Source organism: Staurois parvus, unplaced genomic scaffold (genome assembly GCF_062004578.1).
Source record: "Staurois parvus isolate SC_StPar_1 unplaced genomic scaffold, SC_StPar_1.0 ptg000394l, whole genome shotgun sequence".
Taxonomy (NCBI): Eukaryota; Metazoa; Chordata; class Amphibia; order Anura; family Ranidae; genus Staurois; species Staurois parvus.
In genome coordinates, this window is record NW_028318190.1 from 6,860,618 (window position 1) to 6,932,706 (window position 72,089).

Here is a 72,089-nt window from a genome sequence, read left to right on the forward strand (position 1 = left end):
TATATCCCAAATTACTACAAAAGAATGAGGGTGAATTGGTACAATTGGTACAGTGGGCACAATTCACTAAAGCTTATCGCATGAGTTAAGTCAGTCACATGACCACATATCACATTCGATACTGAAAATGTCAGTTCACTATTGCTAGTATGCGGTATTTACCGAAAAAAGCAAAAACACTCTGTAAATACCACATAAAAAGACCTTAAAATCAATTCACAAAATGAAATAAATAATTAAATGCATGCAGTAGTTAAGTAATGGTCCAGGCATGCGCTTTGTACTGTATCTGTCAGTACCAGGGGCGGACTGGCCATTTGGAAACTCGGGCACTGCCGAGGGCCCGGGGTCAGTAGGGGGCCCCATTAGATGCCCCTGGTAACTTTTGTTCATAGGCTTTTTTGAGTTTGGGCATGGACACAGGGGCCCCATGATCCCCTATTGCCCGGGGGGCCCCATGAGTTGTCAGTCCGCCACCTGGTCAGCACTGTCATGGGTTGTTAAGGAATGGGGTGCTGCGGAGTCCCTAACAACCTATGAGTCATCAGCTGTCAGCAGGGCGGGGTTCCCCACTGACAGCTGAATATAAAAAAAAATAAATTGCAATAAAAAATTATGTCCACCCCTCCATCCATACCAAGCCCTTCGGGTTTGGTTTGGCTTTTGAGGGGTACCCCCATGCCAAACGTTTTTAAAAAATGGTGTGAGGGTCCCCCCCAAAATGCATACCAGACCCGAAGAGCCTGGAATGGATGCAGGGGGGACCCCACACCGTTTTTTAATATTTTTTTAATTGCCGGCAATTCTTTCTATCACATTCAGCTGTCAGTGGAGAACGCCGCTGACAGCTGAAACATTAATCATGGTTTTCACTACTAAAATACCACGATTTGATAAAAAATAGTAACTTTGCTTGAATCAAATATGCAGTAAACATAAACACAATAAACTCAAGCCAACAGTTAACTTTAAACACTTATAGATGTCTGAGTGCCTCAAGAGCCTTGAACCCCAAGGTACTGGACAAATTCCAAATTTATCATGAAAGATAAACTCTGGCCTACCTCCTCCTTAAAATAGAACATCCAGGGGTATTGGTGTTCACCCAAGAATCACACAACTTTCTCCCAAGATTCATACATTTATCTGACTGGATTCAATAGAAAAAAAATGCATGTATACTGGGTTGAAGTTGTATAAATTCTGTGTGAAAACATTTATAAATAGTAAATTTATTTAATCACTTGCCGTACGGCCGCTGTTTATAAACGGCCGGATGGTCGCAATCCAGGGGTGGGCTGCCGTTCATAAACGGCGCCCACCATTTTGGACTGGGAGCGTGCAGCACCGTGATCCGGTGCCCGCTGTGTCCTCCGGACACAGTCGAACACCGATCGTCGGACGGGACCTCTGTGCGAGGTCCCGATCATGTGATCACTGATTGGCCGATCATGTGATCACTGATTGGCCAATCAGTGATCACATGCAAAGTAGTAAGCAAGATGTCACTTCTGACATCACTGCTTACTACGTGTGAAATCTGTGAATGATCACAGAGATCACATGGTACAAGGCTATTCACAACAGCCTTGTACCATGTGACAAGCTGTGACCAATCACAGCTCACACAGTAGTTCTCAATGGCTGCAAGAATGCAGCTAGAGAGAAGGAGAAATGATTGCTTTTACAGCCTTTATGGGTGTAAAAGCAATCAGTGTAAAAAAAAACAAATCTTCATCACCCCCCACAAGTAGTAGTGTCACCATGGAGACACTGTACTGCTAGGGTGACAGTATGTAAAAAAAAAAAAACATTAATAATATAAAAAAAAAAATAGAAATGTAACTTTTTTTTAAATTATAATTAAATTGGGGTGTTTTTTTTTACTAAAAAGATAACTGAACAAATTTTGGGCAAGATTTATGATGAAATATTATTTATTTGCAAAATTGTATAAGAAAAACACTTTTTTTCAAAATTTTTGGACTTTTTCATTTATATAGCAAAAAAAAAATAAAAATCCCAGTTGTGAATAAATACCACCAAAATAAAGCTTTATCTGTCTTAAAAAAAAATGCTAAAAAATGCATATGGGTACAGTGTTGCATGACCACGCAATTGTCATTGTGTGATAGCGCTGAAAGCTAAAAATTGGCCTGGACAGGAAAGGGGTAAAAGTGTCCAGACTTAAAGTGGTTAACAAGATCTGTATTTAGTGTATTTTTATTACAAAGGCAATTTTTAAACCATGCCTTTTTGAAAAGTAAAAATAAAGCTTTGCTTCAAATTATGTAAAAAAAAAACATAATTTTTATCATTAAATATATATATAATACATTTATATAATAAACAGAAAGCTAATAACAAGCACAAGAACCAATGGGTGTGATAAAAGAACAAAATACATCATGTAACAGTATAAAAGAACCCCCATTACATTTAGACTAGATTTCAGGAGTGACAAAAAATCTCAACCACAGCCAAAACCTCAACCCCCCAGACCTCCCTCCTTTTCTTTAGACCTCTCCCAGACCTCCTTCCTCCTCCTCAGACCCCCCTAGACCTCCCTTCTCTTCCTCAGAACCCCCCACACCTCCCTCCTCCTCAGACCCCCTCCCCAGACCTCCCTCCTCCTCCTCAGATGCTCCCCTTCCTCAGATCCCCCCATACCTCCCTCTTCCTCCTCAGACCCCCCTTCCTTCTCCTCAGATGCCCCCTCCTCCTCACACTCCCTCAGACTTCTCCCCTTCTCCTCAGACCCCCCAGACCTTTCCCTCCTCCTCAGACCCCCCCCCAGACCTCCCTCCTCATCCTCGGACTCCCTCAGACCCCTCCCTTCCCCTAGGCCTCCCTCCATCCTCCTCCTCAGACCCCCCCAGACCTCCTCCCTCCTCCTCAGACCCCCAAGACCTCCCCAGACCTCCCTCCTCCTCCTCAGATGCCCCCCTTCCTCAGTTCCCCCCATACCTCCCTCCTCCTCCTCAGACCCCCCTTCCTTCTCTTCAGATGCCCCCTCCTCCTCAGACTCCCCCAGACTTCTCCCCTTCTCCTCAGACCCCCCAGACCTTCCCCTCCTCCTCAGACCCCCCCTAGACCTCCCTCCTCTTCCTCAGACTCCCTCAGACCTCCCTCCTCCTCCTCAGACCCCTCCTTTCCCCTAGGCCTCCCTCCTTCCTCCTCCTCAGACCCCCCCAGACCTCCTCCCTCCTCTTCAGACCCCCAAGACCTCCCCAGACCTCCCTCCTCCTCCTCAGATGCCCCCCTTCCTCAGATCCCCCCATACCTCCCTCCTCCTCCTCATACCCCCCTTCTTCTCAGATGCCTCCTCCTCCTCAGACCCCCCTAGACTTCCTCCTTTCTCCTTAGACCCCCCAGACCTTCCTCTCCTCCTCAGACCTCCCCCAGACCTTCCTCCTCCTCATCCTTAGACTCCCCCAGACCTCCCTCCTCCTCCTCAGACTCACCCAGACCTTCCCCCTCCTCCTCAGACTCATCCAGTTCTCCACTTTCCTCTCAGACCTCCCGATTTCTCCTCCTGAAACTCCCCCAGACCTCCCTCCTCCTCCTCTGATATCCTTCCTCCTCAGACCCCCCTCCACCCCACTACCTGTTTTAATCACCTAAAATCTAGCACCACTGTGCCAAATTGCATGCTATTGCAGCTCAGCCCCATTCACTTACATTGTTCATGTTCAGCACACGGTACTGTCTGTCAAACATGATGTGGATAATTTTTGTTGAGCATGAGTGTACCCATTTCGGTCACCTTGGCAGCTCAGGATGGAAGAGTGGGGCAGTTGGGAGGCAGCAAAAACATGGCTAAAACCCCTGTTTTTACTGCCCCCACCCCCTCAAGCTGCAAGTGTAAACAAGGCCTTAGGGGCTTGTTCATGTGGGCAGATGGAGAGAGGTAAAAGCAAACAACTGAGCCCCATTTTTTTACACTCCCCTACCGCCCACCTGAACAAGGAGATGCAGCTGTTCTGTAACCATGCATGGCCTGATGCTTTGCTTCAAGGCCATGCCAACAAATAAATGGAACAGGGCACACAAAAACTGCATGCAGCACAGTGGGTCAGTGGGTTAAAACAGGCAGCAAGGAATTGTCATATTGCCTCCTCATTGCCTATCAAACACACTCTGAAAACTGATCTGCCATGGATCATTTTTCAGAAGAGCAGGAATGATAGTTGCACATCTGAATGAGACCCTTGATTCCTTTAGCTCTCTGCACCCTTCAGAGCCCACCTCCCCTTCCCCCTTTAGCCCACTCACAGTCCTCCGCAGACTGACACCAGCGATGCAGCGGCAGTTTTTCCCCACTGACACTGATGCAGCACCACTGTTCCTCTTAGCAACACTGCCGACACAGAGACTTTTTTGTTCCTTCCAGTGACACCACCGACACAGAGACATTTTTTTCCTTTCAGTGACACCACTACACAGGGACATATTTTTCTCTTTGCCACTGGTTTACCCATATTTGTCCACTGATTTTAAACTCTTCAATTTTCTGCAGTGTACCACAACTATTGGTAGTATTTTGCCCATGCCACAAACATTACATACGTTGTACTCTACATTTGTAGTAGGGTTGCTGGGTCTAGATGACCTTGTCCCAGCCCTGCCTAAAGGTTTCCTGGTGAAGATGAGTAAAAATTCCCCACGGTGTCCTACCAAGTGTGGGATGTAGAAAGCCCACCTGACAGCTTACCACAGTCCTGGGCTCTCCGGTGAAACAGGAGAGTCTGGTAATGGCAGTGGGTGGAAGCAGGAGGAGGGTTTCAAACACTGTAAAGTGATAATTTTTACAGGAAAACCAATCACCAGTTTTACAAAAAGGGACCAGGATGCAGTTGCAGCCATGATTCTGGTAAAACGACTTGCTGCCCAGGACGTTTATACACATACAGTGAAGGAAAATAGTATTTGATCCCCTGCTGATTTTGAATGTTTGCCCACTCACAAAGAAGTGATCAGTCTAGAAATCGAATGGTAGGTGTATTGTAACACTGAGGGACAGAATACCAACAAAAAATTCAAAAGAAATGCATGTCTAACAAATTATGCACTGATGTGCATGCTTATGAGGGAAAAAAGTATTTGATCCCTTATCATTCAGCAGGATTTCTGGCTACCAGGTGTCTTTCATACAGGTAACAAGCTGAGATTAGAAGCAGTCTCTTAAAGGGAGTGCTGCTAATCTGATAATCTAATTTTGTTACCTGTATAAAAGACACCTGTCCACAACAGCAATCAAACAATCAGATTCCAAACTCTCCACCATGGCAAAGACCAAAGAGCTGTCCAAGGATGTCAGGGACAAAATTGTAGACCTACACAAGGCTGGACTGGGCTACCAAATTTTTTGCCAAGCAGCTTGGTGAGAAGGTGACAACAGTTGGTGCAATCATTCACAAATGAAAGAAACACAAAACGACTGTCAGTCTCCCTTTTCCTGCTGTTTTTTTGTTTATTTCTGTTTTTCTAACCACTTACAGTATATCTAAACTTTTCACTCTTATTTGTTTTGTTAATTTTTTGGATTGTAATAGAAAAACAGCTCAAAATTAAAAAAAAGTCTATATTTCATGTGTAAATACCTTAACAATTTTTGTACCAGGATCAGAATGTATTGTTATTTTAAACAGGACAAATTATAGAATATATGTATTCGTTATGGTTATCTTGTAATGGCAAAGTGATTGTGAAATAAACAGTCCAATAGCAGAATTGTAAAAATTGCTCTGGTCTATAGGAGTGTACAGATGAGATTACAAACTTTAGTCGATAAAGATATTAGGATTATGTGTAAAATGTTCATACCGGGGCAGACTGACAACTCATGGGGCCCCCGGGCAATATGGGATCATGGGGCCCCTGTGTCCTTGCCCAAACTCAAAAAAGCCTATGAAAAAGGTACCAGGGGCATCTCATGGGGCCTCCTACTGACCCCAGGCCCTCGGGCAGTGCCTGAGTTTCCAAATGGTCAGTCCGCCCCTGGTTCATACCCTGACACATAAACAGACTCTTCAGTTCTAGAAATTCATGTTATCCAGTCATTTTTTATTGGGAAACATTATCTACATTTATAAAGTACAATATAATATCTTTAATTGATGCTCTATATATGATCTGTATGGTCAAAACATACCATTCTTAGCTACAATTTGCTATTTTGAGACATTTCACAATTCAATAATGATCTGTCTTTTCTTATACAATTATTAGTACATATACAAATGTTCACTGTAGGAATCTGCTAAACATGAGCTTGTACGGTTGCTAGAAGCCACCTAGCTAGAAAGAATGCAGTCATTTTTCTAACATGGAAATTTGCCTATTGCAATGAAAAATGTCACGAGCGTAAGTTTGTACTAAATTATTTTGTAATTTCAAAGTATTAGTGGTAAGTTAGAACTACGGTAACACTTTTCTTGTTTTTTTTTACTGAATCATGAGATAAATAGAGAGGTTGGAACTGTAAGCCTTACTCTGAAAATTTTAACTATCAAAAAGAGTGATGGCCATCCCTCTCAGAACAAAACCCCTTCTTCTGTTGCCAACTGTGCTACATGGCAGAAAATAATTCCTTCCTGATCCTTCGTGGGCAGTTAGATCACATCCATTGATCAAAATATTGCTTTCTTAGCTTTTGGTAGTTATAACATTGGATACGACTTGCTACAAGAAAAGCACCCAATCCATTATCATTTTTGCAATAACTTCTTTACATATCCAATGCAGAATGTTTGGCATTTAAAGCATATCTAAACCCCACAGCCAAAATGTAAAATGTTGCACTTTATCAGTACATAGATGTAGTGGGTGCATTAGTTTTCTTTTTCTCAGATTTTTTTCTCTTTATTTGCACCTGGTAATCCTGCAAATAACATATTTTCTGTTCCTTGGTAGCTTTGCTCACACCTCCACTGTTGTTGACAATGAAAGCCATGGTTGTTCCCCAGGCTAGACTCCAAACATGTCACCTCTCTCCTAAGTTCCATTTCAGGGGCCTGGAGGATTAGTAGTTAACAGAAGATAGATAATATTGTTTGTGTTTTCAATTTAGCTCACGGGAAGTGGCAAGGACATTGTATTTCTGGTAATCAACAGGTATTTTTTGTGCTTGCTGAAAATGTTCATAGCCTGAAAAATTAAAACCTAATGCAGTCACCACATCTAAGGACTGGTAAGCTGTAACATATTAAAACCTTGTTTTTGGATTTAGATATAATTTAAGTGATACCCTTTATTGACTTCAAGCTTTTGCAACCTTCCTTTGGTTCCTTCCTCAGGCTTTATATAATAGTAATGTCTCTACTGCACTCCAGCCTGTTAGTTCTCACAAAAGATCGCTTTCAAGTGTACTGTTTGGAGGAGAGATCAGGTAGGTGACTTCTCTCATCTGTACAACTCATTCACCATCCTAAAGTGAATTTTTTTGTCCTGGACAAGAGCGGTAGAGCCTGGGAACCATGGAGGAATACCCAAATTTTCACTGCCCATATAAGTGATTCTACAGTTTTGTAGCTATGGGGATCAGTTCTACACAGGGGTGGACTGACAACTCATGGGGCCCCTGTGTCCTTGCCCAAACTCAAAAAAGCCTATGCAGAAGGTACCAGGGGCATCTCATGGGGCCCCCTACTGACCCCAGGCCCTCAGGCAGTGCCAGAGTTTCCAAATGGTCAGTCCGCCCCTGGTTCTACATAAAATCCAGGACTGATGATAAAATGTAAAGTGGTTGTAAACCTTGCACATACCCAGTGAAGTGATTAGCCTAAGGTAAAATACAGAGATACAGCAAATACTTCTATATGAGTTGTACCTGTATATCTGTAGCCATCTCTTCGCTACAGCCTTTGAAAACACACCGATCAAAGACTAGACTATTTCTTAGCTCTAGAAATCAAGGGGGAGGGATCTGAGGACTCACAGAGAGTGTAGCGCTAGAGTACAGTGCTCAGTGAAATCTGATAGCTGATTGGAGGGATAGGACATGCCCCCCTCTAACAGGCTCATATAGAAAAACACAGAGCAGGGTCTATGAGACACCTGCTGTGTGCTGGAGGAGGGTGGGTTGTCTCCCAGGAGGCTGAAGTGTCGGCTTAAGGTGACTCATGCAGATAGCAGAGGGATAAGAGATCAGAGAGGAGCCAGACTCAGTGCTGTGGATTCAGGTTAGTACACACTATAGATGGATGGGCTTTGTTCACTTTTCATATTCATATTTTCACTAGCTTGTTTTAACTCTGTCAATGCAATGACGGGTAGTACATGTCACTGGCAGAGGAAGTGTCAATAACTTAGAATGGCCACTAAAGTATATAATTTAAACTCCAAACATTCTGCATTAATTGATGGCTAACACATTATAAGTCTTTGCTTAAAAGTACTGCAAACAAGAATTAGTTTGACATTTGTCTGTGAAATAATTATGGTCTAACAGTACAGAAGCCTTCTTTCACACCCATTTAATTATGACTCATCTGTTAAGAAAGAAAGCTCAACCTCTCACCTGACATCACCCTTCTGCATTCCTCAGATTGACTTGGAATAAATGGTAGCAGTTTTATGATAGTGCTGCCCTCGTCAATCAGTGGAAAACAACCATGAAAAATACTGAATATACTTATCACAGTCCACACAGCCGTACCTACATTGTACATGTAGTGAACAAATCCATCATCCTGAATTATTGTAAAAAAATAAACCCTTAACAATTACACCTGAAATCTGTCATTGGAGAAATATGCTAGCTACCATGAAATGGAAAAAAATACACTGCTGTCATCTCTGGTTCTGAATATGCTAGCTGTCTAGCAGTCATGCTGATCCTGTGACTTCAATACTGAGTTAATGACCCAGAACTAGTATGCAAATCAGGAGTCATGACTTTCCTGATCTGCATATTCATACCAGGTCACTGACCGCTATTGAATTTGGAGGTTCAGCATAAAAGTCACTTTTAAAAACAGGTCAACAATGACGGTCCCCATATTTGTCTATGGTTTACTTCAATTTTTACACCTTCAGGAACATGCTCTGGTTAATAAATACAAGACAGATCAGATAAGGTTTCATACTGATAATAATTACTATTACATAAATTATTATTAGGAACAGATGGAGATGTCTCTTCATAAACCTCACTGCAGATATCTTATCAACAATCCCATAGTTCATTAGGTTAAGCAGGTGTGAACTGTCAGACAGTGAGCAGCTAAAGAGAGTCCTCTGACCCCAACAGCGTAGCATTTGTGTTGCACAATTTACACAAATTTTATTAAAAGTGTGAAGTTTACTAAGACCTTGACTATTTTAGATTACTTTGTGAATCTGATGTGACAGTACTACCCATATGGAAGAAAATATATTTGAAATATATTTTAAAAATATTTTTCCCAAATATATTGCCATATATTTGAAATGCTACAATTTTGGCCATAATCAATATATTTCAATAAAAAAAAAATATTTTATATATATATATATATATATATAAACATACACACACACACACACACACACACACACACACACATATATATATATATACACACACATACATATATATATATATACAGTTGCAAGAAAAAGTATGTGAACCCCTTGGGATTATGTGGAGTTTTGCATGAATTGGGCATAAAATGTGCTCTGAACGTCATCTAAGTCACAACAATAGAAGAACACAGTCTGCTGAACATAATACTACACAAACATTAGATGTTGCCATGGTTTAATTGCACATAACATGTAAACATTCACAGTGCAGGGAGGAAAAAGTATGTGAACCTTTGGACTTAATAACTGGTTGATCCTCCTTTGGCAGCAATAACCTCAACCAAACGTTTCCTGTAGTTGCAGATCAGACCTGCACAACGATCTGGAGTAATTTTGGACCACTCCTCTTCACAAAACTGTTTCAGTGTAGCAATATTCTTGGGATGTCTGGTGTGAATCGCTCTCTTAAGGTCATGCCACAGCATTTCAATCGGGTTGAGGTCAGGACTCTGACTGGGCCACTCCAGAAGGCGTATTCTGTGCTGTTGCAGCCATTGTTTTGTTGAATTACTTGTATGCTTTGGGTCATTGTCCTGTTGCATCACCCATCCTCTGCGGAGCTTCAGTTGGCAGACAGATGGTCGTACATTTTCCTGCAAAATGTCTTGATAAACTCTGGAATTCATTTTCCCATCAATGACAACAATCCGTCCAGGCCCTGAGGCAGCAAAGCAGCCCCAAACCATGATGCTCCCTCCGCCATGTTTCACAGTGGGGATGAGGTTTTGATGTTGGTGTGCTGTGCCTTTTTTTCTCCACACATAGTGTTGTGTGTTCTTCCCAAACACCTCAATCTTGGTTTCATCTGTCCACAGTATATTTTGCCAGTAGTGCTGTGGAACATCCAGGTGCTCTTTTGCAAACTTCAAACGTGCTGCAATATTCTTTTTGGACAGCAATGGCTTCCTCCGTGGTGTCCTCCCATGTACTCCATTCTTTTTTAATGTTTTCCTTATTGTAGATGTGTCAACAAAAATGTTAGCATGTGCCAGAGATTTCTGTAGGTCTTTAGCTGACACTCTGGGATTCTTCTTTACCTCATGCAGCATTGTGCGCTCTGCTGTTGCAGTCATTTTTACAGGAGGACCACGCCTAAGGAGAGTAGCAACAGTGCAAAACTTTCTCCATTTGTAGACAGTCTGTCTTACCGTGGACACATGAACATCAAGGCTTTTGGAGATACTTTTGTAACCCTTTCCAGCTTCATGCAAGTCAACAATTCTTGATGGTAGGTCTTCTGAGAGCTCTTTTCTGCGAGGCATGGTTCACATCAGACAGTGCTTCTTGAAACCAGTAAACCCAAAACAGGTGAGTGTTTTTTAAGGGCAGGACAGCTGTCAGCAACACATCCAATATCATCACACTGATTGGAGTCAAGGTTGGCTCACTCCTGGCTCCAATTAGCTCTGGGAGAAGTCATTAAGCTAGGGCCTCACATACTTTTTCCTCCCTGCACTGTGAATGTTTACATGTTATGTGCAATTAAACCATGGCAACATCTAATGTTTGCGTAGTATTATGTTCAGCAGACTGTGTTCTTCTATTGTTGTGACTTAGATGACGTTCAGAGCACATTTTATGCCCAATTAATGCGAAACTCCACATAATCCCAAGGGGTTCACATACTTTTTCTTGCAACTGTATATATATATATATATATATATACACAAATACACACACACACATATATACAGTCATGGCCGAAATTGTTGGCACCCTTGATATTTTTCCTGAAAATCAAGTATTTCACACAAAAAAGGTATTGCATTAACACATGTTTTGCTATACACATGTTTATTCCCTTTGTATGTATTGGAACAAATATAAAACAGAGGCAGAAAAGCAAATATGACATAATGTCACACAAAACCCCAAAAATGGGCTGGACAAAAGTATTGGCACCCTTAACTTAATATTTGGTTGCACACCCTTTGGAAAACATAACTGAAATCAGTCGCTTCCTATAACCATCAATAAGCTTCTGACACCTCTCACCCGGAATTTTGGACCACTCTTCCTTTGCAAACAGCTCCAGGTCTCTCTTATTGGAAGGACACCTTTTCCCAACAGCAATTTTAAGATCTCTCCACAGGTGTTCAATGGGATTTAGATCTGGGCTCATTGCTGGCCACTTCAGAACTCTCCAGCGCTTCTTTGCCATCCATTTCTGAGTGCTTTTTGACGTATGTTTGGGGTCATTGTCCTGCTGGAAGACCCAGGATCTTGGACGCAAACCCAGCTTTCTGACACTGGGCCCTACAGTGCGACCCAAAATCCTTTGGTAATCCTCAGATTTCATGATGCCTTGCACACAGTCAAGGCACCCAGTGCCAGAGGCAGCAAAACAACCCCAAAACATCATTGAACCTCCACCATATTTTACCGTAGGTACTGTGTTTTGTTCTTTGTAGGCCTCATTCCGTTTTCGGTAAACAGTAGAATGATGTGCTTTACCGAAAAGCTCTATCTTGGTCTCATCTGTCCACAAGACGTTTTCCCAGAAGGCTTTTGGCTTACTCAAGTACATTTTGGCAAACTGTAGTCTTGCTTTTTTATGTCTCTGTGTCAGCAGTGGGGTCCTCCTGGGTCTCCTGCCATAGCGTTTCATTTCATTTAAATGTCGACGGATAGTTCGCGCTGACACTGATGCTCCCTGAGCCTGCAGGACAGCTTGAATGTCTTTGGAACATGTTTGGGGCTGCTTATCCACCATCCGGACTATTCTGCGTTGCAATCTTTCATCAATTTTCCTCATCCGTCCACGACCAGGGAGATTAGCTACAGTGCCATGGGTTGCAAACTTCTTGATAATGTTGCGCACTGTGGACAAAGGCAAATCTAGTTCTCTGGAGATGGACTTGTAACCTTGAGATTGTTGATATTTTGCCACAATTTTGGTTCTCAGGTCCTCAGACAGTTCTCGTCTCCTCTTTCTGTTGTCCATGCTTAGTGTGGCACAGACAGACACACAATGCAAAGGTTAAGTGAACGTCTCTCCTTTTTATCTGCTTTCAGGTGTGATTTCTATATTGCCCACACCTGTTACTTGCCCCAGGTGAGTTTACAGGAGCATCACATGCTTGTAACATTCTTATTTATCCGCAGTTGTGAAAGGGTGCCAATACTTTTGTCCAGCCCATTTTTGGAGGTTTGTGTGACATTATGTCGAATTTGCTTTCTTTCCTCCCTTTTTTTGTTTTGTCCCAATACACACAAAGGGAATAAACATGTGTATAGCAAAACATGTGTTAATGCAATACGTTTCGTGAGAAATACATGATTTCCTGGAGAAATATCAAGGGTGCCAACAATTTCGGCCATGACTGTATATAGATACACACACAAACACTGCATGTTGAAATGCAATTTTATTACAAAGTATATGAAAAATATTATTAAAAATAAATTTCAAATATACTGTATGTCTTTAAAAATACAAATCTACATTTTTGGAATGCATTTACAAATATGTAAAAATATATGTTAAAATGACTTTTTATATGTTAAAAAAATCTGAAGAATATATTTAAAAAATATATATATTTTTAAAAAATATATTTTTAAATATATTCTTCCAAATATATGCTGCAGAACAGAGAGCCATGTGGCTTAGCATTTCTGTTATTTTGTTTTGCTGGTGGAATGCCCCTGCATGAGCAACCTGCTGTAAAAACATTGCTTTGCTTTTAAATAAAAGTGGGCCAGCGGGTCCTTAACCACAGTTTGGACTAGCAAGACTGAAAATGCTCAGCACTACTGAGCTAAATATCCCCCATATAAGCTCCATGAGCAGGGCCCTCCTATTCCTTCTGTATTGAACTGTATTGTAATTGTACTCTCCCCCTTTATATTGTAAAGCGGTGCTCAAACTGTTGGCGCTGTATATATCCTGAATAATAATATCACACAGGTCTACATTTAGAGTTTGGCTATTCCCAAGAAGAAGTAAAAAAGTCAGATTTTTCATCCAACGGAATGTCTCTCTTTAATAACATTTTTGCATAAGAAAAGGGAGAGAAAGGACAAACTCTTTGCAAAGACATTTCATATAGAGAGCACATTTTTTTTCAAAGATGAGTGTTCCCTTGTTATTTATGATACGCTTTTTTCCTTCCTCTGTTCAGCCTAACAGTAGGAATAGGAGACCTGTTTTTACATACAAAACTGTAGCTCCTAGTATGCTACTACTCTGCACCATGTCTTTGATTCAATTCATACCATCTTCTACACAAAATGTGACCAAGAAAAAGATGGGCAAAATCACTGTCTTGAACAGTGCTTACTGAGCTAGGGTCCTCACTCCAACGTCCTATACATTTCTATTTACCACCCTGCTCTTACAAGGAATGCATGTATACAGGGGCGGACTGACAACTCATGGGGCAATAGGGGATCATGGGGCCCCTGTGTCCTTGCCCAAACTCAAAAAAGCCTATGAAAAAGGTACCAGGGGCATCTCATGGGGCCCCCTACTGACCCCAGGCCCTCGGGCAGTGCCAGAGTTTCCAAATGGTCAGTCCGCCCCTGCATGTATATAAGTAGGATGAAAGCACTAATAAAACACCCATGCTAAGGCTGGTAATACATGTGTAGAATTTTGTTGGAACTAAACCAATTTCGGAATAGTTGTTTTCTAATCGTTAAAGGGGTCAAATCAACAATCATTTTTTACTATGGTGGTGAAAGAAAATTGAAAAAGCAGGATGCAAAATTTTTCTTGAATGTATGAAATCCTAATAGTTAATGGGATTTTTGTTTGGGAAATTCCACCCATTTCAAAATTGATTGTTACTTCAAAACAGAATTTTGAAGTACTTTTCAATGATATTCAAGCTTCTGACAGCATTATATAACGTACTGACAAGATGTTTCATACAAACATTCCATAAATGTTTGTCGTTGTTGGGATGACAAGGATAGTCTATTTGTATATACAACTAGAAAACTCATTGGGGTCAATTAACTAAAACTGGAGCTGTGCATGGTAGCCAATCAGCTTCTAACTTCAGCTTGTTCAATTAAGCGTTGACAATAAAACATGGAAGCTGATTGGTTTCTATGCACAGCTGCACCAGATGTTGCACTCTCCAGTTTAGTTGATTTAATAAAACAGGGGAGTGCAAAATCTGGTGTAGCTCTGCATAGAAACCAATCAGCTTCTAACTTCAGATTGTTCAATTAAGCTTTGACAAAGAAACCTGGAAGCTGATTGGTTTCTATGCAGAGCTGCACCAGATTTTGTACTCTCCAGCTTTAGTAAATCAACCCTTTGTGAGGGGTGGTGAGGTTAGTACAGGAAGGCCTAGACAGCTGGTGGTAGTAGGGAATTCTATAATCAGAAGGATTGATTTGAATTTGTCGCCAGGATCGCCTCAACCAAATGGTTTGCTGTCTCCCTGGTGCCAGGGTTTGGCACGTGGTGGACCAGGTTGATAAATTACTGGGAGGGACTAGGCATGACCCAGCTGTCTTGGTTCATGTTGGAACCAATGACAGAATACATGGAAGGTGGAGGCTCCTTTATCCCTGCAGGAGCAAATTGGATCATGCTTTGCTGGGTTTTTTGCCTTCCTCTGGATCAACTGTGGGTATACCTTATAACTTTTTTTTAATGGTTGAACTGGATGTAACCCCCTTGCATTTATTGCTGGGATGTGATCTTTCTAGATAAAGGGTATGCTAGTAATTTGAAATAATTTTTCTTATGTAACGACCCCTGTCTTTGTTATACATACTCTTGCACTGGATAGCAATGTTAAAGCTGAATCCAAGGCAGATAGAAAATACACAAAATAATGAATTTGTGTTATCCTTAATATACAAAATAATTTTTTTATTTGCAATCAGTTTAAGTACCTGAATTAGGCTTGGTATCTCCCTTTGCTGCCACATGTACAGCAGAGCTCATGCTCAGAGAAAGAAGCAGCACAAATAGCCAATCAGTTGTGTTGTGCAGCTAACAAGGAACATGCAGATAAGAGGACAGAGGAGAGTGACAGAGAGATAAGATTTCCAGTCTGGTGCTTCTTTCTCTGTCCAGCAACAGGCTGGGGAGGGAATAAGACCTGTAAGTGCTACTGAACTGCAGCAGAGAAAAATCTCCTGCCAGACACAGCTGTGCGAGAGAACTGAATATCAGGATTGCAAGGACAGAAATACAAATCCTATGGCAGATAAAGTAGCTCTTATATAGTGCATATGTTTCATCTGGATATTTACCTGCTTGCCTCAAGTTCAACTTTGAGAATAGATCGGTGAACTATTTAAAAAAACAGACATTCCGCATTAATTTTAATAAATGTAATGTTTATTTTCTAAACTCTAAAGAATAACAGGACCTTAGGTAACAGTTATTACATTTAATTGCATATTTATGAAACCAAGTGTGCTGGAGATATGAATGGCCTCACTTAGGCCCCTGTCCAGAGGCGGACTGACCATTTGGACACTCGGACACTGCCCGAGGGCCCGGGGTCAGTAGGGGGCCCCATGAGATGCCCCTGGCACCTTTTTCATAGGCTTTTTTGAGTTTGGGCAAGGACACAGGGGCCCCATGATCCCCTATTGCCTGGGGGCCCCATGAGTTGTCAGTCCGCCCCTGCCACACAGGCGCAGAGCTGTCAGCGGATGCAATTGCTCAGCTTGGGATATGTCTACTGATCCCTGCTGAGCAAGCAGATGACAGGTCCATGCCCGCTGTCCTCTATGGGTGATTGGGTGGAAATGGAACACCTATCCATTTCCATCCGACTGCCATTTGATCCAACGAATGGAAGAGGAATGGATCCCCATCTTTGTCAGATTGGAGTGGATGTCAGCGCTGTGTAAATGGAAACATGTCCATTTACACCCGCCACTCCATAGAGAAAAACTGGCAGTAGGACCCGATTGGAACATTTGTGTGAAAGGGGCCTAAATATAGCAGTCAGTATTACCTGAAGTTTTTAAGCACTATTCTGAGAAAGGATGTAGTGAGTGGTGATCCACACTGAATGGCCATATGATCCTCTCTAACCACTTATTGTCACAATTCCTCCAACATTTCCAGCATACAACGACAAAGAAGAGCCTTAGGAAGAGGAACAGTTGAGCAATCACTACAACAGAACCACACATCTATACTGAAGCACCATAAGCATGTTGAGCCATATAATCTTATCATTCTTTCCAAAACCCCCAGTTACTTTAAAATGTAACTTGTGCTGCTGTACTATAATCATTATTGCTGGTTACCTCTCAATCCAGAACATTTCCACTGCCTAGCAGGGAGCCACCAAAAAAGCCACCATTTTCACACCTGTTTTTAATCAATAATCAAAAAATACTGTTTTTATAAGAGCTTATTGTGAATTTATGACCAACACTTTTCTTTAGTTTTAGATAGAGTACAGAAGAATGAAATACCCTTTCCATGTTTTGGGGATTTTTTTTGCTGATTGTATACCATTTGGGAAATTTCTTTTCAGTTCCTGCCCCAACCCAAAACACAGCAAGAAGTGAAATTTAATCTCAAAATGAGGGAAATTCCTAACCTATACAATTGTCGTCAGAACAGGTGTTCCCATTTCAACATTTCTCCTGTTCTCATGACAACTATATAATTTTGGCTTCTCATATCTTTTTGCTCCAGTAGAAAAACAGACTGTACTAAATACCTGACAAAGTCTAACCCTTCCACTCTTGTTCCAAATTTAAACAAAATGGCTTTACACAAACTTTAATGTTGTTAACAGTTGGAAATTATATAAAACAAACCAAAAGACAGAAATGTTTGCTGCAAAGGAATCCATTGTTTGGTTAGGGTTCTAAAGCAGATTTCCAGGGTTTTTTTTTGGTGTAGATAGAAACTGGGCATTTTGTTTTTTACGAAAACAATTCTTCTGAGGCTATTGATGCTCAGATGCAACAGATGAACTTGGTGCTCTCGTAGTATGCTTTGTACAGTGGTGTTAGTGTCTTTTACCCCTACAGCACCTTTTAGTATCTTGTATGATGCCTGTAGTAAAATCACGTGCAGAAGCCTTTTTACTCCCTACAAAAAGGATGTCATTTCATCAGTTCCATTAATAAAATCTGAACATTACAGGCACATGCTAACTGTAGTCTGTTCCTGTTTTAATGAACACCTTGCAGGCAAAGAACATAAAAAGATCATGTCTTCAAGTCCAATGATAGTTTTTTTCCAGCTCTTGCTGGACCAGTTCATACCAGCATGTGCATTTACCCATAGATAAGTCCATCAATGAAGAAGTTTGCACATTCCTACCACTTAATGGCCAAAAGTTCCTTTATTCTTCATAACTAGCTGAACAGCCTTAGTTGGTCTTCTACATGAAGACTCCCTGAGCGATTTGAAGTTTTATAGGATGTCGCTAAAACGAGTCTTGCAAGACATCTTTCCTCATCCATCTCTCCCTTTACTTCATCTTTTCTATCCACTTATCTTTTTTCTTTTCCAAAATGTTGAGTATGAAGGAAGTTTGAAAGTAGTAGTAGTGGCTAAACTTTGGCGGATGGCAGTCTTGTATGCAGCAATTTCTCTGTGGAAGCAGAAAGAGAATTACAATATGCTAAATGACTGTTTTTAAATTCTTCAATCAACAAATAATGTATGCCATGGTTGTATCTCAAACTCCGTAAGAATCTGCAAGAAATATGTTGTATTTTACAATCCACTCTGATTAGTTATTGATAAGAGTCATTAGTGAATACTTGAGAAATCTTTCTGACTCAAGTAATGGTGTGTAGCATTGGTGTACAGCCACAGTGCAGACTTTGTTTAGTTTCCATCAGCAATACTGAAGTCCTTGAAGTCCTTTCTAAAGGAATTCAATTTCATATTTGTTTATGCATCTTATCTCTGCAATTTTTATAGAGCCAATTTGTGGCATTTTGCCATTCTAGTGCTTGTAAACTGGGGAGGTAGAGAAGGTAAAAGTTAAGCTTTAGGTGAGGCAACCTGAGTAAATAAAAGCAGGTGACTTCTTATGTAACTGTCCTTGCTAGTCATTTTGTATAGACTATATTAGTTACGAAATGGTCTTCAAATTCAGCTAAACCTAGTACATAGATCAATAAAAAGTGAGTGCTGTAGTTAGTTGGCTAAAGTTTCGTTTTCATCATCCTCTACCACCAACATTACTTTTCATCTTTTTAAACAGGGATTTACTAAAGTTGGGGAACGCCTGGAACCAGCAGCATTTCCAAGGTAATACGCTAAGTGCCCCTTTCCTCCCACAGTAAGCCTTATGATCTATGGAGATGGAAACTTCCTGGTGCATTAGAATATTCCTGTTACTGTAAAAGATATCACATAGTCTCCAGAGATGACATGATACTGGTCAGTCTGGAAGTTCTTCCATCCATGCAGGAGATCAGATGTTTACCAAAGCAACCTTGGACCACTCCCCACTTATGTTGACTATTGTGGTGGACACTACAGGGGGATTTCAACTATGGCATATGAGTCCGTTATGGCTATGCGATCCACAAATAAATGTTCACTGTTTAAGTGATATCTAAGGATAGTGACACCTGGATAGCTCTGTACCAAGGGTTCCTAATAGATGGGACCCATTCAAGGCCAAACTTCATGGCTCTTTTGTTAATGGGGTCAGTGTGTTTCGGAAGCTTTCCACAGTTAAAATTACTGAAGTGGAATCTAAGCCTTTGCAGAATCTGAATATACCAACTAAAAAAACTTCTGTACCAAAGTAAAAAAGGAGTGTATTAATTTCTGGGCAAAGATAACAAATTACTTGCATTTCTTCGCAGACCCAAACACACAATGAATTTTCAAATCCCAGGGAGTGAACAAACTGATCACATTTTAGATACATGTGTTTCCTTTAAAAAAAATTTATTTAAAAAAGCCCATTATACCCCCCCTAGAACTTGATAACTACCCAACACAAAAAAATTAACCCAATAGCAAAAAATGGCCATTGATGCCCCATATATCCTCAGCGGATTGCAGCCGCAATGGCTACTTTTCCCTACAGCAAAACTCCAAATCTGGTTATACCCCCCCCCCCCCAATACAGTGGTACAGTCAATTCAAGGAACTTCTAATTCCTAACCTTGTACATTCATACCTTCAAGAAAAGATGTCTTTCTCCATTACTGACTGAAGCACTCATTTTCAACCTCAAGCTTCTATAATATGATTCCTTTACATGCATTTCCCTTTTTTAACATTTGCTTTATTAACTCAGACAATAAAAATGTAGCTCTAGTCCAGTGAGTGAATGAGGTAGTAGCAGATATCATAAAATCTGACCATAAATCTGAGGTGTCTTTTCAGCAGTTTACAGGCTACACACACCTCAGTGGGTTCCAGGGTAATAATGGATCTGGATACCTACAAGGTCTTGAACTCAGAAGAATGGCTATACATGCAGGGTTTATTCAGTGGATTAAACTCCTATATCAGAGTCCCAAAGCTTCTCTGAAAAAAATTCAGAACATTTATGTGGACGGTATGTTAAATTATTTGGCTGAACCTCAAAATTCTTTATAGAATATTGTTCCTAATAGTAGGTTTTGGACATTTTCATGTAAATTGGCAGAATTTTATTATCTCTTCAATAGACTTCTCTGCCCTACTGCTAATCCAACAGGTTTGCACACTCAAGATAGTAATAAACTGTTATATGGGTATAGTTATACAAAATCCATTAAGACGCTACATTACTAATATTCTTCATCCCTTGGTGATAAGATTTAAATATTGTACACATATATTTTTAAAATTATATTTTCATCCCACATTGTGTATTTATTCATGAGTTCACAGATATACAGAAAAATCAAGTTAAGGAAATTGACTTTATCCTATGCTGTTTTGTGTGGAAATAACCCTCCCTTCCTATGCAAGCTCGCTTGTCACTTTGCAATTACCACTATTTGAAAGATAACTAGTCCTGCCTAACCAACAAACATACTGCTCTGCATCCCAACTTGTGCATGTGCATTGACAATTCTTTAGTAATGTTGCCACAACTACTGAAGCTGCACTTTTGTGCAATTATATGCGCAGGAAGCACCTTGCCTTCATCACAAGCACAGGGTTTTTTTGTAATGTATTGATAATTATAATTTTTATTGAAATTTTACATCAAAATTCACACAAACATTCACATGATCTTATAGATTGCATGTCTATTCCTAAATAAGCCAATCACAATCCACATTGTCGAAAAGAGGACAGCCTATGCTCTTAAGGTCTCAAGCACAGGGTTATTAAAAAGGTATCTATAAACATATCTAAAGTTAAATGATTGCATTCAGACACCACACATACTCCCAACATCCCACTATGGTAACCCGCAGTTAGCAGTTCTTTAAATTCCAACACAGTGCCAATTGGGCACATTTAAGTGTCAAATACCTCCACTACCCATATAAAAATGGTTCTTTTAAATATTTTACCAACATCCAAAAAGACTATGTACTCAACTCTGCTTGCTTGCTTGTTTTTAACTGCAGATCAGACGTGATGCTGCCTGTCTAATAAACTCTGCCTCTATCAGGTTGCACTAAATATTTCTAAATTAGAAAGTCTGTTACTCAACCCAGGACACCATAAAGTGATCTCAACATATTATTTTCATGTTATATGCCACAACTAAAGAGCAATGGCATACAGATTTCCCCTCTCTATTAGAGGAATCCTGGAAGGATGTTCTTGGCTCACGTGTTACTTCAGTTATATCTTTTAAAGATAAACTGATTTTGCTTAAATATTTAAATTGCGTATATTACACACCTAAATTATTCAGAATGGGCAAAATGGATACTTTGCTCTGTATAGCCTGAGAATGCCGCAAGGTGAGACCCCCTTGGGCTGCAATTACTCATTTTATTGCTGACCTTTGTGTTACCAACAATTTGTGATCCAGTCTGATCTTTATTGTGATGCTTTGAAGACTAAAATGCATAATGGTACAATATAACTTTTGCACCTCCTTGTCTTCTATGCAAAAAACAATCATAGTCCCAAACTAAAAGAACCCTGGGTGGCTGGAAAATAATTATTAACCAAGCACTTCTGCTGCAGCATGCCCACAAAAAAAACCCCCACAAAAACACAATAGCCCTGGACTGTAAAACACTCCAGTATGGTTACCGCTTCAATCAGATTCGTTTGCAGGAAGATGTATAGTTAAGAAAGAGTCCACAACAAAATTATACGAGTAAATGGATACTAGTATGTGGACTTGTTTATTCACCCTTATAGGTTACATAGAAATAAAAAAAAAAAAAAAAACACAATCTGCATGAGGTGCTATTAATCTTAGTTCTTGCAATGTACTTTGTTTATTTCCTTTTCTGGAATGTATAGATATGCCCTATTTTTCTGCTGTTCTATTTCTTATGTACTCTGTAAAGATCGGACATCTGTTTCTTGTTTTTATCTTGAAACTAATAAATCATACCTTGAAAAAATACATTTATGTGAGATTAAAGTTTCAATAAAGATGGGGATGTTGTTTGATTCTATTTGAGTGCCAAAAGGCATCCTAAAGTTGTGAATGTGTGTGATAAGAGTCTATTAGAGCAGGTCCCAAAACTCCAGGCGGACTGGTAGGAACCAGGCCACACAGCAGGAGGTGAGTGTTGGGCAAGCAAGCAAAGATTCATCTGTATTTACAGTCCCTCCTCATCACTCGAATTACCACCTGAGCTTTGCCTCCTGTCAGATCAGCAGCGGCATTCGATTCTCATAGGAGTGGGAACCATACTGTAAACTGCGCATGCACGGGATCTAGGTTGCTCACTCCTTATGAGCATCTAATGCCTGATGATCTTAGGTGGAGCTGAGGTGGGGATGTTAGCACTGGGGAGTGGCTGCAAATACAGATCATTATTAGCAGAGAAGTTAGACTGCACCAAGACCATAATAAATCAATTGCTTGCAGACTCAAATCAAACCCCTATCAGTAAGTGTCAACTGACAATTTAGCTACATTTGGTAGCAGACTTTATGGTGGCAAGTGAGCGTCTTACTTCACCATCTCCCATCACCCCCAAATGGGACAGTCTAGTTGCAGGAAAACAAGCTCAGGACTCCCACGGATTCTGCATTATGGTGAGTTGTATATTCACCATGTAATAATAATAGAAATAAAGTGCACAATAAATGTAATGCACTTGAATCATAATATAATATACAGTATATCATATTGTTTTTGCAAAACTGCAAGTGATTACTAATAGCTGAGACATTTTAAAAAGAAAAACTAGTTTTTCCGGCATTGATCATTCAAAAAGACAAGCCATCCAAGATCACTGGTATGAAAAACAACAAGGGCATGAAAATACGGGGTAGTGAGCTGCAGTTTCTGCCAGTGACCCAATTATATTGTGAAAAAACATGAAATGCATGCAATTGTGGTTATCAGCACTGCCAAGATCACTCACAGCAAGTAATATTTATAAAGGGGCAGTACAGTGGCTAAATGGTTAGCACTTTCGCTTGGAAATAATAGGGTCGTTGGTTTGAATCCCAACCACGGCACCACCTGCCTGGAGTTTACATGCTTCCTCCAGGTTCTCCAGTTTCCTCCCACATTTTAAAGACATGCTGGTAGGTTAATTGGATCCTGATTAAAATGGCCCTAGGATGTGTATGTATGAATGAGAGTTAGGGACCTTAGATTATACACTCATTGAGGGTTAGGGACTGATGTGAATGTAAGATATACGTACATGTAAAGCACTGCATAAATTGACAGCACTATACAAGTACCTGTAATAAATAAATAAAATAAAGGGGACAACACATAGCTTTTTAATTTTGGTTCAGCAGCTAAATGAGCAGAGTGCAGACCATGAAGTTAAATAAAATAAGTAAACTTTCTGGTAGTATTTGCTGAATTGTGACCAGGCCAGCACACTTGCAAGTAACAGTTATCTCTTTCTTGTCCTACTATGCAGTTAGTTACTACACTTTGAAATGATTGCTTTTTATCACTTTGATACAAATTATGTCATGTGCTTTATATGTTTTTTTCACTACCATAATATATTGATGCCTACTGAGCGACGTGTTAGCATATGCATTTTTTCATGACACAACATACATTTATGTTAATAAGGGTGTATCTTACCTCAGTAAAAGCAAAAGATGGACATGAGACTTCTTTATGCTTTGTAAGGTTTTTGTTGGGAATTTCCCTTCATTGCCATTTTGCTTTTTGGCAGCTGTGTTCCTAAAAAAACAAAAAAACCTCAAAACTTTATTTTAAAGCTCTTTATTGGCAAGTGTTATATTTTTTAGGAAAGAGGTTCATGAAAAGCAAATAACATTGATCTCAATGGTGACATCAGTTGTATGCCATTGCATTACTGGCTTGAATCCAGCAGTGCAAAAGCTGTAGCAGATGTGGCTGAATTGGGAGCCATATATAAGGATAGTACTACCATTAGACCATGCAGGGGCGGACTGACCATTCATGCACTCGGGCACTGCCTGAGGGCCCGGGGTCAGTAGGGGGCCCCATGAGATGCCCCTGGTACCTTTTATAGGCTTTTTTGGATGTGCTCTGAGTGTGGGCAAGGACACAGGGGCCCCATGATCCCCTATTGCCCGGGGGCCCCATGAGTTGTCAGTCCGCCCCTGAGATCATGTAAATAATAAAGAACCAGTGCACACTGATGAATTTGTCAAACCATGCCTACATTTTGTTCCTGGGACCTCTATTGTTATCAAGATATCTCGGCACCTGGGCAAAAAAAAAATGTACTAACAGTATCTGAAGCCCTAAGAGACTCCAGCTATTTTTCTCTCATATGTACATTTGGCAAGATACAGGTCTAGTTTAGAGTCATCGAGCTAAGAGATAAAATGTTGGCAAAGTGATGTATTTCTTTTTGACATAGCAGTGATTGAGTTAAACACATGGATGTTTTTATTGTTTTATTACATGTTTTATTGAACAATACAAGGCAACTAGCATTTGGTCACTTTTCATTGACACCACCCATGCCCTTTGTCATAGACAGAGTCCTAGTAATAATAAGATATCCAGGATAACAGATATAGCTAAACAATATATCACAGTGGAACAGCAGGTAAAGAGAAAGCTGATCTTTTGGAGACCTTTTCTTGCATATTCTATAATCCAGTGGCCAACAAAGTCAAGGGCCCCTGTGCAAGAAGAATTTTGAAAGCTCTCTAGTGCACACTTATTCATTTTGGATAGATCGATCAAACGATCGATAGATATCCTGAACTCTCTCATGATCTAATATGCAACTATAGTCAAGCAAAGAACACCACCTCTGTCAACACCCTGTCCTTTCCTGACCCACATAGTAAAGACCTCTAACTTCCAAAGGACCCCTGTTCAGCTAGACAATCTGCAGAAACTGTATTTCTGCCCCTGTATTTTCATCTAAATTTTTCGCCCTTTTTAAAGCCCATGTCATAAATTGTACAACTCATGGTTTGTGGGAGCATACACAAAGCTTGTACTGTAAATGGTCTACAGTAGGTGTCACTCTCCTGGCCTGCACTGGAAGAAGAGGAATTGTCTTGGGCCATACATCAAATACACTAACAATAAGGATAGCTCATGAGCAGAAAAAGTCAGGCAGATCACTATAAAAAGCAAAATTGGGCAGCATAAAACTAGAGGGATATTTGGCACTGTTGCACATACTCAGATAAGTTCAGTGTTAAAATTTAAATTACGCTATGGGAGGCATAATCCATATGTGAAAAACAAAGACCAATGGGACTTTAATTTTGCATCAGTAGTGAAAACAGCTGACAACTTATGCTGCTTTATCAATACAAAAAAATTCCATAAAACGTCCATAAGAACTATTACATTTTTGTATTAATAAAATAGCATTAGCTGTTGCTTTCATTACTGGAGGCATAATTAAATTGGTCTTTGTTTTCACATATAGATGATGCCTTTCATGGTGTAATTTCAATGGATTGTTTATCTACAACACTCCACCTATTTGAGTATTTGCATGAAATCTTGCCCACCCCAGCTCTTCCATCTGGAACTTACTTGGCTAGCGGGAATCCCTCCATTATAGCAAACATGCATCCCTCCTGACATGCCTGGGCCCCGCTGTGCCAGCCACGGCCATGCATGCTATGCCAAACACGGCATCCCCAGCATTCCTCTAGATGGTCAGTTTACAAGTTTGTGTAGAGCTGCGGGTTGGACACCCCTGGTCTACAAGTTGGCATATTCTAAAACCATTTTAATTAGACTTAGATGAGTGTTTCCAATAGAAAACAAATCAGTACAGATTAAGCAGAACAAAAATTATTAATACGTACAAAACATAAAAATATATATTTGAAAAATAATAGAGAAGTAAAAAAATCTCACCTAGATAAGAAGTAATGGTAACTCTGCCATATAGGCCATCCTGATATTCCTATAACTAAGATAAACTTTACAACAACAATATATATCAACTGGTTTGTTTTTAAAGTGTAGGTATAGTCCAACTTTTAATTTTTGGATATAGTAGAAAATTATTAATACCCCTAGCTTCTATCTGTTGTTACCACACTAAAAAGGTGAGGATTAATCTTTCAAAGGGGACATTTCTGGTGACAACTGTCTAGGAGCAGAATTCTCCTCACTTTGTATAAATTTCCTCTCACTTTCTGTTGCATCTCCGGGACAAGATATGAAGGAAAATCTCCCCAAAGGGACACTAAGCAAACATGAAATTAAGAGAGGCTTTAAGTCTTCCATACACTATCCTAAACAAAAAAAGTTTATTATAATCTTTAAAATGTTGCATTTCTGATACCGGTTTTGTAAATGCTTTATTGTAGGGGTGGTAGTTTTAGTGGGTAAGAGACAATCTTATCTAATGATGTTGTTCACAACCATTTTGAAAATGATTACTGTTGTTAAAATATTGTAGTATAAAGTTTATCACAGGCAGGTAAGAGTTAAGGTGCCTGTTATGTAACTGTTTAGTGATATAGTAACAAGGGTAGAAAGGATTTATGGTACAATTAGAACATTTCTTTCATTCAACATTAACAGATCGTTAAACAGATATGGTGTTCATCATGAATTTCCTTCCAGGGCCAAGTTGTAAACAACTCACCTCTGCCAATACATACATACATACATATACATACAGTATACATCTGAGTATACATCTGAGTATATATATATATATATACACACACACACACACACACACATATATACACACACACACACAGGCCTTTTTTTCAGCGGGAATGTTAGGGAAAGCAGTTCTGGCACCTCCAGCACTGAATGATATATGGAATGGCAAGGGGTACTGAGGTGTGCTGCAGGGTCTATTGATGCTGGTTGATGGGTGATCTATTGTTGCTGGAAGAGATATATTTTCACAGGGCGGATAAGGATCAATTTCTGCTGTGGAGGTCTATCGTTGCTGGTGGGGGATCTATTGTATCTGGCGGTGGGTCTTATGTTGCTGATGGTCAATTGTTGCTGGGAGAGATACTGTTGAGGGAAGGGTCTATTGTTGCTGACTTCTGGAGGCTCTATTGATGCTGGCTGCAGGGATATCTGTTGCTGCTTCCAGGGGTCTATTGTTGCGTTGGGGTAGTTGCTGGTGGTCCATTGTTGCTAGGGGGGTCTATTGTTTCTGAGGTGGTCTACTGTTGCTAGGTGCAGGGGATCTTATTTAGTGCTTTTCTTATTATCATTAATAAATACTATACACATTACTTAGCACCACAAAATGATACTTGGTTCTGTATTCTCTAAAAGGGTTGGTAGTGGGTAGGAGGTGGAACCAAGGAACAGTGCTCGGAGGTAGGTAGGGGCAAAGACAAAGGTGACTCTGAAAGGAGGCGTTCCTGTACCTATTTGCTGAGAAAAAAAAAAAGACACACACAATATATAGTTGGGCAGCACAGTGGCTAAGTGGTTAGCACTTCTGCCTGGCAGTACAAGGGTTGTCGGTTTGAATCCCAACCACAGCACTACCTGCATGGAGTGTGCATGTTCTCCCTGTGCCTGCGTGGGTTTCCTCCAGGTACTTCGGTTTCCTTCAACACTCCAAAGACATGCTGGTAGGTGAATTGGCTCCTGTTTAAATTGGCCCTAGTATGTGTATGTAAGAATGTAAGTTAGGGACCTTAGATTGTACACCCCTTGAGGGTTAGGGACTGATGTGAATGTACAATATATATGTAAAGCGCTGTGTAAATTGACGGCGCTATATAAGTACCTATAATAAATAAATATAGTTCATCATAAATCTAGTCTGCTACCAAATCAGTAACATGTTCTCCATGTGTCTGTCATGTGATATATAAAAGGCATGTCTGCACTTACCATGATTCATGATAACAGAAGCTGTCACAGATCTTGTCCTTTACATCCTCACACACGCATCTTGCTAATGCTTTCCTCTTACATCTTCTAGGATTTCCTAGTCCGTACGGGATAGTTTGCCTATAATTACATAAAGCAAGCAGGATTATTATATAGGATCTGAAAATTTGAAATACAGCAGTTAGGTAAATTATTATCCATTTTTCTCAGACATTCTAGTGTTTATGGACATCATGATCATCAAGCAAAGTCAGCTATTTAAAAGAAATGTATGTCTATTCTGACTTTTTAAAACAAAAAATGGGCGTATGGCATGTAAGTAATGATCATACCCCTGGGAAGTTGTGTAAATCTAACATGCCTTATTTAGGCTTTACAGACAGTGCTAAGTTTGATAGATGGTGGTAGTAGTTACTGCAAGGAATCCAGTGCAGGGATTTGGACACGGACAAGAAACATGACATTTATTGTGTGAAGTCATGCCTTCCAATTATCACCTATCACCCCAACTCTTAGCCTGTGAGCCCAAACATAACACACAGGATTCTAATTCTAACAATTCTGCAAAACCATTTGTCCAAAAATGTGCATGTACATTCGTTCAGTGTGAAACAAATGTTCATTAGGCTATTTTCTCTTCTGAATTAATGTACTTTTACTATGGTCAGCAGTAAAATAATACATACAATGTAACATTTCAAGGGAACACTACAGAGAATTAGCAAATAAATGTAAACACTGATTGCTATTAGCTTATTCCTGCTAGCAAGTTTTATAATTGTTACATAGTATCTGTTGTTACAAAGACCAATGTATTTCCTATGCTTTTCAGCTCCATCTCCTAGATCAGTGGTTCTCAACCTTTCTAACGCCGCGACCCCTTAATACAGTTCCTCATGTTGTGGTGACCCCCAACCATAAAATTATTTTCGTTGCTACTTCAGAACTGTAATTTTGCGGGGGGGGGGAATAGCGCCCCATCGTTGGTGTCAGTGGGGGGAGGAATAGCGCCCCATCGTTGGTGTCAGTGGGGGGAGGAATAGCGCCCCATCGTTGGTGTCAGTGGGGGGAGGAATAGCGCCCCATCGTTGGTGTCAGTGGGGGGAGGAATAGCGCCCCATCGTTGGTGTCAGTGGGGGGAGGAATAGCGCCCCATCGTTGGTGTCAGTGGGGGGAGGAATAGCGCCCCATCGTTGGTGTCAGTGGGGGGAGGAATAGCGCCCCATCGTTGGTGTCAGTGGGGGGAGGAATAGCGCCCCATCGTTGGTGTCAGTGGGGGGAGGAATAGCGCCCCATCGTTGGTGTCAGTGGGGGGAGGAATAGCGCCCCATCGTTGGTGTCAGTGGGGGGAGGAATAGCGCCCCATCGTTGGTGTCAGTGGGGGGAGGAATAGCGCCCCATCGTTGGTGTCAGTGGGGGGAGGAATAGCGCCCCATCGTTGGTGTCAGTGGGGGGAGGAATAGCGCCCCATCGTTGGTGTCAGTGGGGGGAGGAATAGCGCCCCATCGTTGGTGTCAGTGGGGGGAGGAATAGCGCCCCATCGTTGGTGTCAGTGGGGGGAGGAATAGCGCCCCATCGTTGGTGTCAGTGGGGGGAGGAATAGCGCCCCATCGTTGGTGTCAGTGGGGGGAGGAATAGTGCCCCATCGTTGGTGTCAGTGGGGGGAGGAATAGTGCCCCATCGTTGGTATTAGTGACACAAATGATGGGGCACTATTCCTCCCACTGACACCAATGATACTTACCTTGCTGACCTCTGCTCCAGCCTGGGCTCGCTCTCTCCCTCTCCCATCTACAGCCTGCAGAAGCAAAATTTGCACTTACCTGTCAGCTGTCTTCCTTCTCTGGCCTCTCTCCTCTTCACTCGGTCCTGCAGCTCCCTCGATCTTCTTCGATCTGCGCGCTTTGCCGCTCGGCTCCTCCTCTCCAAGCTCCACCTCCTCGCCGGTGATTGGCTGCCTGTGTGCCTCTCCTGAGCTACAGTTCCGGTGGCCAATCAGCAGCGAGGAGGCGGAGCTGTTGAGTGATCCCGGAGGTGTGGCCAGGTTACAGGGGCAGCATATCATCCCGCCCACAGATCGCGAGACAGAGCAGCGGTGTCTCGGTTCCTAAGACCATCGGAAATATGTTTTCCGATGGTCTTAGGCGACCCCTGGGAAATGGTCGTTTGACCCCCAAAGGGGTCGCGACCCCCAAGTTGAGAACCGCTGTCCTAGATTGTAAACTCGAAAGAGCAGGGCCCTTGAATCCCTCATGTATTGTTGTTACTGTATTGTCTCATGTACTGTCCCCCACTATATTGTACAGCGCTGAGCAATACTGTATAATAATAATAATAATCATCTATCAGCCATAAGGTATTATTTTATTATTGTACTATTTTTGTTATGAATAGACTCCAAGTGTAAGCCCAAAAGGTAACTCTTAACACACACCAAAACTAAAATGTAACCCAAAACCTAAAAATGAACCCTTAACCACTACCTTAACCCAAAAGCTTAAAATTAGCTCCCAAGCTCTAGCTTTACTCTAAGATGTGAGGGTGAAATCTACCCAATAGGGACACAGATAGTGATTAAAAAAAAACCTGTCAGAATCCAACACAAACCAACTCACAATCCACATCCTGAGTGCATCAAAATGCCTGAGAGTAATACTTTTCACTCCTCTTGGGGAGATCCAATTGATGGAGCTTCTACTGGCCAAAACACCCTAGAAATTAATGATTCTATATGAGAATCGTGGAACCTCATTAAGCAAAAATCTTAATTTCTCATAATAAGCACTTATATTAATTACACTCTACTGTATGTGACTGGACACCATATCTTTACTTCTGTTTTTCTTTTTATCCCTTACGGTTTGTTCTTACTTTCCACACCTCTCCTGCCCTTACCTAACCCTTGCTTAACACATTACCTGATATACTGTAAATCCACAGAGAAAATATGTATATGATCTATATTTATAAAAACTGTCTTCTAAGTAAAGATTGAATCTGTCTCAGCCTGGAAGCTGCTAACTGATATGTCTGGTTTGGTTATGCCTATTTAGTTATATAACTCATCCTTCCCCCATTCACCTCCCCCCCCCCTCCCCTTTTTTTTTTTTTTTTTTTTCTCTCTCTCTCTCTCTCTCTCTTCCTCTGTATTCGTCCCCTATGTCCCTCCTCGCCCCACTATGATATTTTTCCTCATACTCTTCCTCCATTCCCTTGCTCGTCTCATTCCCATCTCTTCTTTCTCTCAGTTTCACCTCTTTACCATATTCTAACTAACTATATTTTTCATAAGGTACAGAGTACTTACAGACACACAGGTGTAACAATACTCCTCAAATCTAATCTATAATGTTCAGGTACGGAAACCTAAGACATATATGCCTTGAGTTGATACGACTATTGTTATATACCTCACTGTCCTGTTTCTTTAGATCTCCCTACACAAGGACTATTGTACCCCGTCTTTCTATATATTACATACTGCTAACATCATTGCTATGGGTATATACTATGCCCTCCTCTTAGGACTGTATTTCAGGTTGTGCTACGATTTACTTATATGTCCTGAACCCGTCTGCGTTACGGGAGAACATGCTTAAAGACTTGCGCGGACTGCGATCCGTATTTGTTTATGACTTGTTATGCCTTTCATATCTCAATAAAAATTTCTTGGAAAAAAAAAAAAAAAAAAACTGTCAGGTCATAAGCCCATGGAAACGTACTTCCTAGTATTTTTTAACTGCTTTACACATCAAAGTGAAAAAATTATGCAGCAGGCTAGTCCATTTTGCTGAAATTTCATTGCAGCAACTCAGAATGGTACTCAGTAGTTTGTATGGCCCCTATGTGCTTGTATGCATGCCTGACAATGACAATGTATGCATGCTCCTAATGAGACAACAGATAGTGTCCTGTGGTATTTCCTCCCAGATCTGGAACAGGGCATCACTGAGCTCCCGGGCAGTCGGAAGTGCCACCTGGTGGCGTTGGATGGACCGAAACATGATATCCCAGAGGTGTTATATTGGATTTAGATCAGGAGAACGTGGGGGCCATTCAGTGGTATCAATTTCTTCATCCTTCAAGAATTGCCTGCATACTCTTGCCACATGAGGCAAGGCATTGCCATGCACCAGGAGGAACCCAGGACCCACTGCACCAGCGTAGGGTCTGACAATGGATCCAAGGTTTTCATCCTTATATCTAATGACAGTCTGGGTGCCATTGTCTAGCCTATAGAGGTCTCTGCGTCCCTCCATGGATATGCCTCTCCAGACCATCACTGACCCACCACCAAAAGGGTCATGCTGAACAATGTTACAGGCAGCATAACGTTCTCCAGACCTTCTCCAGACACTGGTCATCCAGTGGTGGACCTGCCAATTTTGTTGTTCAATGGCAAATGCCACTCAAGCTCTATGGTGCCGGGCAGTGAGCACAGGGCCCACTAGAGGATGTTGGGCCTTCAGCCAGCCCCATGAAGTCTGTTTCTGTTTGTTTGGTCAGAGACATTCACACCAGTGGCCTGCTGGAGGTCATTTTGCAGGGCTTTAGCAGTGCTCATCCTGTTCCTCCTTGCACAGATTGTTGTCCTATTGATGGGATAAAGACCTTCTACGGCCCTGTCCAGCTCTCCTAGAGTAACTGCCTGTCTCCTGGAATCTCCTCCATGCTCTTGAGACTATGCTGGGAGACACAGCAAACCTTTTGGCAATGGCACGTATTGATGTGCCGTCCTGGAGGAGTTGGACTGCCTGTTAAATCTCTGTAGGGTCCAGGTATCGCCTCATGCTACAGTCAGTAACACTGACCCTAGCCAAATACAAAACTAGTGAAAAACAGTCAGAAAAGATGAGTAGGGAAAAAAACGTCAGTGGTCTCGACCCCCAAAACAGGAATGGTTTTACAGGTGGTCTCATTGTTGCCCATCTAGTGCACCTGTTGTTAATTTCATTAACACCAAAGCAGCTGAGATTGATTAACAACCCCCTCTGCTACTTAACTGACCAGATCAATATCTCAGGAGTTTAATTGACTTGATGCTATACTCTGATTAAAAAGTGTTCCTTTAATTTTTTTGAGCAGTGTATTTTCAAAATGACAATTCTCAGTTCACTGCTCATTATTAAAATAAACCATTTATGTTTTAGCGCTAGTGAAAAGAGAGATAGCGGTGTTAATGGAGTTCCCCGGGCACTGGAGAATTTTATTAAAACTCTAGCGGTTTCTTAAAGTGGACCTTTCATTAAAAATCCTGCTTCTCGTCAGTAGGGCACTTCTTCTCATAACCAAATTACATTATTATGTTGAGTAAACCTTTACTGGCATGTTCTCAGGCTTCTTCAAGCCCAAGCTAAAATGATGTTTATTCCTCCCAACTTTCTAAGATGGGAAAGAAGGATACTAGCACAATGAATGTAGACAAAGAACATGCTTCCACTCTTAGATTGTAAGCTCCAAGGAGCAGGGCCCTCCTAATCCTCTTGCATTAAACTGTATTGTTGCTGTATTGTCTCTCTTTATTTTGTAAAGCACTGAGCAAACTGTTGGCGCTATATAAATCCTGTATAATAATAATAATGTTTTACTAAAGAATTATTAAATGAGTTTTAAATACAACTAGTATATACATCTGATTCTGCCTTAAATTCAGCTAAACTTCTGCACAGCAACCATAGGACTTGATAAAGGAGATTCATTATCCTGTGCCAAACAGGCTTTGCTGCCTTACATTGGGACCTTACTTACAGGAGAAGAGAGAACCGTGATTAACTCATCCTTGTCCATTTGCAGACTGGCTATCTCCTTTAAGCAGTAAAGCTTGGTCAAGAACTCACCCCAAATCTCTTTTGGCTGTACCTCTCCTGTGGATCACAGGAGTACAGTTTGTTCTGCACTCCTGTGACCCGTTTGCAACTAACAGCGGGTTGAAGTCCACTGTCTGCTGACGCCACTCAGCCGGTCCAGGCTGGGGAAATATCCCGACCATAAGGTAAATAAGATCTGCCCAGTGCTCCAGTGAGTGAGGGGGGCAGAGCAAACAGCAGTGCTCTCTGCTCAGAGTGGCTGTGAAAACTCAACGATCAGCAGTCATGTGATTTCTGAGCTCTCGCACTTAGAGGCGGTGGGGGACAGATGCAGCATCAGAGTAGAATTTGAGAAAAATCATGACAGCCTTACTCATCTTTTGACTGAATTTGAGAAAGGTCAGGTACCAGGCTATTATTGCTACAATGGAGAGTGGCTTAAAAGAGACACTGTCACTTATTTAAATTGTAAACTGCGTGAGGTAGTAGGTAGGTGACACTCAATCCATGTTCCCCTCCTCGTTGGGTGCCAAGTATGGGTCACATGGGTGATTTACCCTGGGGTGAGTTCTTCTGGACTTAGCTATGCACCTTGAACTGGGTCACAACCTTACATATGGAGTACCTTTTACTGAAACAGACGTTTGGCTTGTCCCAGCATATCTGCATGGGTAAGAGTCCATCTTTGGCAGAGGCCATGGTGGCAGATCTCCAGAACTGGTGTCTCCAGGGCAGACTGTAGGTCTCAGCAATCCCCCTACATTGCTAGAGGCTTCCACAACCAGAAGTACATTAGTAGGCACTCTGGACTTAGTATAATACAGCAGGCAGACTCGCTAGATGCCAGCAATAGCATCATCAGTGAGAACTAGGGGCGGACTGACCATTCGAGCACTCGGGCACTGCCCGAGGGTCCAGGGTCAGTAGGGGACCCCATGAGATGCCCCTGGTACCTTTCATTGGCTTTTTCATAGACTTTTTAGGGTGTGGGAGAGGACACCCCATAATCCCCTATTGCACGGGGGCTCCATGAGTTGTCAGTCAGCCCCTGGTGAGAACGACAGTGACGAGAGACCCCTCCTGGACCCGGACCCCTATCCCTTTTTATATATTTGCACAGGAGCAGTGGGTTGGACTCAAGAAGCCTACCAAGGAAAACCCAGGAAAACATATTAACTCTATCCCTCCCAGCTGGGGCAGCTTCTAACTGGGCTGAACTAGGAAAACCACCTACAGGCTGGCACTAAAATCCCCAGTGTTGACAGCTGTTGAATACTAGAGATTGCAATGATGTCACTCCCTCAGTCATGTGACAGCCAAGCACCTAGCGATTGGCTGCTAGAAGCCAGCACTGTCATGGGGAGCAGGGGCGGACTGACAACTCATGGGGCCCCCGGGCAATAGGGGATCATGGGGCCCCTGTGTCCTTGCCCAAACAAAAAAACCTATGAAAAAGGTACCAGAGGCATCTCATGGGGCCCCCTACTGACCCCGGGCCCTCGGGCAGTGCCCGAGTTTCCAAATGGTCAGTCCGCCCCTGATGGGGAGGTCACATTCTTACCCATATTTGGAAATGGCAAGTAATGGTGCTGGCTGTGACAAAGGGAGGAGTGGTTGAGGATCAATAGTAAGGTGAGGATGAATGGGTAGGCAGTAATAAAATACGAAACATGAACCAACTGCTGTGAAGAGTCTGATAAACATTACTTACCCTCCTGTATTGACCCAAATAATATCTAGATGGCAAAAATATACACACTCTTTATCCATCCAGTTGTTACAGGAGCATCTCTTAATTCGCGAGTGAAAACTTGGAGGTACAGCAGAAGTAGCCTCTATGTGAGAAAGGGCACCTTCAAAAAAAAAAAAAAAAACATTTACTATATCTGTAGGCAATTCTTATTTCACATGTCCCTCTGAAAATTATTGTAAATACTTCTGAAAAGCTTTAAACAGAAAAATGATAAAAAGGTAATTCAAGTGTATGGGAAGACAGGTATGTAAAACATTGTTATCACACTGTTTCTGATTGAAGCTCCCTGTGTGAATAGGGAGGCGCACGTTTGACTGATTCAGCTGTGTGCTTTAATGTTTGTACATGCCAACATAGTTCAACCATTACAGGATAGGAATATTAACCACTTCAATACCAGGCACTTTTACCGTTTCCCTGCCCAGGCCAATTTTCAGGTTTCAGCGCTCTCACACTTTGAATGTCATGCAACACTGTACCCAAAATAAAATTGTATAATTATTTTCACACAACTAGAGCTTTCTTTTGGTGGTATTCAGTCACCACTGGGGTTTTTATTTTTTGCTAAATTAACAAAAAAAGACTGCACATTTTGAAAAAAAAAAAAAAAAACACGTTTTTTCTTTGTTTCTGCTATAAAAGTTTGCAAATAAATAATTGTTCTTCATAAATTTAGGCCAAGATGTATTCTGCTACATTTCTTTGGTGAAAATAACCCAAATCAGTATTTATTATTTAGTTTGTAGGAAAGTTATAGAGTTCACAAACTATGGTAGATATCGGAAAATTGATCAGTCCTGAAGTACTGAGAGCCAATCATATTTCTTGAAGCCCATAAATGTCAGAACAGTACAAATATCCCCCAAATGACCCCTTTTTTCAAAGTAGACAGTCCAACTTATTTCATAAAAGGCATGGAGAGTTTTTTGAAGTTGTAATTATTTTGTCATAATTTTTCGGAAAACAAATAAAAAAAAATATTTTCACAATTTTTTTTTTTTTTTTTTACATACTGTCACCAGTGCAGTACAGCATCAGCATATAACTGGTGTGGCAGTGATCAGGGACACTGACTTGTGGCAGTATGAAAAATAATAATATAAATTTTATTATTATTATTTATAAAATTTTTCTCTCTTTTTCTAAGAATTTGTTTTCATGTTACACTATAACCAAAGTAGTATAATGTTACTATAGTAACATTGTTCTACTTTGGGGAGGTGATCAGTATTTATTTTATTTTCTACACAATTTGATTGCTTATAGCAAAGTATTTCTTTGCTACAAGCAAGCATTTAACTGAATGAAATTGATTAGCTGTTGTGACTAGCTGCGATTGGTCATGGCTAATCACATGACACAGATGGGCTGTGAATAGCCCAGCCTGTGCATGTGATCACTGTGACCATTCACAGCTAGACACACTTGTATACAATGGATGGCATAAAAGGAAGCCATCCATTGTATAGGACTGTCATGTGACCTGCTGTGAGTGGTCACAGCAGGTCACATGGTACTGGCAATGGGGCCATTACACAGATCTGTCATCGGCCGTGTTCAAGGCACATGGCCGGTGACAGATCTCACCACAGTGCAGCCCTGCAGGTATGCACAATGCGCGATCCAGGAAGGACACCATATGGCGCCCTCCAGGAGGGAAGAGCCATGGTAAAATGATGGCCAGGCGAGAACAGGTTAACAACCAACGAGCCACACAGGGATATCATAGCTCATAACTGTCCCTCATCTGGAAGGACTGTCCCTCTTTTGAGACCAAATCACTCTGTCCTCGTGCATTCTCAGTTGTACCTCTTTTGGTCTCATGTGGACATCTCTATACAAAATGTACTATTTTACTGCCAAAAGTGTTAGGCTGCACTAAAATTTTTATCCAACCTCTATATTACGCATTTGTCATTTTTAAAAAGCCATATGAATACAGGTCAAAAAAGCGCTTGTGTAGTTCAACCAATTATTTTTCTGCATATTAGTTCTTTTTGGCCTGTGTAACTGGGCCATGGCAGGGACGTGCCCATTGCCTACAAGATGTCACTCCTTATTTCAGAAACCTGGGAGGTATGGGATATGATCTCAATATGCAGCTGCATCACAAAGGAGCTAGGTATTCTGAATTATTTAATACAAGTGTTAAACCCGTCACTGTTCACTTATTTGCACAAAGCAAGCAATAGTAAACCTCAGTCTAAGAGAGTCAGGGCCCATTTGATGGGATGATGTAATCATAGGCTATGGAATCCAAACACTTCTCACAGCAGCCTTTCTGATTGGAAACCAATTATAACAGAAGTCACACTTTTGCCCCATAGTGCTCAACCCCATCCAAGTGGTCCCTAGTTGCTGAAGAAAGCATGCCACATACCTGATTATATTATTTGGACTGTTAGACTGCACAAAAATATATACTACTCTAAATAATAGTGTATAGTACATCTTAGACTACAGTATTACTTGTCACAAATGGACAGATGTCCAAAGCCTGGGACTGTCCCTGACAGGGACAATTGGCAGCTTTTAGAGAAAGGGAAACTGTTGTCACTATCACCCCTCCTATAGTGCAAGTACAGAAAACTGTCCTACCATGTGGGAGAATTATTGACCAATATAAAAATGTTATGGTGGATCTATAGCATATCCTGGATAAAATCCTTCCTGAATATAATGTACCATAAAGTGTAGTTCCAACCATTTTTGTACTTATTAAAAGTCAGCAGCTACAAAAACTCTAGTTGCTGACTTTTAATAAACACACATTTGCCTGTCCTGGAGTCCAGTGATGTTCTCACCTGCGCAGTCCCTTCTCTCCTCCATGGCGCCATCATCTCAGCTGTGGGCACCATGATGTGATAGCTTGCGGCTTCACAGCCTGGTGCCCACTGCACATGCGTGAGTTGTGCTGCGCTTCCTAATTGGTCTGGCAGTCTGTGAAAGTTCCCAGGAGACAGCGGGAGGGAGGAGGGGGCCGAACTTCTGGCTCACTTCGCCCCAGCAAACTGAGCCGGAAGTGGGAGCGGGTACCTGTCAGGAACAGGTATCCGCTCTCCCCCAAAAGGTGCCAAATATGGCAGTGGAGGGGGGGAGTAGGCAAACAAGAGGAGCTTCTGCTTTTGAGTGGAATTCCGCTTTAACTGAAGCACATCCATTTTTATTGCATGAAACTACTGTCAAAAGTTAAAAAATACACAGCACTGTACAAACTTATTTTTTTTTTTCTGTTATGCAGAACTGAGCATATACTGTGAATACAGCAACCCATCACAACTGTTATACAACTCCCTGCCCTGCACATGCTCAATGTTCCTACTAGCAAGTTCAATGTTCAATTCAATTCAGTGTTTCCATAATGAACCTTTAACAAGCATCCCACTTTTTTCAAGCCAGTACAGCACTAAGCCCCTCTAGGTGCGAGCACAAACCATATACAGCGCTGCTAGTGCTGGACGTAGAGCACAAAATTATACAACAAAGTTTTCTGTAACACTAATTACATGTATTTGCTGCATTTCTGCATATATGAGCATTGGTGTAGCTGTTAAGTGAAAGCCAACTAACATTTAAATGTTGCATACAATTCCTGCTGTTCCTCCTTAAAGACAGAGAAAATTGAGTGAGCCATCACTAAAAAAGACCAAGTGCTTCATCAAGTCAGCATCATATCTTTCATTTATATATATTTTGTTTATTTTATTTTTTTTTACTTTTTTGTCTGTTTATTATACAATATTTATATAGCGCCAGAGACAATATAGCGGAAGACAATACAGCAACAATACAGTTCAATACAAGAGGGTTAGGAGGGCCCTGCTCCTTGGAGCTTACAATCTAAGATTATATAGATCTATGTTAATGCCAAGCATGTTTGAATCCACTTACTGTTGACTAAATCACTACCTCTGCCGGAAGTCTATTCTAAGCATCAACTACTCTCTCAATACAATAATACTTTGTAAGATTAGTTTTGAACTTCCCTCCAGCTAGTTTGAGGTCATATCTCTGTGTTCTTGATCTTAGCTTCATATTGAAAATACAGCCCTCCTGAACTGTATTCACACTCTTAACCCATTCCTGACTGGTTAAGACAGCTACAGCACGCTCGGCTAGTTCTGGGAGGGCGTGCACCCCCCTGGGGCATGCACCATGCGCAGTCTATGATCGCTGTGTCCTTCAGACACAGCTGATCATGTGTCCAGGTAAAGGGCCAATCAGAGTGGCCTTTTACCATGTAATCAGTTGTATCCAATCACAGCTGATCACAGTGTAAATAGGAAATGCCGGTTATCAGCAGTCCTTGTCTCCTCATGCTGACAGAACATGAGGAGAGGAGAGTCGGTAAGCAGCATTTCTCAGAGGGGACAACTACACTGATCATCAGGACATTGATCATTAGTGCCCTGATGATCAGTGTAGCCCCATGAGTGCCTATCAGTGATGGCTATCAGTAACCCTCAGTGTTAGCTATCGGTAACCCTCAGTGCTGGCTATCGGTAGCCATCAGTGCTGGCTATCGGTGCCCCTCAGTGCTGGCTATCGGTGCCCCTCAGTGCTGGCTATCGGTGCCCCTCAGTGCTGGCTATCGGTAACCCTCAGTGCCCATCAGTGCTGGCTATCAGTGCTGGCTATCGGTACCCATCAGTGCTGGCTATCAGTGCCACCTCAGTGTTGGCTATTAGTGCCCATCAGTGCTGGCTATCGGTACCCATCAGTGCTGGCTATCAGTGCTGGCTATCGGTACCCATCAGTGCTGGCTATCAGTGCCACCTCAGTGTTGGCTATTAGTGCCCATCAGTGCTGGCTATCGGCAACCCTCAGTGCTGGCTATCAGTGGCTCCTCAGTGCCACCTATCAGTGCCGCCTCATCAGTGGCTTCTCATCAGTGCTCATCCGTGAAGGAAAAAAAATCACTTATTTACAAAACTTTTTATCAAAACTTTTTTTTTCTAACTTTTTGGTCTTTTTTCGTTTGTTTAGTAAAAAAATAAAAACCCCAGTGATGATTAAATACCACCAAAAGAAATCTCCATTCGTCTCAAAAAATGATAAAAAAATGAGTTTGGGTACAGTGTTGCATGACTGTGCAATTGTCATTCAAAGCGCAACAGAGCCGAAAGCTGAAAATTGGCCTGGGCAGAAAGGGGGTATAAGTGCCCTGTAGGTAAGTGGTTATTTATATAAAGGTTTCAATCACGTCCTCCCTTTCTGAAGACTTTTTCTTGTTCTATATACTTTACTCAGCTGTTTAATTAAGTTATGCAATAATGTAAAAAAAAAAAAAAAAAAATCATTAACTTTTAACTAACATTTTACCTTCAAATCTTCATTCAATAGAGCACAATGTTGAGCTTGATATGTAAACTATGTAGCAGTATGTGTTGTAGCTCTTGTAAAATCATCAGCAGTGTGCTAGAATAGTAAGCAGCTCATGCCAGGCTCTGAGCGAGAGTAAGAAGCAATGTGACTCACCCACAGCAGCAAGCACCAGTGGCAGTAAACCAGCCTCCAGCATTCTGCACATTGGACAGGTAATAAATGCACAGTCAGTGTCCTGCTAGAACAGCAGGGTATAAATACTCTCAAGCACTTCCACGCCTTCCATTGTAGTCCAGGTGAGCAAAGAGGCAGCTCTTAGCACCACCCACAGCCTGCCCCTTTCTACTGAAATCAATGTTATCACAGCTGAGATTATTCATTGGACAGTGAAGAATAAAAGGCGACTATTAATCTTTTTGTAGTGGAATGAATTAGCACCTGCATTACCTTACATGGGCACTCGCTTCAAATTCCTTGCCGCATTTTGTTTAGTACAAAGAAATATTTTTCCTCTAGAGTGTATTTACTGGTCTTGCGTTTCAACACAACCACAAGGATCTCATTATTTCTAAACCGTAGATGCTTCTCGAGATGATCTCATTGCCTTCTCCAATATTGTAATACACATTCTTTGCTAAACCTCAAGCAAATGTCACGTTAGGATTGTCACACATAAAGCATTGTACGTTCATCAGACATTCAGCTTCTTTCCTATCAAGTCCCAAGTACACTTAGGTTGTCCATAGAGGATTTATTCCCCTTCCTGACCAGGCCATTTTTTTGCGTTACAGCGCTGCGTTACTTTAACTGACAATTGTGTGGTCATGCAACGCTGTACATGAAAATTTATGTAATTTTATTCCCCCTACAAATAGAGCTTTCTTCTGGTGATATTTGATGACATCTTTATTTTTTGCACTATAAACAAAAAAGACCGACAATTTTGAAAAAAAAAAAATATTTTTGATTTTTTTGCTAGAAAACATATTTTATTTAAAAATCTAATTTCTTCATAAATTTAGGCCAAAATGTATTCTGCTACATGTGTTTGCAAAAAAAATCCCAATATGTGTAAATTAATTGGTTTACATGAAAGTTTTACAAATGGCGTTATATATACTGGAATTTTTTTTTCTTTTTTACTAGGAATGGCGGCGATTGCGACTTATTGCGGGACTGTGGCGGGCATTCTGACACTGGGTAGGGACTGACTAACTACCACTGACATCCCCAATGACACTTATACAGTGATCAGTGCTAATAAAAAGCACTTTCATTGTACTAATGGAAGGGGATAACATCTGGGGCGATCAAAGGGTTAACTGTGTACTGTGTGTGTTTTACATTATGTGCTGTGTGTGTTTTACTAGGGAGACATCCTGATTTGTATTTCTCTGTTGTGCAGAGAAACACAAAGCAGCATGCTCTTGCAGGCAGGAGAGAGACCTGTGCTGATGGTAATCAAAGGGTTAACCGTGTGCTGTGTGTGTTTTACTATGTAAACATGCTGCTTTTTATTGCTCTGCTATACAGAGCAATACAAAGCAGCATGTGCATGCTGACAAGAGAGAGATCTGTGTTGTTTACACACAGACCTCTCCTTTGTCAGCTCCGCTGACAATCACTGAGTCCTGGCCGAGAATTGGCAATCAGGACCCGGTGACTGACATGCAGAGGAACCAATGGAATTGGCAATCGGGACCCGGTGACTGACATGCAGAGGAACCAATAGCGACGCGGGTCAGAAGCGCGTACGCGCCTTTCATGGGGAATGCAAATCACGTGTATAAATACGAGATTTTGCACATCTCTGCTGCCCTGTAGCAGTACTTCTGCTATAGGGTGGTCGGGAAGCGGTTAATGGTCAGCATTTATCATCCTGCTGGGAATTCAGTTTGCTAGGTTTATGCCAGTTTATCAGTTACCTTATGATCACATCTGTACATGAAAGAAACTACTTATCATGCAAGTTCAGGAAAGTTTAATTAAATCAAACAAAAAATTGATCATTGTTAAAGCGGAACTAAACCTTCCTATCTTTTTCAGCCTTGGAAGCCGCCATCTTAGCCTCTGTTTGATCTGCAGCTGCTGTGGTTCTGCGCATGTGATCAATTATGACAGCCTCCAGGTGATGGTGTGACAGTTTGGTTGAGAACACAATCAAATGTGACAGTTAGGATATGGGAACGTAACTGTTTTTTTAAACTGTTATAACGATGGGATTAGTTCAGCTTTAAAGTGTTACTAAACCCACAACAGTAAAACCAGTCCATTTATGCAGTAAAGCATGCTTGTTATACTCTCCGTGGAACCTAAGGGGTTACTGCTCTGCATTGTGTAAAAATGCTGTTTGATTCCGACTTCTCTGTTCCTCCCCTTTTTCCAGTGTCATATATCGACATATCGTGTGGAGTCACTCTGCACATGCTCAGTTTGTTGTGTATTGCTAAAGAGGTTTTTTTTCTTGGTAGAGTACATGTGATCAGCACAGGGCCAATCAGCACTGTCCAGACAGGGGTCAGGGGTTCTGCGTTCTCCTAGAGAAGAAAGAAAACTCTTCCTACAAGCTTTAACCAGTGATGGCTGGACACTGATAGAAGTCACAAGACTGCTCTAACTGCTGATGAGAAATGGTATTTAGCAGTTTATATTTACTACAATAATTGTACTTCCATGTTCTGTGTACTGTGGATAGAAAGAGTAAATGCAGGGTCCTGGGTTTAGTTACACTTTAAGTTTTTGGGCAGCCATACACATCTGTGTCTTTGAACTGTGCATGCATAGATGAACTAATTTATGTAAAATTGGAAAAAATTATTACAGTCTGATAAATAAACTTCATTGCTATCCAATCCTGCCAAATAAAGTTATCTAGTGGCAATGGTCCAATGTCTGTAAATAATTCTACAACTATGGAACCTGAGAGCAAAGGTGAAGGGGACAGGAAGCAGAGCTACCCACCCAACTGGCCTTCCCTGTAGTTCTTGACAATCAAACTAGGTAGCACCTACACTGCCAACTTTGAGGTTGAGTTACTAACACTGGAGAGTGCAAAATTTAGTGCAACGCTGCATAGAAACCAATCAGTGTCCATGTTTTATTTTAACTGAATAAGCTGAAGTTAGAAGCTGATTGGCTACCATGCACAGCTGCACCAGATTCTGAGTGCTCCAGTTTTAGTAAACCACCCTCCGTCATGCTAGTAAAACTGACTGCCCCTAATTTTTACTTATATTGCATTATCATTTTCCATCAGATATAGTAGATACCAAAACTAAACTGCAAGTTACTACTGGTTAAAAACGTAACTGTAAAAAGGCTGTTTGATCCTGTCCTCTTTTTCTGCTGTCCCCAATCCATCTTCTGATAGTACAGAGCTGTAGGAGTCACTCTGCACATGCTCAGTTTAGTGTGTATGGCTAGAGCTTTTTTTTTCTTTAGGATGGTGCATTTGAGCTGCACAGAGCCAATCAGCACTGTCCAGGCAGAGGTCAGGGGTCATGCAGCCTCAAAGGACAGAAGAATGAAAACTCTACCTACAGGTTTTAACCAGTGCTGTGCTGAACACTGCTAGAAGTCACAAGACTGCTATATACTGCTGATGAGAAAAGTTTTTTTTTTAGCATTTTATATTTACTACAATAATTGTATTTTCCATGCTGTGTGTAGTGGAAGACCAGATATAGTGAATGCAGACTCCTGGGTTTAGTAACACTTTAACTAGTTAAACATAATATCACATTAATATTACAAACTACAAATAATACATAGGCAGATTCGTTTCATATAATGGTCTGAGGAATATGAGTATGTGGCAGAAGAGTTAATATAAAGTCAAAAATGTTGGCTGCAATGGACAAAGCATACAAAATGAAATATATATATAGAAAGAGTTTAAAAATTCCTTCAACATACAAATATACCAATAAAGCAATACAAAAAAGATGTAACACTAATAATTGAGGAAACAAAGGTAAACTTTTATACATGTAGCGCTACCCCTATAGGAGCCGCTAAATGATGCTTGTCCTCTTGTGTTGCCCTGATCCTGTAAACTCCGCAGCCCTTCTGACATTCTAGGTTCTGACATATTGAACACCCAACACATTAAACTGAAAGAAAGCATCAATGCATGTGAACACATACTGTAGTTCTGCATGCATTTCTGGTGTGATTCCACCATTAGTTTTTTAAAACACAAATGTGTAATTCTAGACCATCAGTTGTTCCCAATTACTTCCCAGCTCCCAGTTCCATTCACATCATTCGGTAAATCAGCTTCTGTGCAACCACAGTGGCCATGCATGGATTGAAATTTGGTTGGATCCCTCTTTCTACATGATATCCACTTGGCTATTAGAAATCATTAAGATGGTTGGCATCTTACTGCAGCCCACTTCTCCTCACCCCTGGCCCTTCCTCTGCCTCTCTCTCCTTCCTATCTCACCTTTCTGTGCAACTTTGGCCTCCTTGGTCATTAACTCTTCTTTTCTCCTTGCCCACTTCGTTCTTCTTTTCTCTGATACTGGTTACCAGTTGGCTTTAAGCCACCACCGTCTACTTAACCACCCTAAGCCTTACAATTTATACTGTTATGATGACTGTTTAAGTACCATTTTACTCTATAACCATTTATGTTGGGGTTTTAGAATCTTTTTACAATATTTTGCTATTTGGGGCCGCGACCCCTGTTTTTTCCACCGCAGTAAGTCTCTTTGTAATTTTGATGAAGTTAAAATTCAATCCATGATTTGGGTCATCTCAACTATAGCTACATACAGGGGCGGACTGAAAACTCATGGGGCCCCTGGGCAATAGGGGATCATGGGGCCCCTGTGTCCTTGCCCAAACTCAAAAAAGCCTATGAAAAAGGTACCAGAGGCATCTCATGGGGCCCCCTACTGACCCCGGGCCCTCGGGCAGTGCCCGAGTTTCCAAATGGTCAGTCCGCCCCTGGCTACATATGCCTTTTACTGTTTGAGCTTGTATGCACCAATCACATTTTCCTGAGCCTTTAGCGTTGTTTATTTGACTTCAGCTATTACTGCAGAAGCTAACTAAGTGACACATGTTAGTCAAGTAACATACTATGTTGAATTGATCAAAGCTATTTTTTGTTTTCTTTGCAGACATCTTAGCTTTAGATTATCAATTTTGACTTCACTTGGCAAAGAAATGAAAGTGTGGTCCTTTTGGAATACCATACCATTAAGTTGCTGTGGTAGTTACATTAACTCTGTGTGTTCACTTGTACCTACAGGTAAACTTACAATCAAGCTTACATGTAGGTACAATGAATACCTGCTAAATGTGCACCCATTCAGGGCTTCAGCCAAATGGCCAGATCCCACAAACCCAGAACGAAGACCAGATGAAGATGGAAGCGCTGGTGGCATGCCTATAGAGGGTTTCATATATAAGGTAAGTTTGTCATATGTGTTGCATACTAGCACATTATGGCATAAACCTAAAGGGGGCCTAGATTTTTTTATTTTGGAAGTTTACTACCGTTTTAAGATGAACACCAGGCAAAAGAGACTTTAATTGCCTACCGGGTACTTTTACCCCCTTCCTGTCCAGGCCATTTTTCAGCTTTCAGTGCTGATTGACAATTTCACGGTCATGCAACATTGTACCCATATGACATAGTTACAGTTGCAAGAAAAAGTATGTGAACCCCTTGGGATTTCGTGGAGTTTTGCATGAATTGGGCATAAAATGTGCTCTGAACGTCATCTAAGTCACAACAATAGAAGAACACAGACTGCTAAACATAATACTACACAAACTTTAGATGTTGCCATGGTTTAATTGCACATAACATGTAAACATTCACAGTGCAGGGAGGAAAAAGTATGTGAGGCCCTAGCTTAATGACTTTTCCCAGAGCTAATTGGAGCCAGGAGTGAGCCAACCTTGACTCCAATCAGTGTGATGATATTGGATGTGTTGCTGACAGCTCTCCTGCCCTTAAAAAACACACACCTGTTTTGGGTTTACTGGTTTCAAGAAGCACTGTCTGATGTGAACCATGCCTCGCAGAAAAGAGCTCTCAGAAGACCTACGATCAAGAATTGTTGACTTGCATGAAGCTGGAAAGGGTTACAAAAGTATCTCCAGAAGCCTTTATGTTCATGTGTCCACGGTAAGACAGACTGTCTACAAATGGAGAAAGTTTAGCACTGTTGCTACTCTCCCGAGGCGTGGTCGTCCTGTAAAAATGACTGCAAGAGCACAGCGCAGAATGCTGCATGAGGTAAAGAAGAATCCCAGAGTGTCAGCTAAAGACCTACAGAAATCTCTGGCACATGCTAAAATTTTTGTTGACACATCTACAATAAGGAAAACATTAAACAAGAATGGAGTACATGGGAGGACACCACAGAGGAAGCCATTGCTGTCCAAAAAGAATATTGCAGCACGTTTGAAGTTTGCAAAAGAGCACCTGGATGTTCCACAACACTACTGGCAAAATATACTGTGGACAGATGAAACCAAGATTGAGTTGTTTGGGAAGAACACACAACACTATGTGTGGAGAAAAAAAGGCACAGCACACCAACATCAAAACCTCATCCCCACTGTAAAACATGGCAGAGGGAGCATCATGGTTTGGGGCTGCTTTGCTGCCTCAGGGCCTGGACGGATAGTTGTCATTGATGGGAAAATGAATTCCAGAGTTTATCAAGACATTTTGTAGGAAAACGTACGACCATCTGTCCGCCAACTGAAGCTCCGCAGAGGATGGGTGATGCAACAGGACAATGACCCAAAGCATACAAGTAATTCAACAAAACAATGGCTGCAACAGCACAGAATACGTCTTCTGGAGTGGCCCAGTCAGAGTCCTGACCTCAACCCGATTGAAATGCTGTGGCATGACCTTAAGAGAGCGAATCACACCAGACATCCCAAGAATATTGCTACACTGAAACAGTTTTGTGAACAGAAGTGGTCCAAAATTACTCCAGATCGTTGTGCAGGTCTGATCTGCAACTACAGGAAACGTTTGGTTGAGGTTATTGCTGACAAAGGAGGGTCAACCAGTTATTATGTCCAAAGGTTCACATAATTTTTCCTCCCTGCACTGTGAATGTTTACATGTTATGTGCAATTAAACCGTGGCAACATCTAATGTTTGTGTAGTATTATGTTCAGCAGACTGTGTTCTTCTATTGTTGTGACTTAGATGATGTTCAGAGCACATTTTATGCCCAATTCATGCAAAACTCCACATAATCCCAAGGGGTTCACATACTTTTTCTTGCAACTGTACATAGTTATTCTGGCTGAAAAAATACAAAAGTCCATCCAGTTCAACCATAGGAAAAAAAAAGGTTATAATCCTATACCCACAGTTGATCCAGAGGAAGGAAAAAAAAAACCCAGCAAAGCACGATCCAATTTGCTCCTGCTGGGAAAAAAAATCCTTCCTGATCCCCTGAGAGGCAATTTTACATTCCCTGGATCAACTGTACCTATAAATGTTAGTATCCAATTATACTCTGTGTATCTAAGAAACAATCCAGGCCTTTTTTGAAGCAATCCACTGAGCTGGCCAGAACTAACTCTTGAGGGAGTCTATTCCACATTTTCACAGCTCTCACTGTGAAGAAACCTTTCCGTGTTTGAAGATTAAATTTCTTTTCCTCCAGACGTAAAGAGTGCCCCCTTGTCCTCTGTGATGACCTCAGGGTGAATAACTCTACACCGAGCTCACTATATGAACCACTGATGTATTTATACATGTTGATCATATCCCCTCTTAATCTCCTCTTCGCAAGAGAGCATAAATTCAGTTCCTCTAATCTTTCCTCATAGCTGAGCTCCTTCATGCCTCTTATCAGTTTAGTTGCCCTTCTCTGTACTTTCTCTAGTTCCCCAATGTTCTTTTTGTGAATTGGTGCCCAAAACTGAACTGCATATTCCAGATGAGGTCTTACTAATGATTTGTACAGGGGTAATATGATATCTCTCTCTCTGGAGTCTATACCTCTGTTAATACAAGAGAGGATTTTGCTCGCTTTAGAAACCGCAGCTTGGCATTGCATGCCATTATTAAGCTTGTGATCTACCAGAACTCCCAGATCCTTCTCCACCATTGATTCCCCCAGTTGTACCCCCCCTAGTATGTAAGTGCTTAACCATACATTTATCAACATTAAATCTCATTTGCCACATAGTTGCCCAATTGAACAGTGCATTGAGGCCAGCTTGTAAGTTGGAGACATCCTGTAAGGACATTATTCCACTGCACAGCTTGGTGTCATCTGCAAAGACTGAAATGGGATTTTTATTTCAGACCCTATATCGTTTATAAATACATTAAAAAGTAAAGGCCCCAACACTGAACATTGACATTTTTATAATTTTTTTTTCACACAAGTAAAACCTTCTTTTGGTGGTATTTAATCACCACTGGGGTTTTTATTTTTTGCACTGTAAGTGAAAAAAGCAAACAATTTGAAAAAAAAAAGTTTTCTTTGTTTCTATTATGAAATTTTGCAAACAGGTAATTTTTCTCCTTGACTGATGTGCATTGATGAAGCTTCACAGATAGGCAGCACTGATGGGTACTGATAGGCAGCACTGATGGGCACTGATGAGGTGGCATGGATAGGCAGCACTGAAGGGCACTGATGAGGTGGCATGGATAGGGAGCACTGAAGGGCACTGATGAGGTGGTATGGATAGGCAACACTGATGGGCACTGACAGGCGGCACAGATGATGCTGCACTGATATGCAGCAATGATGGGTACTGGTAGGTGGCACTGATGGGCACTGATAGGTGGCGCTGATGGGCACTGATGAGGCGGCGCTTATGAGGCGGCACAGGTGGGCATTGATGAGGAGGCACTGATATGCAGCAATGATGGGAACTGATGGGCAGCACTGACTGATAGCACCGACTGGAGGCACTGACAGATGGCATTGATGGGCGGCACTGCTGGGCACTGACGGATGGCACTGCTGGGCAGCACCGATGGGCGACACTGCTGGGCACTGATGGGTGACACTGCTGGGCACTGATGGGTGACACTCCTGGGCACTGCTGGGCGCCATTGCTGGGCACTGCTGAGCGGCACTGATATTCAGGGCACCTATAATCAGTGCCCTAATTATTAATGCAGATCTCCCCTGTCACATTTTCCTGTTATTGTCAGCTGCTGTGAGAGCGTGAGGAAAGTGCAGCCGATAACCAGCAATTGTATTGTGATCTGCTGTGTCATTGGACACAGCTGATCACGTGGTAAAAGGCCACTGTGATTGGCCTTTTCCCTCATCACGTGATCAGTTGTGTCCATTGGACACAGAGATCACTGACAGCGCCAGGTGCATGCTGCTGGGGGCGTGCACTTCCCAACCGCGCTATAGCTGAAAGACGGCTACAGCGTGGTTGTCCAGTTCTGGGATGGCGTCCTTGGACGTACTCCCAGAACATGCCCGTGTTCTGGCAGGACTTCCATGGACGCCTTCCCAGAACTGGACAACCACACTGTAGCCGTCTTTCAGCTGTAGCGCGGTTGGGAAGTGGTTAAATATATTCCTCATTATTCACAGATAAAAATCCACTTATGTGCACCAAAAAACATTACAAACCCAGAGATTACCTTGTAAAAATAGTAGTGGCATCATCACTGTGCTGTACATAGCCTGTGCAAAGAACAGAGCTGTGAGAGGAATCCAGCAGGTCCAACCACTACAAGATGCCTGCAGAAATCTACGGGAGTGGGGCAGATATCAGACTAGACCAGGGGTGGGCAAACTTTTTGACTTGAGGGCCGCAATGGGTTCATATATTGGACCCGGGGGCCGGACCAAGAGTAGATGAATGATGTGTATGTGTCATCCATAGTAAGTATAGTAATATTCCCCCATAGTAAGCATAGTAATTAATCCCCCATATAGTAATTCATCCCCCATAGTAATTCATCCCCCATATAGTAATTCATCCCCCATAGTAATTCATCCCCATATAGTAATTCATCCCCCATATAGTAATTCATCCCCCATAGTAATTCATCCCCCATATAGTAATTCATCCCCCATATAGTAATTCATCCCCCATAGTAATTCATCCCCCATATAGTAATTCATCCCCCATATAGTAATTCATCCCCCATAGTAATTCATCCCCCATATAGTAATTCATCCCCCATAGTAATTCATCCCCCATATAGTAATTCATCCCCCATAGTAATGCATCCCCCATATAGTAATTCATCCCCCATATAGTAATTCCTCCCCCATAGTAATTCATCCCCCATATAGTAATTCATCCCCCATAGTAATTCATCCCCCATATAGTAATTCATCCCCCATAGTAATTCATCCCCCATATAGTAATTCATCCTCCATATAGTAATTCATCCCCCATATAGTAATTCATCCCCCATAGTAATTCATCCCCCATAGTAATTCATCCCCCATATAGTAATTCATCCCCCATAGTAATTCATCCCCATATAGTAATTCATCCCCCATATAGTAATTCATCCCCCATAGTAATTCATCCCCCATAGTAATTCATCCCCCATATAGTAATTCATCCCCCATAGTAATGCATCCCCCATATAGTAATTCATCCCCCATATAGTAATTCCTCCCCCATAGTAATTCATCCCCCATATAGTAATTCATCCCCCATAGTAATTCATCCCCCATATAGTAATTCATCCCCCATAGTAATTCATCCCCCATATAGTAATTCATCCTCCATATAGTAATTCATCCCCCATATAGTAATTCATCCCCCATAGTAATTCATCCCCCATAGTAATTCATCCCCCATATAGTAATTCATCCCCCATAGTAATTCATCCCTTATATAGTAATTAGAGATGAGCGAATCGAAGTAGCCGAAGTGGAATTCGAGTCGAATATCGGAAAAATTTCGATTCGCGCCGAATCCGAAAAATAGCCTAATTCGGACGCGCGAATCGAAATTTTTCCGAAAATGGCGGCTGACATGTGCGGCGACGGAGCGGGGATGTCTGGGAAGGCGCGCAGACAAGGCGCGCTGACCCATAATGCATTCCTCAACGACATGTGATCGCATCAGCCAATCAGCAGCCAGCCAGCTAGCACTGTGTAATGGTCGAGCTATAAATAGCGGCCATTTTGGAATTCTTCATTTGCCTGCAGTCATTGAACAGAGGCAGACCGCTCTGTATTAGGGACAGGGACAGAGTTAGGGCCACAGAAACGATACTTGGGGACAGAGAAACGATACTTAGGGACAGAGAACTATTACTCAGGGACACAGAATTGTTAATTAGGGCCACAGAATCGTTACTTAGGGACAAAGAAACGCTAGTTAGGGCCACAGAATTCATACTCAGGGACAGACAGAATTGTTACTGAGTGCCAGAGAATTGTTATTTAGGGCCACAGAAACGTTATTAGGGCCACAGAATTGTTACTCAGGGACAGACAGAATTGTTACTGAGTGCCAGAGAATTGTTACTTAGGGCCACAGAAACGTTATTAGGGCCACAGAATTGTTACTCAGGGACAGACAGAATTGTTACTGAGTGCCAGAGAATTGTTACTTAGGGCCACAGAAACTTTAGTTAGGGCCACAGAATTGTTACTCAGGGACAGACACAGAATTGTTACTGAGGGCCACAGAACTGTTACTTAGGGCCACAGAATTGTTACTCGCACAGACACAGAATTGTTACTCGCACAGACACAGAATTGTTACTGAGGGCCACAGAACTGTTACTTAGGGCCACAGAATTGTTACTCGCACAGACACAGAATTGTTACACAGGGACACAGAACTGTTACTGAGGGCCACAGAACCAATACTTAGGGCCACAGAATTGTTACTCGCACAGACACAGAATTGTTACTCGCACAGACACAGAATTGTTACTCGCACAGACACAGAATTGTTACTGAGGGCCACAGAACTGTTAGTTAGGGCCACAGAATTGTTACTCGCACAGACACAGAATTGTTACTCGCACAGACACAGAATTGTTACTGAGGGCCACAGAACTGTTACTTGGGGCCACAGAAACGTTAATCAGGGACACAGAATTGTTACTGAGGGCCACAGAACTGTTACTTAGGGCCACAGAATTGTTACTCGCACAGACACAGAATTGTTACACAGGGACACAGAACTTTTACTGAGGGCCACAGAACCGTTACTTAGGGCCACAGAATTGTTACTCGCACAGACACAGAATTGTTACTCGCACAGACACAGAATTGTTACTCGCACAGACACAGAATTGTTACTCAGGGACACAGAACTGTTACTGAGGGCCACAGAACTGTTACTTAGGGCCACAGAATTGTTGCTCGCACAGACACAGAATTCTTACTCGCACAGACACAGAATTGTTACTCAGGGACACAGAACTGTTACTTAGGGCCACAGAACTGTTAGTTAGGGCCACAGAATTGTTACTCGCACAGACACAGAATTGTTACTCGCACAGACACAGAATTGTTACTGAGGGCCACAGAACTGTTACTTGGGGCCACAGAAACGTTAATCAGGGACACAGAATTGTTACTGAGGGCCACAGAACTGTTAGGGCCACAGAATTGTTACTCGCACAGACACAGAATTGTTACTCGCACAGACACAGAATTGTTACTGAGGGCCACAGAACTGTTACTTGGGGCCACAGAAACGTTAATCAGGGACACAGAATTGTTACTGAGGGCCACAGAACTGTTACTTAGGGCCACAGAATTGTTACTCGCACAGACACAGAATTGTTACTCGCACAGACAGAGAATTGTTACTGAGGGCCACAGAACTGTTACTTAGGGCCACAGAATTGTTACTCGCACAGACACAGAATTGTTACTGAGGGCCACAGAACTGTTAGTTAGGGCCACAGAACCGTTACTTAGGGCCACAGAATTGTTACTCGCACAGACACAGAATTGTTACTCGCACAGACACAGAATTGTTACTCGCACAGACACAGAATTGTTACTCGCACAGACACAGAATTGTTACTCAGGGACACAGAACTGTTACTGAGGGCCACAGAATTGTTACTCGCACAGACACAGAATTGTTACACAGGGACACAGAACTGTTACTGAGGGCCACAGAACCGTTACTTAGGGCCACAGAATTGTTACTCGCACAGACACAGAATTGTTACTCGCACAGACACAGAATTGTTACTCGCACAGACACAGAATTGTTACTCAGGGACACAGAACTGTTACTGAGGGCCACAGAACTGTTACTTAGGGCCACAGAATTGTTGCTCGCACAGACACAGAATTCTTACTCGCACAGACACAGAATTGTTACTCAGGGACACAGAACTGTTACTTATGGGCCACAGAACTGTTAGTTAGGGCCACAGAATTGTTACTCGCACAGACACAGAATTGTTACTCGCACAGACACAGAATTGTTACTGAGGGCCACAGAACTGTTACTTGGGGCCACAGAAACGTTAATCAGGGACACAGAATTGTTACTGAGGGCCACAGAACTGTTACTTAGGGCCACAGAATTGTTACTCGCACAGACACAGAATTGTTACTGAGGGCCACAGAACTGTTACTTGGGGCCACAGAAACGTTAATCAGGGACACAGAATTGTTACTGAGGGCCACAGAACTGTTACTTAGGGCCACAGAATTGTTACTCGCACAGACACAGAATTGTTACTCGCACAGACACAGAATTGTTACTGAGGGCCACAGAACTGTTACTTGGGGCCACAGAAACGTTAATCAGGGACACAGAATTGTTACTGAGGGCCACAGAACTGTTAGGGCCACAGAATTGTTACTCGCACAGACACAGAATTGTTACTCGCACAGACACAGAATTGTTACTGAGGGCCACAGAACTGTTACTTGGGGCCACAGAAACGTTAATCAGGGACACAGAATTGTTACTGAGGGCCACAGAACTGTTACTTAGGGCCACAGAATTGTTACTCGCACAGACACAGAATTGTTACACAGGGACACAGAACTGTTACTGAGGGCCACAGAACCGTTACTTAGGGCCACAGAATTGTTACTCGCACAGACACAGAATTGTTACTCGCACAGACACAGAATTGTTACTCAGGGACACAGAACTGTTACTGAGGGCCACAGAACTGTTACTTAGGGCCACAGAATTGTTACTCGCACAGACACAGAATTGTTACTCGCACAGACACAGAATTGTTACTGAGGGCCACAGAACTGTTACTTGGGGCCACAGAAACATTAATCAGGGACACAGAATTGTTACTGAGGGCCACAGAATTGTTACTCGCACAGACACAGAATTGTTACTCGCACAGACACAGAATTCTTACTGAGGGCCACAGAACTGTTACTTGGGGCCACAGAAACGTTAATCAGGGACACAGAATTGTTACTGAGGGCCACAGAACTGTTACTTAGGGCCACAGAATTGTTACTCGCACAGACACAGAATTGTTACTCAGGGACACAGAATTGTTACTCAGGGACACATAATCGTTTAATTAAAGAGTATGTCAGACAACATGCAGAGGAGTGGCAGAGGAGGCAATGTTTTAGGAGCGAGCAGACGTGGCAGCAGAGGAAGGGGTCGAGGCAGCACTATTCGCAGCCAGAGGCCAGTGCTCCCGGTGTCATCCAGCGGTCGTGTCTCCACCGACAACCCTGCCGTCATTGATTGGTTGGCTCGGTCGTCTTCCTCTTCCCAGGTCACCTCTGACACCTACAGCCAACGGTCGGTGGGTACGTCAGACACAACCGTTAGTTGGCATGGCCCGGGACCAAGCCCACTGAAATCACGTGTCCTCTACCTGCCCCTGTCCTTTGGTGTTCCCTCACCAAGCGAAGTATCGCATGCTGTGGGCTCAGCCCCACTGTACAGTGAGGAAGAGCTAACAGAGGGCGGTCAGGAACGGGGGGAGACATCCGCCTTTTCAGCAGCCAGGCGAAGAAGTAGTGGCGAGGAGAGTGGCCCGGTAGCCGGTCTAGAGACAGGTCTGTCTCCTGACCCAGACGCAGCCGAGGGGGCTAGTAGTGAGGCGGAGACCCTACTTGATGATGAGGAGGTTGATCGCACTTGGCAGCCTCGTCGTCATCAGGCAATTTCTTCCGCATCATCAGGAGAAGAGGGTGGCAGCTTGGCAGTGAGCGAAACAGTCGGTGGGTTGCCCAGGAGACAGCAGCAGGGTCGCAGCAGTGTCAGTGGAAGCAGTGTCAGTGGAGCCAAACGGCCACGGAGTAGAGCACCAGCTCCACTGCAGCCTACCACCACGGCCAGTAGTGGTGCCGGTGTGCACGGAGGAAGCAGCAGTCAGCCAGTGAGGAGTATCGGGGGCAAAGTTTCCTACTCGGCGGTGTGGCAATTTTTCGTCAAGCCGCCCGAGGAAGTAAACGTAGCCGTATGTCGACTATGTGGCCAGAAAGTCAAGCGTGGCCAGGGGGCCCATGTTGGGACTACAGCGTTGCGGCAGCATATGCAGCGTCGCCATTTGGTGGCCTGGGAAAACCGTGATAAAGATACGGCGGTTCTGCCCGCCCCAGCCCCCGCTCCATCACCCGCTCCGTTACTTGCTCCGTCACCCGACGTCAATCGCCCTCCATCAGCCAGTCAAGGCTCCAACACCTCTGCTGAGGGGAGTTGTCGCTCGTTGGCATCTTCCGCTCGTTCAGATGCTCCTTCTCCTGCTACTCCTCTTCACGGATTCCGTCAGCAGTCTTTCTTGGAATCCGTTTCCAAGAGACAACAGTTTGCGAGCACGCACCCGACGGTGCAAAAGCTGAACGTCCTCCTGTCCAAGTTGCTGGTGCTGCAGTCCCTCCCTTTCCAAGTGGTGGACTCAGCACCTTTCAGAGAAATGATGGCTTGTGCCGCGCCGCGGTGGAGAGTGCCAAGCCGTCATTTCTTCGCCAAAAAGGCAGTGCCAGCCCTGCATTCACATGTAGAAGACATGGTGGGCCAGTCTTTGAGCATGTCGGTCTCTGCCAAAGTGCACGGCAGCGCCGACGTGTGGAGCTGTAACTACGGTCAGGGACAGTACATGTCATTTACGGCCCACTGGGTGAACGTGGTGCCGTCACAGCCGCACCAGCAACTTGGACAGGTCACGCCGCTTTTGCCTCCACGTTTGCACGTCCTTGGTCCGGCAAAGATGTCCGCCTCTACCACCTCTTCTTCCGCCGTGTCCTCAGCCGCCGCCCCCGTGCCAAGTCCCATTACCCGACCGGCATATCACATGTGCAGGGCGCAACGGTGTCACGCTGTTCTGCACCTGGTATGCCTTGGCGAACGTAGTCACACAGGGGAGGAACTTCTGAGTGTAATGAACAGAGAAATCGACAGATGGCTGTCTCCGCGCAAACTGAAAATCGGAACCATGTTGACCGACAACGGAAAGAACATGGTGTCTGCTCTGCGTCAAGGAAGGTTGTGCCATGCGCCATGCATGGCTCACGTGTTCAATCTGGTTGTCAAGCGGTTCCTAAAATCCACCATCCCACTGCAAGACATCCTTAAAATGTCACGTAAACTTTGCATGCATTTCAGCCATTCCTACACCGCAAAGCACACCCTCCTTGAGCTGCAGCGGCAGAACGGAATTCCACATCATCGCCTGATCTGCGACGTTGCAACAAGGTGGAATTCAACCCTACACATGTTAGACCGCCTTTACGAGCAGCGAAAGGCCATCACCGATTTCCTGATGTTACAAGCGGATAAAGGTACTCCCCTGTGTAACTTCGATGTCAGCCATTGGCAGCTCATGCGTGACACCTGCCGCTTGCTCAGGCCCTTTGAGGAGGCCACGCTATTCGTGAGTCGGCAGGACTATGGGATGAACGACGTCATTCCTCTGTTGCACGTCCTTGAACAAATGCTGTTAACAATGGCTGGTCAGGGTGCGGTAGACGTGGCGCACAGATCTCAACGCCACATGACCCCTGTGGGGGCAGGACAGGAAGAAGAGGAGGAGGTAGAGGAGGACATTTGTGCTCAGGAATTATTGAGTGAAATGGGTGGTTTTTCCACTCAGCGGACAGGAGTGGAGGAGCAGGAGCATCTGGTAGAGGAGGAGGAGGAGGAGACAGAGGACCCAGACGCACCGTGGCAGTATGCTGTGGAGATGGAGGCAGGGAGTCCCTCGCATTCCTTGGCACAAATGGCCCATAGCATGCTCGGTTGCTTGCGTAGCGACAGCCGAATAATAACCATCAGACAGAGGGATGACTTTTGGCTGTCCACCTTGTTGGACCCTCGCTACCGTTCAAAAACGGTGGCCTTTTTCACACCTGCTGAGAGGGAGGCCAAAATAACGTACTATAAAAACCACCTATGTAGTCAGTTGGTCTCTGCCTTTGTGCGCCAACGTCCATCCTCAGACACTGTGGGCCCTGTGCGCTCGCGTTCCGCTGCCATGGCAGCAGGGGAGGGGTGGGGTGGTAGGAGCAGTGGCAGCTCCACCAGCAGCGGCTGCCTCAGTCTGCAGTCGATGATGAGTAGCTTTCTTCACCAGCGCAGTGAGGAAACTACTAACCAGCCGCAGCAGCAGCAGCAGCAGCAGCAGCATCAGGTGGACCTGGAGCAGGACCTCAAACAACAGGCTTGGGCCTACTTGGACAGCACCCTGCCAACCGAGGTAGACAATCCCCTTGACTACTGGTCAACGAAACTTGACCTTTGGCCCCAACTAGCTGAATTTGCCCTTGAAAGGCTGTCATGCCCGGCCAGTAGCGTGGCATCGGAGCGCGTGTTTAGTGCGGCAGGAGGTATTGTAACTCCGCGGAGGACACGACTGTCCACCCAAAGTGTGGAGAGACTCACGTTTGTGAAAATGAATCAGGCGTGGATTAGTCTGGATTTCAAACCACCAGTTCCTGACACAACTGACTAAATCCGCCATGAATCATGCCTCAAACATGTGCCACTTTGAGGTCTCCTCACACACTGCTGGTGTGTAGAATTTTTTGACATAGGGTGCTGGCAGATTACGGGCCTCCCATTGCTGCTGCCAGGCCCCTAATCTGCCATAGGCCCCTATATACCGCCTCCTCATGCTGCTGCCAGGTCCAGAGTCTCTCATGGGTCCCTGTACGGCCTCCCATTGCTGCTGTCTCCATCGCCACACTCTGCCATGTGCCACTTTCAGGTCTCCTCACACACTGCTGGTGTGTAGAATTTTTTGACATAGGGTGCTGGCAGATTACGGGCCTCCCATAGCTGCTGCCAGGCCCCTAATCTGCCATGGGCCCCTATATACCGCCTCCTCATGCTGCTGCCAGGTCCACAGTGTCTCATGCCATGTGCCACTTTCAGGTCTCCTCACACTGCTGGTGTGTTGAATTTTTTGACATAGGGTGCTGGCAGATTATGGGCCTCCTATAGCTGCTGCCAGGCCCCTAATCTGCCATAGGCCCCTATATACCGCCTCCTCATGCTGCTGCCAGGTCCAGAGTCTCTCATGGTTCCCTGTACGGCCTCCCATTGCTGCTGTCTCCATCGCCACACTCTGCCATGTGCCACTTTCAGGTCTCCTCACACTGCTGGTGTGTAGAATTTTTTGACATAGGGTGCTGGCAGATTACGGGCCTCCTATAGCTGCTGCCAGGCCCCTAATCTGCCATAGGCCCCTATATACCGCCTCCTCATGCTGCTGCCAGGTCCAGAGTCTCTCATGGGTCCCTGTACGGCCTCCCATTGCTGCTGTCTCCATCGCCACACTCTGCCATGTGCCACTTTCAGGTCTCCTCACACACTGCTGGTGTGTAGAATTTTTTGACATAGGGTGCTGGCAGATTACGGGCCTCCCATTGCTGCTGCCAGGCCCCTAATCTGCCATGGGCCCCTATACCGCCTCCTCATGCTGCTGCCAAGTCCAGGGTCTCTCATGGGTCCCTGTACGGCCTCCCATTGCTGCTGTCTCCTTCGCCACACTCTGCCATGTGCCACTTTCAGGTCTCCTCACACTGCTGGTGTGTAGAATTTTTTGACATAGGGTGCTGGCAGATTACGGGCCTCCTATAGCTGCTGCCAGGCCCCTAATCTGCCATAGGCCCCTATATACCGCCTCCTCATGCTGCTGCCAGGTCCAGAGTCTCTCATGGGTCCCTGTACGGCCTCCCATTGCTGCTGTCTCCATCGCCACACTCTGCCATGTGCCACTTTCAGGTCTCCTCACACTGCTGGTGTGTAGAATTTTTTGACATAGGGTGCTGGCAGATTACGGGCCTCCTATAGCTGCTGCCAGGCCCCTAATCTGCCATAGGCCCCTATATACCGCCTCCTCATGCTGCTGCCAGGTCCAGAGTCTCTCATGGGTCCCTGTACGGCCTCCCATTGCTGCTGTCTCCATCGCCACACTCTGCCATGTGCCACTTTCAGGTCTCCTCACACTGCTGGTGTGTAGAATTTTTTGACATAGGGTGCTGGCAGATTACGGGCCTCCTATAGCTGCTGCCAGGCCCCTAATCTGCCATAGGCCCCTATATACCGCCTCCTCATGCTGCTGCCAGGTCCAGAGTCTCTCATGGTTCCCTGTACGGCCTCCCATTGCTGCTGTCTCCATCGCCACACTCTGCCATGTGCCACTTTCAGGTCTCCTCACACTGCTGGTGTGTAGAATTTTTTGACATAGGGTGCTGGCAGATTACGGGCCTCCTATAGCTGCTGCCAGGCCCCTAATCTGCCATAGGCCCCTATATACCGCCTCCTCATGCTGCTGCCAGGTCCAGAGTCTCTCATGGGTCCCTGTACGGCCTCCCATTGCTGCTGTCTCCATCGCCACACTCTGCCATGTGCCACTTTCAGGTCTCCTCACACACTGCTGGTGTGTAGAATTTTTTGACATAGGGTGCTGGCAGATTACGGGCCTCCCATTGCTGCTGCCAGGCCCCTAATCTGCCATGGGCCCCTATACCGCCTCCTCATGCTGCTGCCAAGTCCAGGGTCTCTCATGGGTCCCTGTACGGCCTCCCATTGCTGCTGTCTCCATCGCCACACTCTGCCATGTGCCACTTTCAGGTCTCCTCACACACTGCTGGTGTGTAGAATTTTTTGACATAGGGTGCTGGCAGATTACGGGCCTCCCATAGCTGCTGCCAGGCCCCTAATCTGCCATAGGCCCCTATATACCGCCTCCTCATGCTGCTGCCAGGTCCAGAGTCTCTCATGGGTCCCTGTACGGCCTCCCATTGCTGCTGTCTCCATCGCCACACTCTGCCATGTGCCACTTTCAGGTCTCCTCACACTGCTGGTGTGTAGAATTTTTTGACATAGGGTGCTGGCAGATTACGGGCCTCCTATAGCTGCTGCCAGGCCCCTAATCTGCCATAGGCCCCTATATACCGCCTCCTCATGCTGCTGCCAGGTCCAGAGTCTCTCATGGTTCCCTGTACGGCCTCCCATTGCTGCTGTCTCCATCGCCACACTCTGCCATGTGCCACTTTCAGGTCTCCTCACACTGCTGGTGTGTAGAATTTTTTGACATAGGGTGCTGGCAGATTACGGGCCTCCTATAGCTGCTGCCAGGCCCCTAATCTGCCATAGGCCCCTATATACCGCCTCCTCATGCTGCTGCCAGGTCCAGAGTCTCTCATGGGTCCCTGTACGGCCTCCCATTGCTGCTGTCTCCATCGCCACACTCTGCCATGTGCCACTTTCAGGTCTCCTCACACACTGCTGGTGTGTAGAATTTTTTGACATAGGGTGCTGGCAGATTACGGGCTTCCCATAGCTGCTGCCAGGCCCCTAATCTGCCATAGGCCCCTATATACCGCCTCCTCATGCTGCTGCCAGGTCCAGAGTCTCTCATGGGTCCCTGTACGGCCTCCCATTGCTGCTGTCTCCATCGCCACACTCTGCCATGTGCCACTTTCAGGTCTCCTCACACACTGCTGGTGTGTAGAATTTTTTGACATAGGGTGCTGGCAGATTACGGGCCTCCCATTGCTGCTGCCAGGCCCCTAATCTGCCATGGGCCCCTATACCGCCTCCTCATACTGCTGCCAAGTCCAGGGTCTCTCATGGGTCCCTGTACGGCCTCCCATTGCTGCTGTCTCTATCGCCACACTCTGCCATGTGCCACTTTCAGGTCTCCTCACACACTGCTGGTGTGTAGAATTTTTTGACATAGGGTGCTGGCAGATTACGGGCCTCCCATAGCTGCTGCCAGGCCCCTAATCTGCCATAGGCCCCTATATACCGCCTCCTCATGCTGCTGCCAGGTCCAGAGTCTCTCATGGGTCCCTGTACGGCCTCCCATTGCTGCTGTCTCCATCGCCACACTCTGCCATGTGCCACTTTCAGGTCTCCTCACACACTGCTGGTGTGTAGAATTTTTTGACATAGGGTGCTGGCAGATTACGGGCCTCCCATAGCTGCTGCCAGGCCCCTAATCTGCCATGGGCCCCTATATACCGCCTCCTCATGCTGCTGCCAGGTCCACAGTGTCTTATGCCATGTGCCACTTTCAGGTCTCCTCACACTGCTGGTGTGTTGAATTTTTTGACATAGGGTGCTGGCAGATTATGGGCCTCCTATAGCTGCTGCCAGGCCCCTAATCTGCCATAGGCCCCTATATACCGCCTCCTCATGCTGCTGCCAGGTCCAGAGTCTCTCATGGGTCCCTGTACGGCCTCCCATTGCTGCTGTCTCCATCGCCACACTCTGCCATGTGCCACTTTCAGGTCTCCTCACACTGCTGGTGGGTTCCATTTTTTGTCATAGGGTGCTGGCAGATTACGGGCCTCCCATTGCTGCTGCCAGGCACGTAATCTTGTAATATGGGATGTTAAAGTGAGCGCAACTAAATGCCAAAAAATGTATAAATGTGTGTACACAAAAGCGTATACACAGACAATATAACTGAGCAGCTGATACACCGAAAAGGTAACCAAATAAAACCTCCAATCAAACATATGTGTTAAAATAAAATGGTGCAGCGCTGAATACTAGAGCACAGTTTATACACACAATATATATACACATGCGTGATATCACTCTAGGGGTGATCAATGAATATAAAAGTTCTATATAATAGTGCGGATCATACAGGATCCTAATTCAAGGTGAGTGGACGTCCTGATCCAAGGTGTGATGATAGGTGTGTTCACACAAATAGGTGAAAAACGCACTCACCAGATGTGCGTTTAATACACGCAATATGTAATCCTGCGTCACCAGGCCATGAAACGATCATCAGATCCCAGATCAGATTGTACCCAGATTACCATCCCGGCTCCGCGGAAGCAAGGTCATCCGAAACCGTTACCAGGTATCACCATCAGGGTCCTGAATCCTCCAAATGGGCACTGCGAATGATGGCACTCATACAGAGTGCCCAATAAGAGACCTCATAGCGTGATACTGCTTTAGATGCCTTTATTCAGGGTTGGTTGGTATGGGGTACATAGAAGGATTAAACAAAAAGTTTACTGACCATATGTATTCCTCAAGTAGTTAGATGTCCTGCTGCTACTACTTTTAGGGGGGCAGTAGCAGCAGGACATCTAACTACTTGAGGAATACATATGGTCAGTAAACTTTTTGTTTAATCCTTCTATGTACCCCATACCAACCAACCCTGAATAAAGGCATCTAAAGCAGTATCACGCTATGAGGTCTCTTATTGGGCACTCTGTATGAGTGCCATCATTCGCAGTGCCCATTTGGAGGATTCAGGACCCTGATGGTGATACCTGGTAACGGTTTCGGATGACCTTGCTTCCGCGGAGCCGGGATGGTAATCTGGGTACAATCTGATCTGGGATCTGATGATCGTTTCATGGCCTGGTGACGCAGGATTACATATTGCGTGTATTAAACGCACATCTGGTGAGTGCATTTTTCACCTATTTGTGTGAACACACCTATCATCACACCTTGGATCAGGACGTCCACTCACCTTGAATTAGGATCCTGTATGATCCGCACTATTATATAGAACTTTTATATTCATTGATCACCCCTAGAGTGATATCACGCATGTGTATATATATTGTGTGTATAAACTGTGCTCTAGTATTCAGCGCTGCACCATTTTATTTTAACACAGGCACGTAATCTGCCATGGGCCCCCGTACCGACTCCTCATGCTGTGACGTTGCAACAAGGTGGAATTCAACCCTACATATGTTAGACCGCCTTTACGAACAGCGAAAGGCCATCACAGATTTCCTGATGTTAAAAGCGGATAAAGGTACTCCCTGTGTAACTTAGATGTCAGCCATTGGCAGCTCATGCGTGACACCTGCGCTTGCTCAGGCCCTTTGAGGAGGCCACGCTATTCGTGAGTCGGCAGGACTATGGGATGAACGACGTCATTCCTCTGTTGCACGTCCTGGAACAAATGCTGTTAACAATGGCTGGTCAGGGTGCGGTAGACGTGGCGCACAGATCTCAACGCCACATGACCCCTGTGGGGGCAGGACAGGAAGAAGAGGAGGAGGTAGAGGAGGACATTGGTGCTCAGGAATTATTGAGTGAAATGGGTGGTTTTTCCACTCAGCGGACAGGAGTGGAGGAGCAGGAGCATCTGGTAGAGGAGGAGGAGGAGACAGAGGACCCAGACGCACCGTGGCAGTATGCTGTGGAGATGGAGGCAGGGAGTCCCTCGCATTCCTTGGCACAAATGGCCCATAGCATGCTCGGTTGCTTGCGTAGCGACAGCCGAATAATAACCATCAGACAGAGGGATGACTTTTGGCTGTCCACCTTGTTGGACCCTCGCTACCGTTCAAAAATGGTGGCCTTTTTCACACCTGCTGAGAGGGAGGCCAAAATAACGTACTATAAAAACCACCTATGTAGTCAGCTGGTCTCTGCCTGTCTGCGCCAACGTCCATCCTCAGACACTGTGGGCCCTGTGCGCTCGCGTTCCGCTGCCATGGCAGCAGGGGAGGGGTGGGGTGGTAGGAGCAGTGGCAGCTCTACCAGCAGCGGCTGCCTCAGTCTGCAGTCGATGATGAGTAGCTTTCTTCACCAGCGCAGTGAGGAAACTACTAACCAGCTGCAGCAGCAGCAGCAGCAGCAGCAGCAGCAGCAGCAGCAGCAGCATCAGGTGGACCTGGAGCAGGACCTCAAACAACAGGCTTAGGCCTACTTGGACAGCACCCTGCCAACCGAGGTAGACAATCCCCTTGACTACTGGGCAACGAAACTTGACCTTTGGCCCCAACTAGCTGAATTTGCCCTTGAAAGGCTGTCATGCCCGGCCAGTAGCGTGGCATCGGAGCGCGTGTTTAGTGCGGCAGGAGGTATTGTAACTCCGCGGAGGACACGACTGTCCACCCAAAGTGTGGAGAGACTGACATTTGTGAAAATGAATCAGGCGTGGATTAGTCTGGATTTCAAACCACCAGTTCCTGACACAACTGACTAAATCCGCCATGAATCATGCCCCAAACATGTGCCACTTTCAGGTCTCCTCACACTGCTGGTGTGTTACATTTTTTGTCATAGGGTGCTGGCAGATTACGGGCCTCCCATAGCTGCTGCCAGGCCCCTAATCTGCCATGGGCCCCTATACCGCCTCCTCATGCTGCTGCCAAGTCCAGAGTCTCTCATGGGTCCCTGTACGGCCTCCCATTGCTGCTGTCTCCATCGCCACACTCTGCCATGTGCCACTTTCAGGTCTCCTCACACTGCTGGTGTATTCCATTTTTTGTCATAGGGTGCTGGCAGATTACGGGCCTCCCATAGCTGCTGCCAGGCCCCTAATCTGCCATGGGCCCCTATACCGCCTCCTCATGCTGCTGCCAGGTCCAGAGTCTCTCATGGGTCCCTGTACGGCCTCCCATTGCTGCTGTCTCCATCGCCACACTCTGCCATGTGCCACTTTCAGGTCTCCTCACACTGCTGGTGGGTTCCATTTTTTGTCATAGGGTGCTGGCAGATTACGGGCCTCCCATAGCTGCTGCCAGGCCCCTAATCTTCCATGGGCCCCCGTACTGACTCCTCATGCTGCTGCCAGGCCCGTAATCTGTCATGGGCCCCTGTTGTCGCTTGTTGGCATATTCCGCTCGTTCAGATGCTCCTTCTCCTGCTACTCCTCTTCACGGATTCCGTCAGCAGTCTTTCTTGGAATCCGTTTCCAAGAGACAACAGTTTGCGAGCACGCACCAGACGGTGCAGAAGCTGAACGTCCTCCTGTCCAAGTTGCTGCTGCCAGGCTCGTAATCTGTCATGCGCCCCTGTACCGCCTCCTCATGCTGCTGCCAGGTCCAGAGTGTGTCATGGGCCCCCGTACCGACTCCTCATGCTGCTGCCAGGCCCGTAATCTGTCATGGGCCCCTGTACCGCCTCCCCATGCTGCTGCCAGGTCCAGAGTGTGTCATGGGTCCCTGTACGGCCTCCCATTGCTGCTGCCAGGCCCGTAATCTGCCATGGGCCCCCGTACCGACTCCTCATGCTGCTGCCAGGCCCGTAATCTGCCATGGGCCCCTGTACCGCCTCCTCATGCTGCTGCCAGGTCCAGAGTGTGTCATGGGTCCCTGTACGGCCTCCCATTGCTGCTGTCTCTATCGCCACACTCTGCCATGTGCCACTTTCAGGTCTCCTCACACTGCTGGTGGTTTCCATTTTTGTCATAGGGTGCTGTATGGCCTCCCATTGCTGCTGCCTCCACCGCCACACTGTGGCTCCACACTCTGGTTTTGGCCCCGTGACTGCCCAAATGAGTGAAGTGTGCGGTGATTCTAAGATCGACGGCACTCATCTGCATGTCATACTGACTGACAGTATTATTTCTCTTCCCCAGCAGACTCCAAGGGCATTTAAATTAAAGGTACAGTGTTCAGCACTAATATTAAGTCTCTCTGAAGCCTAGAAACACCCTTTTTTAAGTTAAATTCACAGCGAATATATTCGACTCGAATCGAAATTTTTCCACGAATTCGCCGAATCAGTCGAATCGAATTTTTGAATACTTCGCTCATCTCTAATAGTAATTCATCCCCCATATAGTAATTCATCCCCCATAGTAATTCATTCCCCATAGTAATTCATCCCCCATATAGTATTTCATCCCCCCTATAGTAAATCATCCCCCCTATAGTAATTCATTCCCCATATTGTGTCAATTCACTTACCTTTGCTCCGTGCGTTCCTCTCGCCGTGTTCCCGCACCGTTCCGGTCTTCAGGGCGGACTTTGAGAGGAGCCTAGCTCCCCTGCTGCCCCGCCTCATGCTGCCCCGCTCCTCACGCTGCCCCGCCTACACACATCCTGACAGGCAATGTTTGCCACGCTCCGCGGGCCGGATTAAAAGGTACGCCGGGCCGTATACGGCCCGCGGGCCGTAGTTTGCCCATTGCTGGACTAGACAAATGTTCATGCCAGATTGCTACACAGATCTGGAAAAATACACAAAGCACAACACGAATCAAAAATACATAGGCCTGTTATATTTAGACAATATTTTCTTAGCCTGGTGCTCTGATTTAGAAGAATGTCTTACTTAGTGTCAGGGTAATTTGCAGATTGTAATCCTTACTTACAGAGCCTTGAAAAAGTATTCATACCCCTTGAAAGTTTCCATATTTTGACATGTTACAACGAAAAACGTAAATGTATTTTATTGGGATTTTATGTGATAGACCAACACAAGGTGGCACATAATTGTGAAGTGGAAAGAAAATGATAAATGGTTTTCAACATTTTTTATAAATAAATTTCTGAAAAGTGTGGCGTGCATTTGTATTCAGTCCCCTTTACTCTGATACCCCTAACTAAAATCTAGTGGAACCAATTGCCTTCAGAAGTCAACTAATTAGTAAATAGAGTCCACCTGTGTGTAATTTAATCTCAGTATAAATAGAGCTGTTATGTGAAGCCCTCAGAGGTTTGTTAGAGAACATTAGTTAGCAAACAGCATCATGAAGGCCAAGGAACACACCAGACAGGTCAGGGATAAAGTTGTGGAGAAGTTTAAAGCAGGGTTAGGTTATAAAAAAATATCACAAACTTTGACCATCTCACAGAGCACTGTTCAATCCATCATCCAAAAATGTAAAGAGTATGGCACAACTGTAAACATTCCAAGACATGACCATCCACGTAAACTGAAAGGCTGGGCAAGGAGAGCATTAATCAGAGAAGTAGCCAAGAGGCCCATGGTAACTCTGGAGGAGCTGCAGGGATCCACAGCTCAGGTGGGAAAATCTGTCCACAGGAAAACCATGAGTTGTGCACTTCTTAAATCTGGCCTTTATGCAGTGGCAAGAAGAAAGCCATTGTTGAAAGAAAGCCATAATAAGTCCCGTTTACAGTTTGCACAGTGTGCAACGTGGGGAACACAGCAAAAATGTGTAAGGTGATCTGGTCAGATGAGACCAGCATTGAACTTTTTGGCCTAAAAGCAAAATGCTATGTGTGGCAGAAAACTAACACTGCACATCACCCTGAACGCACCATCCCCACCATGGTGGTGGCAGCATCATGTTGTGGGGATGCTTTTATGCGGCAGGAACAGGGAAGCTGGTCAGAGTTGATGGAAAGATGGATGGAGCCAAATATCGAGCAATCTTCGAAGAAAACCTGTTATAGTCTACAAAAGACTTGAGACTGGGGCGGAGGTTCACCTTCCAGCAGGACAGCGACCCTAAACATACAGCCAGAGCTACAATGGAATGGTTTAGATCAAAGCATATTCATGTGTTAGAATAGCCCAGTCAAAGTCCAGACCTAAATCCAACTGAGAATCTGTGGAAAGACTTGAAAATTGCTGTTCACAGATGCTCCCCATCCAATCTGACAGAGCTTGAACTATTTTGCAAAGAAGAATGGACAAAAATATTGCTCTCTAGATGTGCAAAGCTGGTACAGACATCCCCAAAAAGACTTGCAGTTGTAATTGCAGCAAAAGGTGGTTCTACAAAGTAGTGGATCGAGGGGGCTGAATACAAATGCAAGCCACACTTTTCAGATATTTATTTGTAAAAAAAATTTTAAAACCATTTATCAATTTCCTTCCACATCACAGTTATATGCCACTTTGTATTGGTCTATCATATAAAATCCCAATAAAATACATTTAAGTTTTCGGTTGTAACATGACAAAATGTGGAAAATTTCAAGGGGTATGAATACTTTTTCAAGGGACTGTTTACCATGTTAAGATCACCTTAGGAATATGCTACCCTTGCATCTCATATTAATCGTGTTTTCCTTATGGGATAACTGTACTTTAAAAAAGTTTGGGGTTAACAAAAAAATATACATATGCACATCCAAGGAGTGTGACACTGCAGATGTCCCATGCCAGCTCTAAGACAGGGGGCTGCGCAATCACATGACAACTGATCAGTTAGTTGCTATCAGTCACTGCTCTCTACTCTGCTCCTTTAGCGCTTAATCAACCTCTAGGTTGGAGAAGTCGTGACTGGTTCTTTGCCCTGAAAGTCAATCAGGTAGTCTGTTGGATCCCAACAATATTGTTGTTCCCATATTCAGTGCGTCATTGCCCCGTCAACTGATATCAGGCAATAGCCTACTATCAGCTAACTCTGGGTCACAAAGGACCATTAATAAATCTACTCCTTTGACCAACAAAAGAAGTATAGCCAACAAAGTTTGACCATACTTCTCTTTCTTTTTTAAATTGCTCATTTAATATAGTCAGGAACAACAACAAAAAATTGCAAATTTAACCTGTGTTATCTTTTAAATGAGTTCCCCAGAGGCATGTTAAGCAAGGTCAGACAGACCAATTAACAATATAACCATTAAGTCAAAGGGATATTTAGACAAAAGGTTGGCAGCATTCAAGAATGTTCAAAGTACAGACAGAAGTTCAGCAAGGAGCCAAATAATATTTATACCTCTAACAACGCAAGTAGAAAGATAGTAAGATCAATAAGAGATCATAGAAGTAGGCAGATTTATATAGACAGGATGTATGAATATAGTCCCTGGCAACCCGTGTTTAAAGTGTATTTCCATTTTTGCAATACAATTTGAAAAAAAAAACACTATACAGTATGTTTGCTATTTGTTCCAACACACATAAAATACCTTAAAATAATTTTGAAAAAAATATATCATATCTTTCCAGATGTTTGAACCAGGCCTCAGACAGACTTCCAGTTATTCTGAACAATTTGAAGGAAGGAAACATTGAGTTTTCCCTCATAACATGCAGTACAGGAGCCCAGTTTCAAGATCTGTAAACTTTTGTTAGGACAGACAGTGTTCAAATCTAGTTTACAACTGATAATGAGATCTACCAACACAGTACAGACAGGGTTAAGTGTGGTAAACATTAACTCCCTAGCTTCCTCTGCATATTTCAATTCTGGAAATATCAGAAAAGAACAAGTAAAATGTAAGCTGCAATTCTGAATTTTTTCTTATGCTATGTGAACTAGAGCATGTCAAAAGTATAAAGTGGGTGTTATCTCAATCTGGGATAACACTAGGAACAATGAAGCAGCCCTAGGAACAGACAAATTAAGTAAATATGTAATATCTGGATGGTTTTAAGAGACCAACACAGCAGAAAACAAGAACTCTAACTCCTTCTAACACTGCACTGTTGGCTCCCTTTCCAGATAATGTGGAGCTGTCCAAATGCTGAAATCCTGATTGATTAAAGAGGATCTGTCACTTTTGAAATATTGTAGATTTTAGTTATTTTTATAAGAGATACATAGTTTTGTAATATCATCTCTAAAAAATACTCATTCCATAGAAATCGGCCCAACTCTACACTATGAGGCATACAGTGCCCATTTTAGGATTCCTTAGGCCTAATTCACAAATCTAACACACCAGCATAAGTATCCAGATTTTCTAAGAAGTGACAGTTATTTCAGATGCATTCTATGATATTTGAAAATGACAATCATATGGCTGGAAATAGAGTTCCTTAAGTTGTTTTTCAAGCTTTGTGAATTGAGCCTCTTGTATAGATACCTCTGTTCTACAGCAACCTTCCATCTAAGTGCCTTAAAGTGGAAATAAAGTCTCCATTTCAAAAACTGCAAGCAGACAAGGTCTACATTGCAGAAGAGACATGCAACACCTCTTTTGTAATAAAAAAACTTACATCCCTGCTCACAGTCTTCTTTAGGACGCGTACTGAGCTGCGCAAGCTCAGCTCAGTTTACATTCCAGCTCAGATCCTATGTACCAGGATGACTGAACTCCTGAGCATTAGGAGTTACATCATCTCACACCAGTCAATGAAGACAGCTGCAGCCCGGCACCTGGAAAAAGCTGGGTAGAAGATGCTGGCATTGGTCTTTGGACTGTTGAAGGAGAGGTAAGTATTGAGGAATTTAGATGTGCTTTAATTACTGCTAGCAAAGTTGTCTGCTGCCTCCTTCAAATCATAAACTATGCTCAGCCAATCCACTCCAGCACTGGGTAATGTCATGGAGTGGAAGAGGGAAGGAAGGAGTTTGCATGGAGAAAGTTTAGAAGCTGCAATATCCTTAAACAGACATGGTTGACCCAGCTTTCAGCTAATAACAAGCCTGCACCCAAAGCTGATTGAAGAATTGGCTTGGGTGAGGACATCGCTGGATCCTTGGACAGGCAAGTGTCATTATAATAAAAGTTAGCAGCTACAGTATTTGTAGTTGCTGACATTTAATCTTTTGGGGGGAGCTTCGCTTTAATGCAACAACTCTGTGGCATATCCTAAAGACCTAAAGCATCTACATGGTTATAAAATACTGCCAATTTAAAATCAGAAACATATGCCATTTATGATGTGGCATCACTATGTCTACTGATGAGAAAGTATAAAACTCACTTCATAGGAAAAAGTAAGAAAACTTTATGGAAATTGTTGACTTTTTCAGTATAGTGGAGTATAGTTGAATAAGCAAACATTGATTCTTTTTTTTCATACATAGATATGTGATACATTTGAATGAAAACACATGTAAAAATGTACTTTTGAGTCATTTATTCAAAATATTAATGAATGTGATGGTGTACTGTGGAAAAAGTAAGCACACCCTTTCCTCAGAAGCTTGTATTGTAGGTGTGGTAGGTGTTTTTAACCCCTTGGCGCTGGCGTCTCCCGGCCCTTTAAGGGTTTCAGAAGCCGGGAGGTGGGGCGGGGTTTTAGGGTCATGTGACCGCCGTGATTCGCCGTCACAGCAGTCACATGATCAGGAAAGATCCCGATCGAAAGAGGAGATCGGTACCTTTCCGTGATTACCGGACATGTGTGCTAGGAGCACGCAAATGTGTGGCCGCTCGGCGCCTAGGCCCAGACACCGGGAGGCCGCAAATTTGTGTGCGGCCAGAGTGAAGAGGTTAATAACTGTCCACCTGTCACTGACATCAACTCATTTTTTACCACTCATTTTTGTAAAATTCCTTCAGTTAATGGGGG

General features: G+C 43.7%; 1 protein-coding gene across 1 annotated transcript; it reads right to left on the reverse strand.

Moving 5' to 3' along the window:
• Nucleotides 1-15,852: 15,852 nt before the first annotated feature.
• Nucleotides 15,853-41,050, reverse strand: LOC149455443 (endothelin-1-like). The gene is made up of 5 exons (XM_089686211.1): nt 40,932-41,050; nt 35,412-35,553; nt 27,894-28,013; nt 23,679-23,780; nt 15,853-18,107 (listed from the first exon to the last, which is right to left on the reverse strand). Exons 1-5 carry the CDS (start codon nt 40,981-40,983, stop codon nt 17,999-18,001), a joined length of 525 nt encoding a protein of 174 aa, XP_089542337.1. The 5' UTR covers nt 40,984-41,050; the 3' UTR covers nt 15,853-17,998.
• Nucleotides 41,051-72,089: the final 31,039 nt, after the last annotated feature.

Coding starts and splice junctions, on each gene's coding strand:
- LOC149455443 (XM_089686211.1), bottom strand. CDS start 40,983: ATGTGCAGAATGCTGGAGGCTGGTTTACTGCCACTGGTGCTTGCTGCT. Junction 28,014..35,411: donor ATTTGGGTCAATACAGGAGG/GTAAGTAATGTT, acceptor ATGTAATTATAG/GCAAACTATCCCGTACGGAC. Junction 23,781..27,893: donor TTCTGTTATCATGAATCATG/GTAAGTGCAGAC, acceptor TTGTTTTTTTAG/GAACACAGCTGCCAAAAAGC.